The sequence below is a fragment of the Trichoplax adhaerens genome, genomic scaffold (genome assembly GCF_000150275.1).
Source record: "Trichoplax adhaerens TRIADscaffold_19 genomic scaffold, whole genome shotgun sequence".
In the NCBI taxonomy this organism is placed as follows: domain Eukaryota; kingdom Metazoa; phylum Placozoa; class Uniplacotomia; order Trichoplacea; family Trichoplacidae; genus Trichoplax; species Trichoplax adhaerens.
The window spans coordinates 325,551-376,111 of NW_002060961.1; the positions used below are offsets into that span (position 1 = coordinate 325,551).

Consider the following 50,561-nt stretch of genomic DNA (forward strand, 5'->3'; position numbering starts at 1 on the left):
AAAAATGGATGATAGTTTTTGATTAACTCGTACAACGCTAATGTAGCATATTTCATGTCTGTCTTCATTAAGTTATAATAGAAATCAAATGGTTTACCGTGCCAGTATAAAAAATAGACGATAATTCTAAGAGTTTAAAGCTATATAAAGGGTATGCTGTCTGTATCTGTTTTTACCATAAGATATCATGGATCTAAAAACGATTAATTAAGCTATTTAACGAGCGAAATCGATGATGATAATGTGAATTCAACGTCGAGATAGTATATTATTTTATGTCTGTTTTTACCATATATCATCATCGATCTAATACTACAATAGATTACAAGCATTGTTTAGCGTAAAGCATATATTCAAATTAAAATAATTAGTTGACCAGCATAATTTGGGAAATTAAGCATGTTTGATTTATAATAAAGAATAGGATGGCAATCTACCGATCTTTGAGCGAGTATAGCATACTGAAAATATTATATGTACCGTATTAGGCATGTAATATAATGTAGTACAAGGGCTATTAATGGTAATTCGTTACTTTTACAACACCATATTTTCGATAAACTTCGTAATTAAAATCAAGAGTATTATGCTGCTGAATTTGACGTAAATCTTAAAATTTCGATCTAATCATTAATTGTGGTAAGTAATACTTTGGATTAATCATGGCGATTATGATGGGCCTAATTAATAATATGTTTTAAATTTAAAATCGTAATTAATAACCCTGGTATTAAGATAATCTAGCTATGAATTTTCTTTTAATTTACAGTACATATAATTTGTGTTTATAAATTTAAAAAGCATAGACAGGTTATAGTATCTAAATATGTTGAAAATAAAACATTGTTAATGCTATTAAGCATGACATGTATTGCCATTTATACAATTACACTGTAGTATACCTCTTTATTTTACGGAGATTTTCTCATTACCTTTATAATTAATTACATCAGTGAGCGAAACGATGATGATTGATTGTGAATTACTTTTTCTCAATTTCTTGAAATAAATACGGTAACTATTAAGGCAAAAATCTTAATTTTATCTTTCAAGTACGATAGAACTCGTCTTATTACTTTTCATCAGCCAAGCTATGGTATTTTGCAAGTTAATAAGCTACATTAATTAAGATAAATAAAAAATTCAATATTAACACCTTGAACATTTTATCGCCCTCTAAGCCCTCTGATCCCACTAAAATTGGACGTAATCAACACTGTTTAGTATTTCCATACCTTAGGTAGAGAGAACTAAGATTTGAAAACCATGCTTGTACGTATTTGTCACTATTATTTCTTATACAATTCAATTTCTTTATCAATGCCTAAAATTTCTATGTCAGTATTTGCAATATTGATACGGTAGCCTTAAAATCAATCAAGATTGGTATTATTTGTATCAATAGTTGAAGCGGTATTCAATCAAATTTACTTTACCATCGTCTGATAATCTTGATATGATTCAATTACCTGATATGGTTAAGATCAATCATGATAAGTCTATAAACTTTAGCATATAATTTTAACCGTAAGGCTCTCGAATTTTTTATCAGAGGTCTTTTAGTTTTATCATTACGTAATAATACATTTTGATTTAACTGAGATCAATCAGAAACCGTAAAAAAATTTATGACGATGGTCGAATGATATTGATCAAAGTTTTTGATATTGCAATTAATAACTAGAAATGGTTATTAATTTGGGAGCTTCTATTTGGCAATAAAATACCAGTTTTCTATAAATAGCTATATCGATCAAAGAGAATATATTTATGTAGTAAGAACTAAGAAAATATCGTATTATAAATTTGTAACTCATCTCACAAGAGCCATTAATAAATTATTATTGCGGGATAACTGTGAATCTCATAGATTTTAGTTCAGAATACTCTTAATCTGAGACAGCAAATAATTTGTTAGCTAATTGGGTAAAGAAGCTGCTCGTACACAATTTAAGTAACACCATTTAGGGTAGTAAATTTTATCGAACCTCAACATCACTCAGGTATCTTATCATGTAAGTATGAACTGCCAGACATTTTTTAATTAGTAACTATTTACTTTAAGCCTATACTTGCCATTAAGGCGATAGTATCATTTAATAAAAAGTACTATACGATAGACTACATAAGGTATCGTTTTAGAAATTAATAAACTACCTTATTTCATTGTAAGAAATTAACATTACGACAATTACGAAATGATCTATTATTAATTATTAACTGTCTAAAAAAAACGAAAAATCGCGTTATCTTATGTCGAATACCAGGCGTTACTAGAGATCTTGGTTGTATTTTATTAGATCCTTGCTATCGATGTGAAATTGATAAAACAAAGGTGATCAGAAATGCAGTAAAGCAGCTATATTGATAAAAGACAGCATTGTTTAATATCTTAATAAGGATGGGTTTAGAGCATTCATTCAAAATCAGATTCAAGTTATACTTATCCAGTTTCTTATTAAGGTCTTATAGTTAGTAATTCATTGAAATCTTAAACTGAGTAGAGCTCTCCGTTTCTTACGCTATTCCTATGGCTATACTTCATGCTATTAATCACTTATTATCAATTGCAATATGATGCCTATCCAGAATATATCAATCACATATGATTTCACTACTACAGTATGTTATATTTCCAATTAAGATAGCCACGACTTTAATTCGACTATATTCACAATAGACAGATGAAAATTATCATATTAACTAATAAAACAATAAACTTTTGGACATTTTTATATTAAATACGAATGTCATTTTTTTAAGTCGTCATGAAATTAATAAAGCATGGATCGATTTTTACGTATCCAAATGTACACAATATGTCTATATTAATAGCATTTACTTAGATCACTACATCATTAAATTAGCTTAGTATATTTCACATTAGCTTTAATTTTGTGCAAGACTTCATGCATTATAAGTATAGAGCTAAGCTCAGACTATATTGATAGTTCATAAAGCTATTCACTGATTGCTTCATTATGAGCCTTATAGTATTATATTTCGCTATATCCTATTTTGAAAATAAAGTATAGTCAATATGATAGGATTCAAGTTTATACATATACAGCGCGACTGTATCACACACAGGCTGTAGAATCAATGATTAATAAATAATGTCATGGACTTTTTATGATTTTAATTAACTATTGAGTATTATTTGAAAAAGTAATTGATCAGTAGAGAAGCGATCGAATTCTAGGAAGTGTTTCTACTATCAAATAACTTTTTAGCTATCGATCAAAACTTCCTGATAGAAGGCTAGCGATAAATCAGCTATAATTGTTCGTGTTGAGACGATAAACAACTTCCATTTTGAACGTTTTAGGTCATAAAAGTTTTGAGCATGTATTAATTGAAATGGTAGAAACAGTCTATTGGGATTGTTAGACAATAATAAATAGACAACAATAAATCTTGTGTAAATAAAATATCGGCAGGGCGGCGCCTAAGCTAGACAGAAGAAAAATACTACATTAACAGCTATCGGAAACAAAAGTCATTTATTGTTTTTAGTGGTATACCAGAAGAATAACAAGATTTTACACTATGACAACACATAACTAATTTCAAGAAATAGATAGGGTGTGGCACCTCCGGAGTCGACATAAACAATTCGCTTATTAGTTTTGATCAGACTTAGCTAACAGTAAACAACAATAATTCTAAGTTGATAGTGTGGTAATATCGCCATTTTCCCATAGTTACAGATATAATAATACTATTAATAGCAATAATTAAGATTTGTTAAGACTAAATCTAACTTTAATGATTGTACCGATATTCATCTGTTGTCCATAATAACGATTATCATGGTTTGACATCCATTTTAGCATTATTCAATGTCCTGAATAATTTTCCGCTAGACTGGTACATATTAATGAAAAGTTGATAGCATTTAATTATCATTATTATTAATGGAAGCACCAGTCAGATTACGCAGACATGGATCTATCATTTAGGATAGCCTATATCGTAGTTAAAATATATGTAGTATTATACCATCGCTTGATTTGGCTGATATCATGTGTCGACAGTGTAAAAGTTCTATCGAGAGAAATTGGCACTGGCCTATAAAAAGTGCTCATCAAATTGATAAATTCGAGCTGTAGCCTTGCAACGCTAGCCTAAACGGGATGATACATGTAATAAATAGCAGATGTAGTGTATACTTTATGAATGGGCCAGCGAAGTACATGTAAATTGGATTAGTCTATACTAGGGAAAAGTTTATTTATAAAATTGCAGTTTTAAAATTATATATTGGTTACAATAAACATGCTGATGCCTAGAATGACAGTGTTAGAATATTGTTGCATGCAAATTATCTTGTCAAGATCCTATTTTGTAAACTAGATCGACTTGGATAGCGTAACTATTGGCCATGCTATTATAAGATTATTTAGAAGGTCATAATACTAATCTAATTGATAACAATGGTAAAATAATAATTGTTATTGAAAACAAGTATAAAATTTTGTCGTATATAGTATGCAAGGTGTAGTTGTCAATGATTGTTTAAAAAAGAAGGTGTAGAAGTAGTAATAAAACATTGTCTGTCTAATTCTGAACTACTGTACACTGTACAGTAGATTACTGCAACTTTGCTTCAAAATAAAAATAGAATTAAGGGCCAATTCCGGTTACGAGTAGGTGGTTCACTTTCGGCGGAATAGAAGACAATCGCCAATCTGTAAGTTTTATTTTGATAATATAATACTCTAAAAATTAATCTACGTCAATTGACAGGTGAAAGTTTTTAATCGTATGACCCAACCGATCTACATCAGTGAAGAATTATTTGAAAATTGAACATTACACTTTTTGATAAGATTGCAAATCATGATTGACGGCCGATATTGGCATCGGTGTATGGAGTCTTTATAAATGGGCCCCAAAAAGGGAAAATTATACTGTCGATAATTGGAATCGTATTGTCTGTACTGTATATCTTGGGATAAGCGAATCCTATTTTGTGGTCATAAACATCATTGGATGTTGGCGCGTATCATACGATGAACTAGAATATTATTTCTTGAATTACCAGCTGTACTGTCATAGCAGCTTAGAAATAGAACGGCCATCGCTGGTATTATTAGCATAGTATGACGGATGATTAGGCATATTATTGCAGATGTAGGATAGGATAAGTTCGTCTTTTATTGTAGGGCATACTCTTACTACACCAAGTCATTCGATCCGTACAGGTCCATAGCATAATATACTCTCAACGCTAGGCTTTTCGATATACCTAAATGCAATCATTAACTGCACCTATTTTTCATTGGGTAATATCTTCGTAGTGAAGACATTGACTGTATTAATTGACGATATATTTATCCAGTTTATCCAGTACCCAATAGGCATGATTTTCCCATCTCTCCATTTAGCTAGAATTGGATAGTTGAGCTAGCAATGTTTTTTACTAGAAAATATCCGACAGCGATCTCAAAATAGTGAACCAATAACTTTGAAGGGCTGATAACATGTAAGGGTACATGTTACAGTTTTGGTTGGCATCTATTTTGGGATAAGGGCCGGACTTTTTTCACTACTTTGTAGGTATTGGATGGGTGAAATAGAACTGTCTTTGTAGAGTGTACGCGCATTGTAGTGGATATCAGCCATGTGCAAGAGACGCTCGATCTTGACAGTAGACTAGATAGGGCCTATAGAAACAATCTATCATTAAGAGTCGAGTTTAAATTGATGGAGTAACAAGTATCGATCAATTTGTTGATGTAAGCATGGTAGAAGAGTAGTGTCAGAACGTGGAAACGTTACTGAGCCATTGGGGAGTGATTGAAGATGATGGGCATTCAATCATCTCCTACGAAACTAAAATAGTTGAAGGGGAGTTATCAGAACGCCATCAAAGGTGGTTGCTTGCATGGTTTGACAACTTTTCTATAAATGATTGCTGCTGATTTTAGCTTGGATCGTCTACTGGAAGGTGTTGGCACCTGCATGCATGAATGGCAGATGTCAGTCATCGATTGTAGTCCATGACGACGTTACTCTTAGCTGATGTTGATGTGATTGCCTGGACCGAGAAGAATACTGTAAGCGTGCAATTTAGTTTGCTTATTTCGTCTGTGTCTTATTGGAGATGTGCTTACATCAGCAGTTCTATCGGTCTAATAGAGGTACTCAACGTGTAGTCAAGGATGGTATGTTGAATAGAGAGTATAGATCCTTATTAACTCTGTATTCAAGCCATCTTTGACAGCCGATGGATTGATTGATTATCATCCTATTTCTATCCATATCAACTGGGTCTCCGCTGTAGTCGTTAGCAGGTGTCCAAATCAGCGTCCATTCATGTCACCTTGATGATGCTATTTGAACTCTTGGAGTTGTAGCAACGGTCTACTTAGCATCCATTTCAAGTTGCAATCTTTCCTTTAGCCGGTGATTGCGCTATTGACATACTAGTCATTACTAGCCATGCTTGAAGGACTGAATTTAATTGTACAAGTAGGCTTGCAAACACCTCGTTGACGATCAGGTGGTTGTTTGTTGGCAGATTGGCGCCTATGTCCGGGTGTCTCTCCACCGTCTGTTGAATTGACTTGTTCAATACTGGCAGAGTAGAGTAGAGTCGTCGACTACAGGGTGATCCTTTTGGTTGCACATTATTCAATAACTACTGTCAATGCTTTGATATTGATGAAATGATGTCAAAAGTAGTTCAAACGATAGTGCACTGGTTGAAGATTTGAAATTTGTAGTTGATTTTTGTACTGTGCAATAATGCAATGGAGTCCCACTAGAGTGGCCTGTAGAAAAGAGTGGACGGTGGCGTCCGTCCGTACCATGGGCGGCCACTAGAGACTTTAGTCGAGAGCCTGTATAGGACTACTAGTACACCAGTGTGGTCGTTATTGCGCTGTGTCCAGTGTCCACTGTCTTGGTCAAATCGAGCAATGAATGATTGTACAGATGCTGCATTATGATGACTTATTCTCCAGCTGGAAATGTTGTTTTTCGACTATTGATGGATGATTGTATGCAGTGACAGAGAGATCAGACCGATGTTGAAAAAGGAAGATTATCTTGATTGGAAATGTGCGCTGCTTCTTCTACCTGATGCAGTGATGGACATTGGACAGACGCTTCTTTTGTGCTCGACACCGCTGTCGACACTATTGTGTCTATAGTGTGGAGGAGGACGAGTCAATAGACAAAGTGTACAGTATACAATCTTGCACCTTGAACGCGTCCTAAATGGAACGTGTTGAAGCAGTACGGTCCGGTTCGGTGCGGTTTGGACCGGACCAGACAGGCAGGAATAGGCGTTTCCACGCCACTGACTACAGTCACTACAGTACGCACCTACAGTACAGTACAGTACTGTAGCTTCTGACTGGGTGTGTGCCTACAGTACTGTACTGCGTCCGCTAGACCGGTTAGCCTACAGTGTACAGTGTACAGTATTCCAATCAAGAATTGAACTGGCCATCGTGGCGTTGTACTGTATTAGTAGTCCGCCTACCCATTGTAATTCAAGTCTGTGGCTAGATAGGCCAAAAATAAGATCGACCTTTTTCTTCCATTGGTGAATATTTTCAACGTAGATCATCATCGTTTGTCTTGGACTGGTGAAGACAACATTTTCATCAGCGTCAAGTTGTTCAAGTCATTGGCAAAGGAGAGATATCCAAGCAGAAAGGACTTGCATCCAGAAATACTCTACTCTAGTCTGCAGGTAACTTATTTTATAGCCCCCCTTTTCAAACAATGCTTTTAGCCGATATTGTTAAGCGGGTCAATGGATGACGACGCGAACTACCCAAGACCAACGGTTGAGTGGATCATTTCCGTTGTTGATCATTATTTTTTTCCAACTTGAAGATCGCCTAGTCCGATCAGTGCTATCCAACCAATGAAGCAATGCATGACTAGGGAAAGAGGGTTGATTGTTGCCATGGACATCACCAATTGAATGTGGAATGGATGTTCTCTTGGACGTAGATTGTAGCGTATTATTGAAAGTCAGTCCAACCATAAACAGCCAACAGTAGAGAACACAAGTCTACCACTCGCAGTCAGATAGCACAACGTCCACCAACAAGGACGTCCAATGGAGACAACAAAATCGATCCTCATCGTCTACACTTGTTGTGCAACACAAACTACTATAATCAGTCAATATCAATCGTTGCCTATTAGGTACTCATTTGCAGTTCAAAATGGCACAGTTTAGTCTATGCTTTGGACTCGGCCAATGCGATAGTACAGTATGGACAAGCGTTGACAGCGAGATAAACCATTTGTTGCGATAGCGATTGTTGTAGTCGACTACCGTCATGGCCCAGGCTAGGCGATTAGTCTTGTTGCATCTGTCCATCATGGAACAACATTTTACCTTGATCATCGGGTCCCCCCCCCCCCCCAAAAAAATGTTGATCATCCATTGCACCATAGTACAACAAGTGCTAGGCAAAATGATCGATACGTGTCCATCAGTAGAAAAGTCACCTACAATCAACAACATGATGGTGTTGAGATGGAGACGCCATCAGTACAATCGATAGAGTCTTTCTTGAACCTTGTTTTCCTAACTCGATCCTTTTGTTCATGTTGAATGTCATCGACTGGATGCTGAACAGATACAGTACACTTTCATATAAAGGATTTAGTATTGTATCATCATCGGAGAGAAAGAATTAGAATAATTGTTATACCTCCTGTTGGGTAAGATGATCCCTCAAAATGGCCAATTTGTACAAGCCTGCAAGTGGATGATTGAGAAATCAATGACCTATCGAGTTTAAAGTACATTTGATTGAATAGCCTTGCTGTAAAATGAATTTAACAACTGCTTCACTCAATTCTCTCTCATTCTCTTTGACCATGATGATTCCATGCGTTACCATTGGGTCAATACTGTACAATCTTTCTTCAACGAGTTGAAAGTTTCTACTATCTTGTGTACAATATCCCCTAAAAGACAGCACCACTTGCCTTTTACCCTACACGGTGCCACAACATTATTCTCTTTCCATCCATGACTAGGCTTCACCAATACCGCAGTGAAAGATATCAACCATAAACTCATTCCATCCCAAACTACAAGGGCCAACCTGCTTCGTATCCACTTGACTTGAACGACAGTAAACCAACATGTTGACCAGTAAGACAAGGATCGCTACAACCGAGCCTACTGGCACTGTCCAATGTTTTCATCGGTAAAATTGGATCTTGTCAATCGGACTTGAAAAAGTTCAGTAATAGCTACTGATTGATGCCATAAAAGAAAATCACTCCACTTAGGCTTACAATTCAGTTTTATTCTAGGATTGACGTTGGCTAGAATACTTTGCTTTTCCTTCTTATCATCATCATCATTAGCGGTCTTCAAAATGACACAATCTGATTTGAAGCCATACTTCTGTATGTACAGTACACTGTCTTGTATAGAGCCCGAGTCCAGTGGCCAAACCCAAATGGAATACTACTGTAATTCCATCGTTGTCCTATTCTCAATTATTCCTTTAGAGTGATCACTTTAATGAATTACTTTGACCGAACGGTTAGCCAACTGCCACGAGTCATAGCGTTGCGGTACCGGCGTAGGAGAGGTTGAAAATTGAATTAGGATTGAATACTCAACGCACGACGATGTACACCCCCCGGCCCGGCTGTAGAATGCAAGTCAATTAGACTACACTGCTCCTGTACATTTCAATCAAGATGGACTGCTTACAGTATATGCAAAAAAGGATTATTCTTCCATGATGGTATCCTTATCCACATGCAACCATTCAGATCGCTACTGATTGATTGTCAAGCGAAATGGTTGCATATCCATTTTGATTTTGGACAGTGGTAATGCTATTGATATCCTCCCTGCGGATGGTAGTATCAATTGTACTGCAATGAGTTGTTGATTTAAGCAAAAAGGAATGGTATGGATGTTTTAAAATTGGTATTGAATACGCACACATAGGGCATGACATACTGACCCTGCTCATCAAGACATCATCGTTGGGTCCATTTTGCCTTTTACTTTGCGTAAAATGGACAACTGGATTTTGGGGGGGCTTCATTTCTTTTGTTATTACCTTCATAATGAAAAGGGAGAAAGATGATGATGATGATGGTAGCTGTATGGCATATTGTACTGTCATACCAATTGTAGTTTGCTTGTACATGTACAATATCAACGTATCCAATTCATTATTGTATAGGAATAAGTAATTTGAAAAATTGACTGAACGTTGTGACAATTTTCCATTAGCCAATATCAGCACTTTAATACCGATCTTGAGACAACAACGTATATATACGTACAGGCTTGAACTAATCATTAATTAAACAAGACTTTTTACTGTATCCATGTTGTCTTTACATTACGTGATTCAATACAAGGAATATCTTATTGACATGGTCGTATTTGAATTTTTCAACACCGTTTCTACACGATGATAATAATGACAAGAGCGATAGTGGCCTACCCCAAGATGGCGTTTTCAACAAATGCTGTCATATCGCTCAAAGTGGACATTGCAGTTGACTACAAATGCTCGTCTACTGTAGGTACAATATCGTAGCATTGAACAATGTTACTTTTAGGCGTACACCTCTTCATTATCCAACAAAACTATACCGTGACTAGATTGATTATTGGGAAAAGATTTGCATTTGTAGTTGCAATCAGTCATGATTGCCTCTATGGGTTATGATTGATGATAGGGTGCTACAGTAGGCATCAACGTTGGGTAGTTCGACATCTATCGTATACGGTGGACACTGGATATCATCCTAGACGTACAGGATGTTACAACATTCTTTTGAGACTGTTGACTATTTTGTGAATGTCGAGAGATACGCTGTTTGACTTTAGCACACGATGATTTTTCCATTTTTACCTGAGGTCTATCAAGTTCACTACTCAAAGATCATGGATGTGTTATTCTGTTCACTTTTCCTGTCCAGTTGTCGTTGTTGGATTGTATCATTTTCAGGCACTCTTGGAAAGTAAGTACAGTACAGTACTTATACAGTAGGGCTGGAAAACAAATGTCTAGCTATTAAATTAAGTGATTCATTAAAACTGGATTGTAACCCTGCAGCGATGTGACATGCAACTTTGAAGCTCGGAGAAGAGTTTATTTAATAATAATACCATTTCATTTGATTGTGCTAGACGACATGCTGATTTGCTATGGAAATGTTATTATCGTTTGAAAATAGCAACAATCGGCTGGCAATAGAAAACAAAAATACAACAGTCAGCGAGTTACAGGCTTGACTGTTACAAGCCATATTCATTTTCCACTTGTATGGGAGCATTGAATCGATTGAGTTTTTTCAACTTTTCCCTCTTGATGATTGATGACGATCATCATTTTTTATGATTGATATTCTTCTTCTTTTACTCCTTGTCCTGTTTGGTCTTGCTAAATGACGCAGACTATTCTTGTCGACGTCTACTCGGCTCCATGATTGGATTCATCATTTTCAATATCTTGTATGGACGACGCAAGATGATCAACTGAATCCATGTCATTGCTCACTATCGTTCATTTGACAATAGTGGATTGCTGTATTTGGGGAGGCCATTTGATTGCAATAGTACAAGGTGATTTGAATTTGGGGGAGGAAAAAAAAAATGCATCAGTCGACGATAGCTCGTGAAAGAGTACTTGACCACCTTACCACTTGCTTCTCTGTTGGTAGTACGCTACTGTAACACAGGAGTGCAATCCGACTTGTCCGTCCGTAGTCGATCGAGTCAGCCACCAGACACAACCCTTGTTGCGCGTCAGTACACGGTTGTACGTCGTCTCGTTTCACCACAAATCGCTTGACCTACTAGTAGTACGACACGCTTTGCGTGGGACATGGTGGAACGTACTCACCAGGGACGAACGTCCGTAGTCGATCGAGTCAGCCACCAGACACGACCCTAGTTGCACGTCGTCTCGTTTCATCACAAATCGCTTGTCCTACTAGTAGCACGACGCGCTTTGCGTGACGCATGTTGGAACGTACTCACCAAGGACGAACGTCCGTAGTCGATTGAGTCAGTCACCACACGCAACCCTAGTTGTACGTCGTCTCGTTTCACCACAAATTGCTTGTCCTACTAGTAGCACGACGCGCTTTGCGTGACGCATGTTGGAACGTACTCACCAGGGACGAACGTCTTCGCTGTAGCACTGATGGAGAACAGGATGCCAGCCATGGTTGAGTAAAACGTGAACTCTAGCTGGAGGATACAATCAATTGGCATACCACAGCCGTACGTACATTACTATCGGTACTGTGCAAATCAACCCTGTGCTCGGTCTGTGTACACGACGATACCGACGAGACGACCCCCCAAAAAATGATTGATCAAAACAATACAACAACAGCAAATGTATCCATTTCTTGACAACCATTGCTCAATAATAACAACAACAATAACCCCCCAATGACTGGACACAACTCGTCAAGTATTGTATGCGATATCGTCCACTAGACTACTTGCACCACTGTATCGGTGGTAGACGCATACGGACGGACGATACGATCAACCAACGGTCCGGTCCGGACGGAGAGGAAGGAAATGATGCAACGGGTACACAGTCAACAGTACTCGGGGACATGGCTTGAACCAAGCAGAGTTTGACCAATGGTCGACTGAAATCTGGATCGTGTGCTTGGCATTCACTCGGTCGATGAGGAGAATAACGTATCACCATGGTAACCATGCAATCCGATCAATGAATTCTCTTTCCTCAATCAGCATGTTCATAGACGATTGATGGATGACACGCTACAAAAGTATCCAGCAATTCATGACATATCCTTAAGCTTCATCAACATTGAAATCATTCTAAAGGAATATCACGCAAAAGACGATTGATACACGCTGGAAAAGACTACAGTACAGTAGGATATCCACCAATCCTATTCATGACATATCCTTAACCTTAATCAACATTGAAATCATGCAAAAGACGATTGATTAAAGGCTAGAAATGAGTACGGTAGGATATCCAGCAATTCCATTCATGACATATCCTTAACCTTAATCAACATTGAAATCATTCCAAAATAATATCATGCAAAAGATGATTGATGAAAGGCTAGAAATGACTACAGTAGGATATCCAGCAATGCTATTCTTGATCAACATGAAAATAATTCAAAAAACGAGATCATCACAAAGGACGATTGATGACACGCTAGGAAAGAGTAAGATACCCAGCAATCCTATTCATCATCTTTCCTTTATCAACACTGAAATAATTCAGAAATAATATCATGCAAAAGATGCTTGATGGATGAAACGCTAGGAAAGAGTAAGATACCCAGCAATCCTATCCATCATCTTTTCTTAATCAACATTGAAATAATTCAAAAATAATATCATGCAAAAGATGCTTGATTGATTGATCGATGAAACGCTAGGAAAGAGTAAGATACTCAGCAATCCTATTTATCATCTTTTCTTAATCAACATTGAAATAATTCAAAAATAATATCATGCAGAAGATGCTTGATTGATGGATGGAATGCCAGGAAAGAGTAACATACTCAGTACATTGCTGATTGATTTAGCTTAAGGATGATTTTATCCATTTATAAAAGAAGACAATCTGTCAATGATTGTACAATAGTCATACCCTGGATGATTGATCTGACACATCGTTATGATACAGTACGATACTCTCTGTAGTTCAACAGTCTTGAAAGTGACGACAAATGATCGAGTTCAAGAGTGGTGGGAGAAAAAAAAAAAATATCCAAGAGTAACGATTAATTGCTTAATTAACGCCATCTAATTCTTTTGCTTTTAGGTAGAAGGATTTCATGATTGAACCGTCAATCTACCGCAATATCTCATATTGAAAATCTTATTCTAATAAAAAGGCCCAACAAAATTCAAACACAAAGTTTTTGGTTGGACTTTTTCAATTTCATCCAATTCATTCTGTACCTGATAATGTGCTGTTGTCATGCAACCGCTTTACGTTGACTAAATTGGTAGAAGGAAAAAGGCAGCAAAATTACAACGATGAAACTTTAAAGTAATAGCCTAGAAAATACAACGTCGTCATTTTTACTAGTATTGTATCAACTTTTCATTTTATAGAATATAGAATGACGCCCATCATAGCGTTAGAAGTAATGGAAGTAGACCATTGCATTGTGTACTGTAGAGTAGCGTATACTGTACTGCATATAGAATTATTGCTTATGTTAATATTCGTAATGTAGATAAAGTTAGATTAAAACGACACGTACAATGTCCAATGATATCATTCATACAACCTATATTTCATCTTGATAAATTGAAAGTACTCCATTTGCTCTAATTTGATCAAGATAGGAAACGTAGTCAATAAACTTCACGCAAATTGGTTACAAGCTATAAGCAAGAAATATTAAAGAGGAAGAAGAGATAAACATAATCGAGCTTTGACAATTGATTGACAATCTATTAGGTATCTTTGAAAATTAATTTTTATCATGTAAAAGAAATTTTGAATAATGTCGGTCACCATCATTCATACATAAATGATGCAACTTAATGAAATATGGTAACCAACTGCTACTAAATGTAATTATGAAAGCATACGGTACTAAGGTGTATATAGCTTCGTTACATTGAAATCGTTCTCACTATTGATGCTATTGCATTAACATTATACTCAATATAACAAATTGTTGTAGGATCACCACCGTTGAAGTATGCCGATTCCAATAGAACAAAGAGATTCGATAAGAAGTGAAGAATCAACAGATAACACCTTACAGCCCATTTCCATGCAGAACTTAAGCAGTAACAATGAAAGAGAGCAAGATAACATCAATAATTTAGAAGGTCAAGAATCGATTCCAACACCGACTCGGAATTGTTGTGGCATGCCTAAATTGTTCGATAGAGCAACAGGAAATATCTTTATGCCCCAATTTGATTCGGAAATATTAGAGAAATCATATCGCCATGCAACATTTATGCAAGCTAAACGTCATGTTCAATACGCCTTGTGTTATATTCTATTAGCTTGCGCTGTTTGGATTGCTTATTTTGCAATTGGACAAGATACCGATTGGATTGGCTTTTTAATTACAGCCTCATCGTGTTTTGCTGTATCACTAGGTTTGTTAATGATGACCTGCTACATCAATCGACCAAAGCACCTTAAATGGATTTCTTGGATATTAGTTGTCATCTTATGTGGTTGTTCAATTGCTGCTAATGCTGCTGGTGGTTCTGACGATGCAATACGTAGTATGTCACCAATAGCTCGATTTACTGTCACCGCAGAAGTATTACTCATTATTTACACTGCTTTACCGATAACCCCACTCATTTGCTTAGTAATTGGCGTTATCTTCTCTATTGTACAATTAGTCGTCAATGTCTTGTTACCACCGGGAAATTATAATGCCTCTATCATTATCAGTTGGGTTTTCCTACATTTATGCGTGCATATTTTAGGCTTTCATATATCTATAGTGACAGAAGTTAGGGCTCATAGTACATTTTGGCGCGTATGCCAATCCATTATTGCTAAGCAAAGATTGGAAAATGAGCGAAAGTTAAAGGAAAATATGATCTTATCTGTAATGCCAAAATTATTTGCTGATAAATTTATTAAAACCGAAGATGAAAACAGTCAGATATTATTTAAGAAAAGTAGCGCATTTCGTGAGTTACATATGATGAGAATGGACAATGTTAGTATCCTTTATGCAGATATCGTAGGTTTTACTCGTATGTCATCGAATAAGAGAGCCGATGAATTAGTATCACTGTTAAATAATCTATTTTCCAGATTTGATGCATTAACCCAAAAACATAATTGTGAAAAAATTGCTATTTTAGGCGATTGTTATTATTGTGTTTCGGGTTGCCCAGAAACTGTTTCAAGTCATGCTGATGATACAGTAGATATGGGCTTAGATATGATTGTTGCTATCCAAAAATTTGATGAAGATACTGGTAACGATGTCAACATGAGAGTAGGTGTCCACACTGGAACTGTTTTATGTGGTGTTTTAGGTGTTAAACGTGTTAAATTTGATGTATGGTCCAATGATGTATCATTGGCCAATACAATGGAAGCTGGAGGTGAGCCTGGCTTCGTTCACGCTACTCAAGAAACTTACGATAATTTAAGCCCTGGTAAATATCGTATTAGAGTGGATGAAAATCCAGGACGACGTCGTGAAGGCCTGGCTGGCATGACCACTTACTTAATTAGTGGCAAAATTGATAATCAAAATGACCCATTATCATCATTAGATAAAAATAGTAATAATAATACTAACAAAACAACAACAACAACAACAACAATAATAATAATACGACGACTAACGGCACTAGCACTGATCATTCAACGACTAATCACGACGGTAACAAAACTGATGACGTTCAACGTAACGACAATGCTAACAACATTTTTAACGGTACTAATGTTGATAATACAGTTAATAAGGCTAGCAATCAAGATAATCAGAACGGACAAAATGATGCTGACTTTAAACGTCAACATCAAGATAAGAACACAGACGCTATATCAACAGGTAGGAATATCAATAGCGATAACGGTATCAATATTACTACAAATAAAAACAACCAAGAGCTTAAACCATCGGATAGATTACCTAACGCGTTACTTCATCCTGTACGTCCATCAGCACAAAAAACTTCTAGAGCCCCTTCATCAGGCGTTAGAACATCATTCTCTAACGGTGGTAAAGCAAATTCGCCCAGTGGTATTGATAGTAGTCGGCCAAGCATAGATATTAGTACACACCGTTCTGGGAGCACAATCGAAGAACGAGATACTAGTGATGTACGATTCAATTTACCGCGTGAATCGACGACTTACGATGCCTTAAATGTACCTGGAGTCGGTGCTGGCACAAGAAGAACGTCAAGATCGGCTTACCGTCGTTCATCACATAGTTCCATATTTAGCCGATTAATCCGAGATAGATCCCACCGGACAGAAGATGACAAACAATTGGCTGATCTATTAAGAGAAGAGAGAGCCGACGAAACATATTTTGTCAAGACAAAACTGAACCGTTTAACTTTATTCTTTAATACTCCTACTATTGAAACGGAGTATAGGCGAGACGGTCTTGCTGATTTAAGTCAACCATTTTCTAAAATGTCATACGGATCGTTAAGATATTCATTCTTCTTAGATACATTAATATCAATATCTACATTTGCTATGCTATCTGGATTCTTGTTTTTAGTAACCGATGTCGATAAACTTGAAGCCTGGACTATAATCTTCATTGTCGCAGCTGTATTAGAAATTATAATCTTTATTACAGCTGTTCTATTAGCCTTTACTAACGTATTACCTCATAAATTTCAACTAATGTGTGTATCATGGTATCCACGCCATATTATCAGTTTATTATTGGTGATCTTACCAGTCTTGATCGTTTTTACTGATTTTACCGATTGTTCTCGTATTGGAGATGTAAATGCGTTTCAAGCTTACTGCACTGCTGCAACAATTATTATTGTTCATCATTGCAACTTTATGAGATTATGGTCTATTGCAAAGTCGGCTATTGCTTGTTTGGTAACTGTAGCTCTATTGCTTACGGTAAAATTAGATTATTGTGTACCGAATCCAAATTTGATATCAACAGCATCACCATTGACGACAACATTGCTATCGACTGTCTCAGCTGGAACGATATCACCAACACAGTTTGACAAGTGGAAAAATGAGCGAATCCTAGATGTGATATTATTGGTTATTTTAGTAGTTTTCCTTAATTGGCTCTTTGAAGTGGCAGTTAGAGTCAACTTTAATAGCAGTTTGGAAGCGATGAAGCACCGGAAAAAGAATGCAGTTTTAAAAGATCAAGCGACCGATTTATTGGCTAATATATTTCCAGATCATGTTATTCAACGTCTAAACACATCGCAATCGTATTCACAAAACATAGAAAGTGCTGGAGTTATTTTTGCTTCTCTAGTCAATTTTTACGAATTCTATTCTGAAAATTTTGCCGGTGGGCAAGAATGTATCCGTGTTCTCCACGAACTAGTTTCTGAGTTTGATGAACTATTGGATAAAGAGGAATTTAAGAAAGTAGAAAAAATTAAGACGATTGGTAGTACTTTCATGGCGGCTGCTGGACTCAATTCCGATCAAGTCGATGAAGAACCAGACCAGTAAGCAATACCATGTTAATGTTGAATGTCATGTTATGTTTAAATTTAATTATCAATCATGGATCTCTTGCAATTATGATCGATGTTAAAATAATGCAATAAACTTGGTTGTTTTCAGGCACTTATTTGACTTAATGGAATTTGTAATTGCAATGCAAGAAGCTGTAACGAAATTTAATCAAGATATGCTACAATTTGATTTTATACTTCGTGTGGGCTATAATTGTGGCCCTCTAACTGCTGGTGTCATTGGAACTTCAAAAATGATGTATGACATTTGGGGCGATACAGTAAATATTGCTAGCAGAATGGATTCCACAGGTACCCCTGGACGAGTACAGGTACGAATTAATGCGAATATGGCGTATTGACAGCTGACATAAAATCAAGTATAAATTACGCTAGAGCATTCTAATGTGACAGGCTACACGCTAATATGCATTAAACATATGACATAAAATTATTAAATTGATAAATTATGTGATCAATTTCGTTAATTGATTACCCAACAACTGAAAATGACCTTAATTTTCGTATTATCGCTATGCAACTAACTGACCGTATTAGCATAATAGTTATCGAAAATTACTTTGTCAAATTCTGTTAATCCGATTGTTACATAAGCATACCAATAAGTATTCAAATTCCATGTTATACAAATTTACTTTCCGATATTTAATTAAAACAAATAACCGCTACCCTCACACCATTTATAGGTCAGCGAAAGAGCCAACCGTGTGCTGCAACCAAAATTCGACTTTGAATATCGTGGTCAAATTCAAGTCAAGGGGAAAGGAAATATGAGAACATATCTTTTGAAAGGCCGTCGTACGGACTTCGATATGATAAATTAAAAAATTTCAATTACATGATAGAATTTTAAGTAGGTCGTGCTATTGGCGGAGTCCTACCTATTTTTTTTTTAATTTTTATTATTACGATAGCCTTTTCTTTCGTAAAATTGCCCTTTTTAATTAATGCACACCAGATCTAATCTATCAAAACTATTTTAATTAAATGTACAGTGAATCTTCATTATGCCAGTCAATCGTCCTTAGTAACATGCGTATATTTTGTCGTAAGTTGTTTGGTATAATGCCGTACTTTACCATGTTAATATTTAAAAATGAAAGGTGGTATCATCATTACGATGTCTTTGAATAGAATCGGTTATGACCGTAGGTATAAGTTAAAAGATGTCTCCAATGTTTAGTTGGCATTATATAATGCATTTTTGGCCAGTATGAAAAGAAGAATAGAAAAGAAAGGATGCCGCTAGTGCTCTTCCTTAATTAATGTAAGCTCTTCTTGCTTTCCCACTTTTGTTCATTACTACAGCTTTTTCAAATTTTTGTGTTTAACAAATGTATTGAAATACATGTATAGCTCAATTTTTTGGTGTTCTTTCGTCCTTTATGCATAAAATTGTACCTAATCTTTCTAAAATTTCGGATCGAAAAGTGACTGATTACGATTTTATTATTTCGGACGTTATTATAGATTCGAATCTAATTTCGTCTACGGCGTTATTACTACTATTGCTATCTTTAGTCTCGTATATTGTATCAGTGCAAACTGTAGTTATACGTTGTATAACTTCCTAACAGTATCTACTGTAACTTGGCGATAGTCATCATGGTCATTTTGATATATGTTGGTAGGCTATAATGTTGTTGCTAAAGCTTAGCGGTTACAACTTTGCTGCTGTAGTATTGTATCTTAATTACTAAAAACCCTTAGCATATTACTTGTGGGCATAACATGAAATCGAAGGATTCATACGCATACATAGTTTCATGTCTGTTATTTGTTGTTGTATCCATCGATTTTATAACTGCAGTTTGAAAAGCTGTAATACATCTTTTATGGTTTTAAATCTACTTGTTTCAACTAGGTATTATATGAGTGTATGTAGTACGCCTTAAATTTTCATATCTTGACTTGTTAAATGTCAATAAAAGCTTGTTTAACCCCAATACATTGAGGTCAGCGTATCCTATGTCAAGGTTGATATTCTTATTATTACAATTACTGTACTGTACCTTGTAAATCACCGAAATTTGGATATATTGTACAGTATAGTTACAGCTCTTTGCTATTATTCTAGGTGTATACGATTCTTTATTTTGGAATTGCTATAGTTGTAATTATTAATAATCTATTAGAAGATATATGCTGTAGTACTGTACTACGAATACCTCTAATAATAAAAAAGATATCACAAATCTTGATTCTCCCGGCACCTATACATACTGGTAAATCAGCATAATTCACAATACTGTTAGCATTAGTTACGAGCTAAGAATATTTAAGCTATTTATCACGGCTTTCCAACCACGATAATGCTTGTCCTGCTTATCGGTATCGATAATATTTTGTTCAGATTATAAATATTTTAATTCTAAAGTTGTCATCCCTAACTCTACCGTGGTCACTATTAATTTAGTAAACAGAAAATATTAACATTCCGATAGAATAAGATCTAGCATCCAAGTGAGGGAGGGGGCCAAAAGCCTTTTTTCATATACGCTAATTTTATTGTCATGACATGCTAATATTCCCTCATACAATTAATTACAAGTATTGGACGTTAGTAATAAAGGTGCATTGTTACGGTAGATGCTGTCAACTAGTTCTTCGAGAGACATTCAAAATTATCAATTATCTAACATTTAATGACCGGAAATCAGCTATATTCCATTAGATACCCTATTTTTATACAAGTTACCCGAAAAATTAGTTGTTGCTACTATCAAATTAGTTAAAGCACATGTATTGATTTTCAACAAATTGAGCAGTACATCTATCCAGTCAAGCATAATGAAACAGATATAGCCATCGTACGTTATTATATATTACATGCTCGCATACAGTAATAGTTATAATAAATGATATGCAGGTGCAAACTATAAATGATAATATAAAAAATCATGTAACCCGTATTACTTTAAATTATGTTACATTCCAATATTTATAGTTTCCCTGTTTGTAGTAGGCGTAGAGCTTTCTGTAAGTTTTCTATTGCAGTTGGGGTGTCTTCATATTGTAGAGCACTGATAGCATAGCGACAAAATTTCTGTGCTTTATCGCTGTCTTGCGGTGACAAAGTAACGCCAGTATTTGAACTAGTCGGGGCAACATTGACATTGCCAGTCGCTGCTGCGGTGTTGTCATAACTTGAAGGCGTTGGCATAGTATAATTCTGTGTACTAGGTTGTTGGGGTGGAAAATTTGCTTCATTAAAGCTAGGATTGGAAGGTGACGGCATATCATACTCAGTATTAAATCCAGGGGCAGGAGGATTTGATGGCATGTTTGTATTGTTGCTAGTAAAGCTATCAGAAGGAGGGGGTACTTGATTGAAATCTCCAAATTCACTAAATGGGTCATCATCTCCACCTACTGGACCAGGTATAGGTGCCTCACCACTTTTTAGACATTTAGCAATATAAGCTGCTTTCCATTTAGCGTATTTTTTGTTTCTTTGCACCTATTTAAAAGTGATCAATCAAAATCCATTCATGAGTGGATTGATGGCAAGAAACTAGATCATTTGTGAGGCAGTATTTAATTTAATGTAGCTATATTCAACTTATTTTATAAATTCATGAATAAGCTGACAATAAAGTATCAGGGTATTTATGAGGGAATGTTCAACTGTAAATTCATGAGTGAGTTGATGACGAAGCGTCACGGCATTTGCGAGACACTGGCCAACTTATTTTATCAATTTATGAGTGAGTTGATAACGAGACATTAGTGGATTTAAGAGGCAATGTTTAGAGGTTATTTTGTAAATTCATGAGTGAGTTGATGACGAAGTGTCAGGGCATATGCGAGGCACTGGTCAATTTATTTTTATCAATTCATGAGTGAGTTGATGACAAGGCATTAGTGGATTTATGAGGCAATATTTAGGTTATTTTATAAAATTTATGAATGACTTCATGACGAGGTATTTGGAGGATTTATGAGGCAATATTTAGGTCATTTTATAAAATTTATGAATAGCTTCATGACGAGGTATTTAGAGGATTTATGAGGCAATATTTAGGTTATTTTATAAAATTTATGAATGTCTTCATGACGAGGTATTTAGAGGATTTATGAGGCAATATTTAGGTTATTTTATAAAATTTATGAATGTCTTCATGACGAGGTATTTAGAGGATTTATGAGGCAATATTTAGGTTATTTTATAAAATTTATGAATGTCTTCATGACGAGGTACTTAGAACATTTATGAGGCAATATTTAACATATTTTATAAATTTACGAGCGGGTTGATAATAAGGTATTAGTGTATTATTTCGAGGCAATGTTTAACTTGTTTTATAAATTCACGAGTGAGTTGATAAGAAGGTATTAGGGCATTACGAGGCAGTATTTTAACTTAGTTGATCAATTCATATGTGAGTTGATGACAAGAACATTAAAGTGTTTATGAAGCAATATTCAATTTAACTTATTCTATAAGTTGATGAGTGAGCGATAACAAGACATTAGGGCGTATGTAAAGCCATGCTGAATGTAACTTATACTATCAATGGATGGGTGAGATGATGATGGCAAGGCATCAAGGCATTAATGGTGCAATATTCAATTTATGGTCACTATTCATCGTCCAATTGAAGGAATTTTATTTCTTGTTGACGATGATGAATCGCAGTGGAAAAAATTTTCCACACTTTTCAAGGTGTATTTTTTCATGTGGTTATATAAATGGATGAGGATGTTGACAAGGATGGATACCTTTTACCTTTTACTGTACGACATCGAATTTGAAATTTATTCAGTCATGAAGCTATCTTACCTCATCGGTCAATTCACCAAATAATGTCAACATTTCAAAGATGAGCGAAGCTGTATAAAAGGCTTTGATTACATTCCTATTATAAGATGATATTCTCTGTTATAGCGATATTGGATCGATCGAAGCGTATTATTATTATTATTGCTTTCGTTTACGCATTACTTATTAAATCGAGACGCTCTATCTTCTGTATCGGCATGTAGAAATAGTTTCATAGCAATATTTTCAACATGAGCCTGGCCAGCCACTTCGTTGGTTATTGCTTCGTTACCGCTTGATTTAATCTAAAAGAAGAGATCAACATGAGTAGTACTCGACTTGATTGTATCCGTTGTTCATTATCCATGACACTAGATTATTTCTTACTCCTTCCATTCCATCCATCAAGGTCATTAAGAATTTTTTCACTTCGATGTTTTTAGTGCTTTGTTTCAAGCCATTTTGAACGACATATAATTGGGCTATGTGGGAAAAGCGAAGACATCATGATGCTATCATGGATAACTCTATTCATATTATCTTATCCTATAAGTATTCTTGTAGCTTACCATAGTAGCAGATGACAGGATCTCTTTTGGAAAATTCCAAGCTAATCTTGTAAAGAGGTAAGAGAGTTTTCAATTCGGCTGGGCACTGCGATGCCATTTTGCCTTGGCTTCTGCTCTACTAGTCCCAGTCCAGTACCGCTTGGAGGAATGAAGTGCAAGCGATGACGTCATGGAAAGATGCACTTGCGTAGTAGCGTGAGATTTCCGAGCAGCTGGATAGTACGACTATGCTCGAGCTTGATTTTATGTAGTCCTGTACCAACATTGGCTACAGTTTCAGTACTATGGCTAGTAGTATGGCTAGAAAAATGATCAACTTGGTCACTTGGGCTTGCGTACTGTCTAGTATTGGAGTGGTGCACTTTGGCGGTCTCTACTTGAGGTATTTTACCTTTATTTTTAGGCAATCCTGTGTACAGTAGAGTAGTTTGCTGTGCCATCATTGGATTTCTTTCTTCTTTCTTTCCTTTTGATTGACTTCTACAACCATATTACAAACTGTCATGGACGACGCTACAGTGTACAGTGTACACTTGTGCTGGAACCATCCTGTCGTGTACTGTACACTTTACACTGTATCCATGGTTGTACATGCGTATGGGCACTTAACCCAGTTGTACAGTTACTGTATAGTACTATCTCCAGTGAATAGCAACATGCGCATTGAAGGTTGGTACTAACCCCGATTACTCAGATACTCAGCGTGCATAGCTTAACACGATGATACATTATTCTAGGAGTCTGTACCTCCAATTTCATGCGATTATTCAAAGAGTAAGACGTTGCACCAACGCAATGAAACTGAGGTACTACCGTCTAAAAGCTTTTTTCTGACTTGCGTCCATCTTCCTGCTGTGGCAGCCGACCACGCATGCGTATCGCCAGCAGCCTTTGTATTGACTGACTTCAAACACTAGATTGCTCAACCTGTCTATACCGTACTGCCAGCACAGTACAGTAGACAGTATGAGCAAATCTAGTAGTCAAAATTGCCAAGAATCTGCCATACAGACGCTAGTATCTAGTTTAGTACAGTACTATACAGTACAGTACAGTCCAGTCCACTACAGTACTCAACATGGTGAATGTACTGTACAATGTATTGTAACCCATTGTACTGTACAGTCACAGTACATCATTTCATTGTAGCTGCATCCTCTGACCTGTCGTGATTACGTGAAGAGTTGCAGCGAGTGCGCAAAGCATCCAATTTGGCGGGTTGACAGCAAGTACAGTACATTGTACTGTATACCAAGAATCTGCCCATACAGACGATAGTATCCAGTACTGTACTGTAGACTACACGAGATGGACTGTGGGTACCCACTTCAACCATCATTTCATTGTCTCTGCATCCTCTGACCTGTCGCGATCACGTGAAGAGCTGCAGCGAGTGCGCAAAGCATCCAATTTGGCGGGTTGACAGCAAGTACAGTACATTGTACTGCATGCCAAGAATCTGCCCATACAGACGATACTACCCAGTACTGTAGACTACGCGAGATGGACTGTGGCTACCCACTTCAACCATCATTTCATTGTCTCTTCTGAACTGTCGCGATCACGTGAAGAGCTGCAGCGAGTGCGCAAAGCATCCAATTTGGCGGGTTGACAGAAAATGAATGTACAATGTACAGTACGCTAGTACAGTACATTGTACCGCATGCCAAGAATCTGCCCATACAGACGATACTATCCAGTACTGTACTATACTGTAGACTACAGGAGATGGACTGTGGCTATCCACTTCAACCATCATTTCATTGTCTCTGCTGAACTGTCGTGATCACGTGAAGAGCTGCGGCGAGTGCGCAAAGCATCCAATTTGGCGGGTTGACAGAAAATGAGTGTACAATGTACAGTACGTTAGTACAGTACATTGTACTGCATGCCAAAAATCTGCCCATACTGTACAGTACAGTACAGTACAGACGATTCTACCCAGTACTGTAGACTACACGAGATGACTGTGGCTACCCACTTCAACCATCATTTCATTGTCTCTGCTGAACTGTCGTGATCACGTGAAGAGCTGCGGCGAGTGCGCAAAGCATCCAATTTGGCGGGTTGACAGAAAATGAATGTACAATGTACAGTACGCTAGTACAGTACATTGTACCGCATGCCAAGAATCTGCTCATACAGACGATACTATCCAGTACTGTAGACTACAGGAGATGGACTGTGGCTATCCACTTCAACCATCATTTCATTGTCTCTGCTGAACTGTCGTGATCACGTGAAGAGCTGCAGCAAGTGCGCAAAGCATCCAATTTGGCGGGTTGACAGAAAATTGCACAATGTCCGCATCAGACGGGCCAGGTAATGCAAACTTTTTTCTTCATTTTTAGCGTCTAATCATGGCCATTCTTCCCCTAGCCAATACTGCCATCTTCCACTGCTGTTCTTCATTCATCATGACTAGAAATACTGCCATTTTTGAGCCAGTTTACTCAAAATGTTGTGGTGGATGCACCACTTCATCAGACAAAAAACCCATCAACATTAGGCTAACGTAGAAGAATACAATAGCAATGGAGACTACTCCACACTATAATGAATGATTCTTGTTCACAACCAATGGCGTTTAATCAGTCAGTGATGGACAGCAGCCACTAGTCAAGAGATGGCCATCCATGGAACATGGTAGTCTTAGGGAAAATTCACTTTCTACTGTTCGATTTCAACTGGGTGATGATGATTTTGTCCTGAAAAGGACCATTGAATAGAGAGAGTGTGTAGACCAGGGACAAGATGGCCTACAGAATAGTCCCACTAGTGGTTGCTACTGTCGCTTAGCCCAATGTAGTCAACATCCAAAAGCTACTGTTCTAACTGACTTCCAATTCCAATACTAGCTATCATGGATTGCCCGTAAAATATCTCTTGATCGCTAATCTAATTTTGTTATGATGATCAATAGATAATTACGACGAAGTAGTCGAGGAAAAGGCTGTCAACGAAGAATACAAAATATGGAAGAAGAATACACCATTCTTATACGATTTAGTCATGACCCATGCACTGGAATGGCCCAGTTTAACCGTTCAATGGCTTCCTGATGTCACTAGGTTAGACGAGATAGTATAACTGTAGCTTTAGCCAATGTCACCACTTGCAATACAATCCAATCGATCTTTTTGTCATGCTACCAATCTTTTTTATTAGACCTGAAGGAAAAGATTTTTCAACTCATCGATTAATCTTAGGAACACACACGTAAGATCATCTATTATCACCACAAACAAACTATTCATCATCAAAGTCATGGACTACCTTGCCATACTACATAAAATACCTACATTGAATGCAAGAGTAATAGTTCGTTTGACTAGTAATATCGTCAAACTACTGGACGATATCATCTTATTCCATCAATCTTATAATAACAACTGATGGTTATCATTCAATAGATCCGATGAACAAAATCATCTCATCATTGCTAGCGTACAATTACCTAACGATGATACCCAATTCGATGCCAGTCATTATGATGGTGAACGTGGAGGTACTTATTACACATTGAGTTTATCCCATAGCTCAACATGACGTTGACTTTGATCCTGCTAATCGTCCCATCAAAACGATTAAAATCTCTCCTCTACTTCTTCTATTTTAGAGTTTGGTGGATTTGGCTCTGCTAATGGCAAAATCGAGATTGATATCAAAATTAACCATGATGGTGAAGTCAATAGGTAAATGGCACCAAAAAAGCAATTACAGTATCCATGCTTTTGAAAATATTTGAAAGGAAAAAAAAACATCAAACTTGCTTCCATTTCAATATCAATGATATTCTTAAAAAAAGCAATTAAAGAAAGTATCCATCCTTTTCAAAATATTGCAAAGGAAAAAATTGTCAAACTTGCTTCCATTTCAATATCAATGATACTCTTAAAAATGCAATTAAAGAAAGTATCCATCCTTTTCAAAATATTGCAAAGGAAGGAACAAATTGTCAAACTTGCTTACATTTCAATATCAATGATATCTTAAAAAAAGCTTTTAATGTATCCATCCTTTTCAAAATATTGCAAAGGTAAAAAACATCAAACTTGCTCACATTTCAATATCAATGATATCCTTAGAGCTCGCTTTATGCCTCAAAATCCATGTGTCATTGCAACTAAAACTCCAACCGCTGATGTTTTGATATTCGATTATACCAAGCATCCTTCTAAACCAGGTATGCATTTTACGCTTAGTCCATATCAGAAAACAGAATGTGTTTTTTCTATAAAGTAAATCACAAGTTATATAATTGATCAATGGTTTAATCTCACTGTTAATTAGACCCCAGCGGAGAATGTGTACCTGAGATTCGCTTGAAAGGCCATCAAAAAGAAGGGTATGAATTTTGTAAAGGACATACATTAGCAGAATAGCGTAATAAGAGGATGCATTGCACTTAATTGCTATAATGTCTTCTCTAGCTATGGTTTATCTTGGAATTCCCTCCTAACTGGCCATTTATTAAGTGCTTCTGATGATCAGGTGATTCTAAAATTTCTTGCACTACGTCTAAAGATACACAACTAATCGATACCTATGAATTGATATTATCCTTATAGACAATCTGTTTGTGGGATATTTCAAGCCTTCCAAAGGTAATCAAGTGTGAGTTAGCAAGCGAACGACTTACCAATCATGACTAATCGTTTGATGGGATTACTCTTTTTCAGGATTGTAAAGCATCTGATCCAAAAACTATTTATACCGGTCACACTAGTGTTGTTGAGGTAACTTAAAAATTAATAGATTGATTCGACGTGTATCTTTCATTCTTGGTTATTCAATTTTAAATACCACATCATACTTAGGATGTAGCTTGGCACCTTCTTCACGATAGCATTTTTGGCTCAGTTGCTGATGATCATAGACTGATGATGTAGGTTAAATTAATCAATCGTAATGACATCTGTGCACACTGGTAGCTATGAAATCGTTGCGTATGTTGTATGCTATATTGACATCATCTTTTGCGCTTGAAAATAGTTGGGATACTAGAACAAATAACCATACGAAAGCTAGCCACATTGTAGACGCTCACACTGCTGAGGTATGAACTGAAAAATAATTTCGCTTGATAAAAGATACTTACGAAGTAAAATATACATATAGATTGTAGTAATACTTTGAATACTATTAGGTCAATTGCTTGGCGTTTAATCCATTCAGCGAATACATCTTGGCAACCGGATCGGCTGACAAGGTAAACTTATTTGTAATATAGACATTAATATTTTCAACAATAACAATGTCCTGTAATTCTTGTCAATGAATTACAGACTGTTGCCTTGTGGGACATGAGAAATTTGAAGTTAAAGTTGCATTCTTTTGAATTTCATAAAGATGAAATATTTCAAGTAAGGGATATTAACCGATAATACAGTAATGGACTACCTATGTATAACTTTCTCCTATGTTAATGTTATGCTTTATAGGTTCAATGGTCGCCTCACAATGAGACGATCTTAGCATCTAGTGGAACAGACAGAAGACTTAATATTTGGGACTTAAGGTACATTATTTACACGATAAATAATAATAAGGCGTTTTACATAGAGTTGGCCAAGGCTTGATAATCAAGATAAATTTACATTTATGAAATTTGTAGCAAAATTGGAGATGAGCAAAGTGCTGAAGATGCAGAAGATGGCCCACCGGAGTTGCTTGTAAGCTACAACCATGGGTTGATAAGGTCATTTTTGTAGAAAACTGTACTAACAATCTAAAACGTCTATTATTAGTTCGTCCATGGCGGTCATACTGCCAAGATTTCCGATTTTTCTTGGAATCCTAATGAACCGTGGGCCGTTTGTAGTGTTTCTGAGGATAATATCCTACAAGTTTGGCAAATGGTATGTTGATTAGTTCTACACCAATGTCCTTTCTTGTAAATTGGTACACATTGACTAACATTATTTATTTAATGATGATTTTCTTTGAAGGCGGAAAATATATATAATGACGAGGAATTGGATTCCCCTGCAATTGAACAAGAGTCTAACGCATCTTGAGGGTCTTTGGAACAGTAATATTATGCTCGATATACTTCCTGTACAAAATACCTATGTACCTTCTCATCTATACCTGTCGCCGTAGCAATAATGTTCTACTGTTTGTATTAGATTACATTCTAATTCTCGAAGATTGGTTACTGTGGATAATTTGTTCTATGTTTAACAAATAAAAAGAGATTGGCACATAAATTGAAAGAGCTTTCTCTTGCCTTTCTGTAAAATGTGTCTGGTGACATGGCTGTACATTTTAGTGTTATAGACATCAGAATATTACTTCATTGTTATCGTTGTCCTGATGGAAACTCTTTTATTTTGCAAAGAGAGAATCTAATCGTCTATAAGTAGTTTGTGATGCCGTTTAAGTTAATGCATATTGTATCACGCCATACTTGTTATGGATTGTATTTACTGTACGTATGTATGGCAAAAAATACCAACTGGATTGAAATAATTCATTACAGTCAATTTTATGTCTAGCTAATAAGGTCCAAGACGTTCTTGCACTTGTAGACGACTTCCTATTTGGTGGATGTTCTCATTTCTACTGATACAGGCACAAAGTATTGTAAGTAAGTGAACTGTCACTATCGTAGAAGAAGCCTTACTACGAATGAAAAAAGCTTACAGGGTTTTCAATAGCTGATAGGAATGTCTAATTGAAGATTTGAGCACAATTTAAATAAATTGAGGAGAAGCTTTCTACGTACAGTATGGAAAAGCTCTTTCCAGTGCTCAGGCGCTCCTGTATACAGTATACTGTTTATTACAGTACAACCATGCCATTTGAAGTCTAGCTAAGGCCATGAAGTTCGTACACAAGCAGATGATTGCTATTTGGCCAATATTTGTTGCTATTATTTTGGCAAGGATACTGTCGAGTTAGGCCATTTATGTTGATTTTCTGCAGCTCGAGCATGGTCCATTTAATGTATAGCTAATAAGGTCAAGGCGTCAACGGGATCAACTTTGATCCCGTTGCTGTACTTGCAGATGATTCCCCATGTAATCGATATTGGTTGATATGATTACAGTACTTTGCTTATAGAAGTGTAGAGTATCTCTCGCCCTATCTCCTGTCGTAGAAGAAGCCATTCCGGGGATTGGAAAAGCTCTTGGGATTTTCTATATTGCCCAGGTGCAGTGTATATCACTATTCATTTGAAATGTAGTCAAGGCCAAGAGGTTGCTGCACATGCAGATGATTCTTATTTAGTAGAGCTTTATTGACGCTATTCTCTTGGCCATCATCGAGTTTGGTAATCAAGGTCTAATCTGTGGAAGAAACTCTTGCCTAGCATCTGTTGCATGGGAAAAGCTGCGATCATTTTTAGCAGCTATCCTATACTCCACCTTGATAATATATTCTCTCGTCTAATTAGCTGCTAGCCGAATTTAGTATTGATCAAGTAGGCTAATAGCTTTTTCGTTTCTTCCACCCTCTCAGCAGTCTAGTCTACAGTACATGCTCAAACATAAGCCACAACAGGCAGGAAATAACTGCGATCGAGTAGACCAAGTCGAAAGCAAACTCAGCTATTGACAGACTCGAGACGGCTGGAGGCTGGAGCTAATCGTCCACACCTGATGAGAAAAAGGTCAATCAAGGTCAATTAATGCCAACTAGTCTTGATCTTTGATCCTTCAATATTGGCAGAATCTTTCTTTCTACCTAGACATCATCGATCTTGAAGTATTGTATGATTGCTGGTTGTTCCTTTACACCTTGCATCATCGAAATTAAAGGGATCAGCCATCGATTCAGCAGGATATTAACTCATGTTTAGTAAACTCTACCTATCGTGTTATGAGCATGGCCATAACTGGAATCCCAATTGTAATGCTGTGGCATGGGAAGTTTTTCAGTTGATTTTTTCAAAAGCTCTCCGCTTGTATTCGTCAATTCATGTAGCTGCCCATCTGGTTAGAATAATCTCGGTAAGTTCTCCATTGTAGCAATAGCAGGAGGTACATGGATTACATAACATGATTGATGGCGGATACGGGGCTGGACATGGTCAAGCATTTTTTCTTACAAGTTCTAGGTCAATAAGTGGCCGTATATCCTCGATCAGAAAAATAAATGATGGCAGATTGCAATCGAAAATAACATCTTATCATTGTCACTATATCATCGCCAAGTCTTCAACTTTCAGTCGACCAACGATGCAGTTTGACTGTAGATCTAGACGATATTTTATGGATAGTATGATTTATAGTGCTTGCAGATGATGATGAAAGAATATCAAGACATCGCAGTAGCACAAAAAAAAATACTGGGGTGATGATCCATTTGTAACCGATTACTTTATCGTCCGATTTTCTACCTTGTACGGTAATAATAATATCGTCAAGCTCTCGCTCAATCGAGCAACTAACAGACGTTCTACAGTATAGCAAACTGTAGACCTATTCTACATTCGATTGATCCTATAGGATGATTTAAACAGCACAACTTAGTCGTTGTAGACTGGTCGCAGATGATTGCTAGATACGCCAAGTGGTCTACTGTACCTATGACCTCTCAAGTAGAAACACCTTCCTTAACCCCTACTGTAAATAAAAAAAAATTGCATCGTGCAGAAGATAGCATGCATTTTAGATCGCTCTTTTCTTTTTCTCAATTTCTTTTACTGAGATTTTTATTGAAGAGATTTCTGACTGTCTATTCCACGGATCACATAGGATGATTTAAATAGCTTAAGCTACTGTAGTCGTCGTCAACTTGCTGCAGATTAATGACTGTATACAGTACATATACACTATAATAATTATTATTCTGGCTTGGCATCCTATGCCATCGCAACATCATTGCCAAGTTCTCAGCTTTGCGGAATGCGACTGTAGGAGTAGAATTTGTGGTCGAGAATAGGCCTATCATACTGTGTTCTACATTTGATTGATCGCATTTTGCAAAATGACCGATTTCGCATCCGTTCTCGTTCATATATACAGTATGTATATATACGTGTATAAATATATTATTATGGCTTGGCATCCTATATCATCGCAACATCATTGGCAACTTCTCTCAGCTTTACAGAAGGCGACTGTAGGAGTAATGTTTGTAGTAGAGTATAGACCAGGCATAGACCTACTCTGCTGTTTTCTATATTCGATTGATCGCATAGGATGATTTAGTTAATAAATAACACAAGCTAAGCATTGTAAACTTATCGCAGATTACCTGATATTCGACGTCATCGTAACATCATTATTGGCAGGTTTTTAGCTTTGCAGAAGCCAACATGGCAGTACTATTTGCTGTAGCGTATAGACCTAGTGTCTTCTACATTCGATTGATCACATAGAATGATTGAAATTGCTTAAGCTAGTCATGGTAAACTTGCCGCAGATGATTGCTTGACATCCTACGCCATCGTAGCATCATTAACAAGCTTTCAGCTTGACAGAAACCGACAATACTGTAGAGCATACCTCATGTATTCTACATTCGATCGACGGCGTAGGATGATTTAAATAGCTTAAGCTAGTCATGGCAATCTTGTAATAGCTTATTGCCTGACTTTCTACCTCATTGTAATATTAATGGGTAAATTTCCAGCTTTAGAGAAACCAGTAGTCCATCCAGCAGTACAATACTATCGGGGACTATTCAAGTAAAAGTGTTATCCTTTTCCACTGTCTACTCCTCCTCTCTCTCTCTCTCTCTTCCCTCTCTTCCCTCTTTCAGCTTTACAGAAACCAACAACGAAGTATTTTATGCTGTAGAGTATACGCATGTAGACCTACCCTACATTCGATTGCTGGCACAGAATGATTCAATAGTACATGCTAGCCATCATAATACTTGTTGTAGATTATTATATGACATTCCAAACGTATCGGGATAACTTTGCCAACTTTTATGCTTACAGAAACCGACGGTAGCGTACTGTATCCTGTAGGGTATAAACCTATTCTACATTCTATTCATCATATGATCCAAATGGATTGTAAAGGCGATGATTAAAATGATACTGGGCTGGCCATAGTAAAAATGGCTTCATCAATCAGAGTAAATTATAACAGATTCATATCTGACATCCTACTACGGCATAATATCGCCAAGTTTTCAGCGTTAGAGAAATCAACAGTAAAGTACATGATAGACCTATTCCGCGTTCTGTTGATGGTATACGTTTTTAATACTGATTGGTTGTTTAATGATTGAATAATATATCAAGGTTACTACTCTCTCGTATCCACACGACTGATCAATAGTATTTAACAGCTGATTTTGGATGGAGTAAGATATCAAAAAGTAAAGCAATGAAGATACTGTAGTTTGCATCCAATATCCCTCAGCTGATTGCATAAAATAGCTCCTAATGATCATTACTGAATCATTCTAATCACAAATTATTATCATTTTTAGAATCCATCGGGAGTATGGAAAGAAGGGATTGGTCGATTTCTGCTCAAATTAATCTCTGCGATCTTACGTTCCAGCCTTTTCTTGGGCTTGAATGGTTCTTTATTTATCGTCTTTTTTTGCCGGTTGAGGTAACAATCTTTAAGATAGTCACTATGTCGACATACTATTAAAATTGGATTTTCAGAGATTATCATGATTGACACTGAAACCTCTCCTATACTATTTTAAAAGTTGCGTTGCATCTTAATGACCTGTCCTAGCAGAACTATATAACCATCCGTTCTAATTATTGTGTATTTAACTTGAAGATCTACAAGCAATAAAAAATGGTTTGTTTTTTATCTTACCTATTTCAGAGGCTTATTAGGATATTTTACCTATCCTACCATCGCTTTCTTGCCTGGTCTACTATCGAGTGCCATAGCAGTCCAGTTTGAAAGAGATACTAGGTATACACCTTAAAGTACTTTTAAGATGATCAACGGACTGTCATCAATACTTTCCAATTGAAATGAACACAATATAAAATAATTTATCTGGTATTTGATGTCACTGTAGTCTAGAATATCGTCTTTTCGTCTAATTTAAAAATTTCCAGAAAAAGGAATCGAATTTTGAAAAGCAAATCTTCACGAATTACATATTGTAGTACAATAACCTGACCGTGAAAGAATATATTTAACCGTTCAGTATTATTAGACTTGTAACAGGAGTATTGAATAGCAAAAGGCCAAATTAATGAGTGCAATCAGCTAATTTATTAGGGCTACTTTTAATCAGTCGTGAATATAAATTTGATATCGACTGCTTTCTAACAGTCGATTTGATATCGTAACGATATCCATCTATTATTGCTATGCCATAACCAAAGCTTCGATGGCAACTTGGATTTAAATTGGAATAAAATACGATAGAAAAATGTACAGTAAAATTCGTAGTACTCAGCTGTTTAAAAGTAGATTTGCGTATGTAGTCACGATCATCTTGTTACACAATCGTACGATTGTGTGTTAGTAATAAATCTTTTTATACCCTTGAAATTTGTTAATATGACGTTACTATTATTAAAACTCATAGCAGAATAATCTATCCATTTTCTATTACGTTTAGGGTACCTATGCTTGCTTTGTACCTGACTAACCTGGTAGGCAGTGATAATCATGCTAATAATTCTGTACTGATTCTCTGAATAGTATTTTTAAAATAGAGAATAACTACCCTTAAACTGATAGCTTTGATTGCATTGAACAGTTATGTAAATTTCACGTTATACTCACTTCGTATGCTAAACTATTTTCTACAATAGTCATTAGGAACATTATTTAACACTCTTGTATCGCTTGGCATCACTAATGGCATACCTTATGGAGATGTAAGTATGATACACTATTTTGTAATGGATGTGATGAATCCGCTCATATGTAGTTCGAAGTTATCTTATAATAAAATACCCTTACTATAAAATAGAATAACTCCTAGTAGAAAAGAAGTTACTGTAATCCTTGACAAACTGATTTATATCGATAATATTCTTCAGTGCATTTAACAAATTTACATTATAGCAATCAACATTATAACAAAGGTTTTTTATCTTATATTAATAACAGGTTATCATCTTCTGCATAGCTACTGCTAGTTTAATGTATCTTTACAGGTAAATGCCCAAATAGTGTATTGTTCTGTTCTATTCCACCTGGATGCTATAAAACAACTTGTAACCATAAGACAGACATTTCAATTAATGTGCTGTATTTTCTCTGTTGCAATTACTAGAAAACGTGTTGGATTAGGCCCATCATTAAAATCATTAATCAAGTATAATATTGCTTACACGAGCATAAGCTATTTCAATAAAGTTACTATCGATTTACTGATATGGACTACGTTGTAACATTAATCTGATTGAAATTATTACCATTTACAGATTTTTCATCGGCCAAGATAAATACGAAGATAATCAACTTAATGTTGAACCTTACAATTTACCGGTCATTGGATTGATACAACAATCGTATGACGGATATATTTTAATATTTAAATTGGACAGTTTTCGAAAGATATTAAGTTAATAATGCTGTACTAATACAGTATTACTCCGATCTTATGTCTCCACTTTAGTATCAATAAATTGTATAATTATCCAATCCTTGGTAGGATTACCTTTACCCTTCAGGTATTATATATATATATATATATTAATTATTGATCACTAGTGGCGATAGTTTGTTTGACAAGAAATATTAAATTACTATATTTACATAATTTATCTTAATAATGTATAGGGTTTCTTGCGAGGATTTTCCACTGGCTTTGCTATTTCCTCGTTGTTTGCAATTTTTAAAAATATGAAACAGTTGGGTCGCAATCCAGGTACACTAAAACTACGTTGTTGTATAGACTTAACTGTAGGTTACTATCGAATTAACTAGCAATTTTAATGCAATTGCAGCCAGAGTTATTCAAGCCATTTTTAGCAAGAAAAATATGGGTTTACCAATGTTTCTGGGCTCCTTAGTTGGCATATATAAGGTTCTGAAAAATAGCTAATTTTGATCAAGCAATAATAGCAAGACGTAGTTTCTCACTATTCCAATGCGTTTATACTAACTGTAACATTATCATTTTTTAAATATTCTTACTGATACCCTAGGCCGTCACTTCATTTCTACATTGGTTGCATGGAAAACATTCTGAATGGCATGGCGCTTTAGCAGGTAATCATTATCTAAAGAGTCATGTTAAAAATAAGTTGAATACAATGGTGATTAAACCTACGGCTGTAAAAAAAAGTAACAATTCCCTATTCGTATTCTAGGTGGCCTTTGTGGTACTTCCTTAGTATTCTATAGAAGTGGTACTATCGCATTATATTTTATACTTAAATCACTAGAGGTAAACTTGATGATGTTATTTCTTTCTATTTGGTGTCATTCTTTAGCTATTACAATAATAACTCTCATACTGTGCGATTTGACTTTATTTTTTAGGCCTATTATAAATTAGGCATAGATTATGGGCACCTCCCCAGCATAAAACATTTCGATATTGCCCTATACTCACTTGCAACAGCAATTGTTTTCAATTATGTAAGTAGCACATCAGTACAGCGATAACGTGAAAAATGTGAGCTAACTATTTATTTCAAAATCAATTTTAAATATGCAAAAATATTAGGCGATTATATCCCCACAATATTTGCGCGGAAGTTACCAACGTTTCATTGTTCAGGTTACCAAAGACAGGTACGTCTAACTAAATCCAGTAGTTATACTGTTTGAATAACATAGTGAGTCAAACTATAAATGTTTATGTGGGTACATGAATATTATTGTTATGGTATAAAACATTGTAGTAGTTAAGTGTTATTCGATGGCTCATACATAGATTGTTAAATTAATTCATAATTTTTTATTAATTAGGGTTACTATAATATCCGGAAATATGACTAAAGCATTACAAGCTGCATTTGCTAAATAATCTACTGTCATCTATTGTCTTCTTTAGCACTACTGATAGTTATTGACATGTAAATACGTATTAAGTAGGTGTTAAATAATTCATTGCCTTAATTTTTAACGTTTTAGTCATTTAAATTTGATTTATTGGAATATTGGTAAATTGCTTTATAGCATGCATTGTCGTCTAGTCCTATGGAGACGTATGAAATTATCACTGATTGCTTAAAGTACGAAATAAATCAGTCAGGCTAAAAGTTATGCAATTTGTTCACCCTAATAATATACGGCCTGTTTTCTGCTTCAGTTTGGAATTATTCGATAGATTTACAGATTTATAAATGTATGGCTTTGTTCTTGTACTCTAATTAATCAAATATTAGTTGATTATATTTACAAATGTAATTATTTTCTCTTTTAGTTAGTGCGTTACAATACCAAATACATATTATCGATGAAAGTCGATAATTACTATCTTAGGTATAATGTGATGTGCAGCTTTAATGTATTCGAGAATGAATAGGATTTAACGGAAAGCATTTCTACTAATAACGAGTGCAGAAACTGAATAAAAATGTCCTAATGACGCTTTTCTAGCAACTGATACGCTACCCATGCTTATAATATAAAGTATAGTAGCCATAAATTTCTTATATCTCAATAAAATTCTAGTTTGCATATTCTGAAATATCTTTATAAATCAGACGTCCAGTAAAAAGTCATTCGGAAAAGATTTTATTTAAGGTATATGTTACAATATGTATAACGTTCTCGTATTATTAGAAAAGTAACAGCATGACTAAACTCCTCAATTATAAATGCATGAAATTCCACACTGAATTTTCCTGTAGAGATAGCTCTATATTCCAGCTAATAATTCCAGCATTTAATATCATTTCTCCTTCATTAAATATTTCAAAACAGAGCTGCATTGTTAGTTTGATTGATTGATTTTGCGTTATGTTCCTGTTGAGATTAGATTGCAGTCAAGCTATAAACTCATTAGAACAGAATATCTTGAACGATTTTTATATTAATTTAATGAGTTGGTATTATTTTCTCCTTCACTGTGTTAAAATAGAATTATAGATTTATTTTAACTGATTTTACTGTATGTTTTCGCTGAAATTTGATTGTAGATTCAGAATCTCGAACCTATAGCAATTGATTACCAGTCTCCGTTACTTTAGTACAAAATGATAATTCTTACACTATAGTAATTATTGACTTATCGTAAATATTTAGGTCAAATGTAATGTAGGTATTTGATCACGAATAATTACAAGTATACAATATACTAGAATAATTCATGTTAAAATGGCTATTAGCTCCTGTATTGAAGATTTAGGTAAAATCTTGAGATATTCGATTGCATCTGAACGTACATTGTACAGTGATTTGTGAGCTAATGTTATTAAAATTATAATTATTAGATTGATAAGTGACATTGATTGAATATTGCAACACCTAAGCATAATAGAATTTATTTAATATGTTAAATATTTCATGTTATAGATGTGATTAGGCGATTGGGTAAATTATCGAGATCAAGTTTGAATAATCGTCATTCTTCTGGGCTTACCTCACAATGGGGTTGATCGAGATAATAGTGTTTACTATCGACTCCATCGAATATGGGAGATTTAATGATATAACCTAAAGCAATAGTAATCATCTTACATTGATCATGTAGCTCAAGAAAGTTCTTCTTTACAATTAAAGTTATCAAAATTTTTTACTTGACGGATGCTGGAGCTAAGTCACTTCTATAGTACTAAAGAATTTCTACCCTAAAGTTCTATGTCACATTCATAGTATTAACTGTAACTGAGTCAGGAGAACTCCGTGATAGCATTAGAAAGACACTTAGGGGAATAAATTACTTCGGCGTGACTCTGAACATCATGATGCAAGATCTAAGCCATCTGTATCTTTATAGCCTATTTTTTACCGGTATTAAAAATAAAAAGCATGGACTTGCTGGCATAACTTATGGCCAAAAGAGACTTGGCAGCCAGTGTTGGCATTATTTCTGCATCGAATCGTACAAAGATTGCATAGAGAATAACAGTAGTAATTTCAAATAAAGCCACAAAAATGGCCAATCTACGGTTTAAAAATATCATTATCAATTGATATGTCCTAGATATAATTAACGTAGATCAGTGAAAGTTTAGCTAAGTATTCTTCATTTATTCACTATGATTGTGCGGGAAATCTTGCTACTGAATCCAGCTGACAAGATCGAGCTAAGGACAAGAACGTACAGCTGATAGATTTTTTCCTTCAGCTTGCTTGGTTGCAACGGATAAAATGTTTGTTGTGAGGTAATATTTTGATGTTACTATCGTAGGTATAATGGAGATTATTATTTTAAGGGTTAAGAACGCCTTTAAACTAGGCAGAAATCATCAACCTATTCCTTACCTCCACTCTAGGCTCATAGGCGAAGAAATACTCTAGTATCTGAGCTAGATTCTAATTATAAAGAAGTAGGCTGGCAATAGTATTGCAAGAAGATAGAGTTAATTATTATTTTTTATAGCCATGAATAGCACAATAATCTATCCTGCCACTCAAAGTTGAGAATAAAATCAGGCATAATAATAGCAACAGGTATCTAATACAATCTCCAGCTTGGCTGCACGCGTATTATGACCGTGCTAATTGATCTTGTAACTACATGATTTCGATATTGCCTACTCTATTATCGATCATCGCCAGCATCGAGTCCCTCCTTAATTGAATGCGATTATACTACTGTAGCGAAGAGCATTATTGAAATGGAGATATATCTAATTAATATGTAGTAGTGTAGTCATGCCGTATAATGAATTGGCCATATATATATATACCATCTAAACGCGTCTATTTATACATCATTAATACGTAGTGCTACCATCCTATGAAGATGCAGCACTATAGCCTAGTATAGTATTACCAATTGACTACAAGAAGACATCATATCTCCTTGTAGTCAATTGGTTATGACGATGGATAGATAGAAATAAGTAAAGATTCATAAAAATATATACTCCTGAAATAGTAGCTACGCGTGCTTTCGTCTTATATTCGTAATTGCAGATACATGTGCATTAGGACAAACATAAATTTATGTTTGTTATCGTTGAGAGGAAATAAATCAGGAACTTTCAAAGTATGTCAAAATTTATTGACTCCTTATGTAAAATTAGATAACGGACATAACTGTAGCCAAATAGCCTAATAAAACAATTACAATGACTTAGGAAGAAGAAGTAAAATTTGAAAAATAATTCGTAGTAGTTGCTAATGTATTTTCCGTAGTAGGTATAGCTACAATCAGTACACCAATATTCTATCGTTATTGTATGAGTATGGTATTATAACTATTAACTTGATTATGTCGAAATTGACAGTCTGCTGCATAATATTCAATATGATTAATGATGTATAATTTGATACTTATCTCCGCCATAATTGTGCTGATAAATTGTCATGTAAGAATATGATATCCTAGACATGCAAACTCGTATATAATACTTTGCCAATCTTATGGAGTATTTGCAGGAACATTAGTTGAAGATGTAGTAACAGTCTTTTTTTCACGCATAGCAGTTAAATGGTAGCCAAACGGCCACAATGCAATTCTCCCTAATTTGAAATTCTGAATTCCAAATGGGATGCATATTAGAGTTATAAACTGAACTAAACCTAGGAGGAAGTGCTCGATCGCGAATAAAATTCCAAAAGGTAACCAGAGTACGTTGCCACAGCATGTTATACAACTCTAGACAGATAGCCAGAGAGAAGTTTTACGATTGCGAATCATATTAATAATCAATTTACGTAATATTTAAATATTAAATTGATAAAATAAGTGGATTTTGTACGGCTTGCTATCAATTTAAATATAGGATATCCCTTGATCCGTTTATTTTATACATTTGAAGTTAATGCAATTATTATTATAATAAGCGAGACATATTTGCTCTATCTTTAAAATAAATGATAGGATTCTTTATCTATTGATGATAACTGTAGCTTTTTATTTCTGTACCACTCATGTTAAAGCTGCGATCCAAAATTTTATAATAAGTATACCAATACGAGCATACTGGATATAACTTTAGTAATGCTAACCTTTTCGTCTTCCCGAGATACCGGATTTATGCCACTGACATCTTTGCCGAATGGTAATAATGTTAACATAGCCATCTAAAAAATGAAAGAAAATTAAATGTTAACCTATTCGCCTTGTTGAAAAGTAGTAGTAAAAGACTTCTAGAGTAACAGTAATTTTATTTCTATCATGATAAAATGTATGGACGACGGTATGATATTGTGATAGTGCCTTTAAAAAAACACTCCAGTAAGAACTTCTATTTGTTGATAATTTCAATTCATTTCATAAATTGTTTATCCTACCGTAAGTATGTATTTGCATAATTTAACCTACAAGTAAAGCTTATTTTGAGATCACACACTAATTACATAAAAGCATTCTAATACTACAGAAAGAGACTTGTGCAATCGAACAATCTCATCACAGACCTGATCTATTTTGGGACTGTTTGTGTGAACTAACTTTCGAATTACGGTAGACATTGACATAATCCTTAATCTTACCCACTACTGTACGGTATCATGATCTATTTTTGAAATTGTAATTATTTTATAACTAGCTTTCGAATACGATATAGACACGCTTTTCAATCTAATTCAATATTTGTACACACTGTAGTCTAACCTACAAACATCAGCTATTTTGAGAATGTGCTTATTAACTGTAAATAAACTAGCTTTCGAATTAGAGTTTTATGCAATCTGTAATTTAACCTACAAACATCAGCTATTTTGGGGGATCTGCTTATTAAGTGTAAATAAACTGGCTTTCGAATTAGAGGTTTATGCAATCTGTAGTCTAAGTTTAAACATTATCTATTTAGGGTAGCACTTATACCGTGAAGTAACTTTGAAATTAGATATTTGCAAACTTTATAACCTGCAAATATGGTTTATTTTAGGGCTGCGCTTATGTGATGAGCTAGCTTACTGTTACTAATTAATGGAGATATCTTGGAATGATATCTTATAAAGTCGAAATATATCGATATATATCAGTCTACCTTAAAGCAGACAAGGCCGCATGGAATACCAATAATCGTGACTGAAAATGCAACGCCCAAAAGAGCCCATTGAAGTGCCAAGATGAAGCCACCACAAATTAACCAAAAGACGTTGCCAACCCACTAATAACAAAGTGAAAGTATTTAATAAATATTCATTAGTATAGTATCATTAGAAGACTAGAATCATATTATCTTCTTGTAGTCCATTGGTAATGACGATGGATAGATAGAAATTAGTAAAAATTCTCGAAAATTTGTCAGCCTGAAATCGTATCTACACGTACTTTCGTCTTATAGAGGGTAGAAAAGTGAATCAAGAATGACATTAATTCTACAACTGTAGAGAGAATATCCAATTCTATGAGCTACATAGTACAGTATAGCTTTAAAGGAAATCAAATATTTAAGATGTAAATGATATGAATATCTAGATGATGTTTACGTGTTCAAGATTTGAGAAAGGAGAGATGAGGAATGGTAAAGATGATCCATCCTCTAGCTCTCGAATGGATAAGAATGATTTTACGTATAAGGAATGGATGAACAGACTAAATAGGGTATAGAATCAGCATTACATGAACATGATGTATCTTTTAGCGCTGGAATAGACAAAAATGACTTCATAAGGACTACAGTAGGATATGCAGGTAGTTTGACGATTGGGATCATTATTGCATGGACATAGCGTGTCTTCTAGCCCTGAAATGATCAAGATCGATTTTATAGGGAATAGATATACTGCTAGCATAGGAGTAGAATCGCTATTGCATGGAAACATATAATGTATCTTCTAGCCTTAACATAAACAACAACGACTTGGATAAGGATTGATGTGCGGTTAGTATCAGGAGTAACATCGGCATCGAAAGGGAAATAAGAGATCTTGTAGTCCTGGAATGGACAACAAGGACTTTCATCGAGAATAAAATGCAGGTAGTACGAAGAATGAAATCATCATGGAATGGAAATGTCTTATCCTCTTTCACTGAAATCACTCATTGGAGCCACTATTGCTTTACAGTTATTGCTGAAGAGCAGTGGATCATAGATCGAATTCAAGACTATTGAATAAATTAATAATTATTGTAAGCTTACATGGCAAGCATTGCGAGAATCATACGTCTCGGTGACTTCAGTTTGGGTAACGACAGGATTTTGTTGGCCTTGATCGATTTTTAGGTTGATTTGCGTTTGATTCATGTTGAGGATTTGTTGGCCTTGATTTATTGCAGCAACATTGGAATCTGGATAGAGCGCAGGATTTGCTTGGCCTTGTTGTACGGCAGGAATTGCTTGACCTGGATACATGACAGGATTTACTTGGCCTAGTTGTACTGCAGGATTGGCTTGGCCTTGTTGCATAGCAGGAACTGCTTGACCTGGATACATGGCAGGATTTGCTTGGCCTGGATACATGGCAGGATTTGCTTGGCCTGGATACGTAGCAGGATTTGACTGCCCTTGATTTACTGGGAAATTCTGTTGATTTCCATACGCAGGAGGATTTTCTTGAAATCGATGCTGGGGATTTTGCTGGCCTTGAGGCGCTGAAGGATTGCCTTGGCCTAGATTGATTGCCCCAATATTTTTCTCTTGACTCATGATGTTGAAGATGGTAAAGACAGCTTCTTCCAATTTAACAACTCTTTGCGCTTAAGTCTAGAAAATACAACATTTCAATCAAAACCACCCAATAAGTTGGAATCCATCATGTTATAGCTGTTGTTACGCTTTGAGGATAAGATAGTCAAGATAGAGAAGTATTAGCTTATTATTACTCGTATTATTTTTATCCTTAAAGCCGATATTTTTGAGTCTAGAGTTTTAATCAAAACTACCCAATAAATTGAAATTCATCCTATTCTATCGAATTCAACGCAAAATGACTCTATCCATATTATAGCCAGGGGATAAGATTGATAGATAGGTTTTATGTTATTAATACTACTCGTATTCTATTTATCTTTTAATGCGATATTTTCGAATAGAGAGCTTTATTGTAAGATAGATAGGTTTTATTTAAAATCTTCTAGGATTCTATTTATCTTTTAAGGTGATATTTTAGAGTAGAGAGCTGATGATATAGCAAAGTTTAACAAGGCGTCGAAAAAATAGTTCTAAGCATTTCTTGACCTTTTATCGTCATGGAATTTGAATGCTAGATACAGAGAAAGGATAGAAATTGAAAGCAATAGCAACAACGAATGCTTGGCAAGAAGTGAAATGAATACTATTCTATCGATTGATCGATCAACCCCATTTCTTGTCCCTCTAGGCCATACTGTTAATCATCATCATCACACTGGCATAGTAAACTGAATAGTTTATCTGGTTTTAAATGCATAGAAATACAGTCGATATGACTAGAATAGACTAGCTACAAGAAAATATTCAACAAAGAGCTGGAAAAACTATCCTATTCACATCTTGATGCATTAAGGGAGTCTGAACAGTAAGTCAAATAATTTGTCTCGTTTCAGAGGAAATCATAGGACAAAATGGTTGAGGATAAAGGAATGTCCAATAAGGAGTTGAAAAAGGTACCCTATCTATTTCTTGGCCCCTTAGTAAAGCTTAAACAGTACTGTTTAATAGTTTGTTTGCTATTAGACGCAAAGAAATCATGATTATGTATGAGTAATTCTCGATACCTTCATGAATATGAATTTTGAGCAGAAAATTGAATAGTTTGTCTCACTTCAGGCCGAATAATATGAAGAAAATGGTGTAGTAAAAAATTTCCAACACGGAGTTGAAAAAACTATCCAACAGTATTGATTTCTTGACCCATGGTGGAGTTAGAGTAGTAAGTTGAATAATATATTTGCATTGAGATAGACAAAAATATAATTCGAGGGATATAGGATAAATAAAATGTTTAATAAGACGTTGAAAAAGGCATCTTATTCTTTTTTTAACTCCTTGATGGGATTGAAATAGGAAATTGAATAGTTTATGTTCAAGAAGGGATTGGAAAGGTATTCTATCTTCGTATTTCTTGGTCTCTTAATAGAGTTTGAAAAGTAAGTTGAATAATTTATTTGCATTGAGATGGATAGAAACAATATGATTCAAGGGATATAAGATAAATAAAATATTTCAACAAGACGTTGAAAAAGGCATCCTATTCATTTTTTTAATTCCTTGGTGGGGTTGCAATAGGAAATTGAATAATTCATCTCATGTCAGAGGAAATAATATCAAGAAAATGGCATAGGAAAAATGAATGTTCCGCTAGCGATTGGAAAGGTATCCTATCTTCGTATTTCTTGGTCCCTTGATGGAGTTTGAAGAGTAAGTTGAATAATTTATTTGCTTTAAGATAGACGGAAATAAAAGGTTTCAAGGGATATAAGATAAATAAAATATTCAACAAGGCGTTGAAAAAGGTGTCCTATTCCTTTTTGAATTCATTGATGGAGTTGAAACAGGAAATTGAATAATTTATCTCATTTCAGAGGAAAATAATATGAGGAGAAAGGTATAGAAAAATGAATATTCAAGGAAGCGTTGGAAAAGGCGTGCTATCTGTTTGTTGGTCCTTTAGGCTTTGATTAGTGCCGTAAATTGAATGAAAAGTTTGCTTTCACATTTTACTGTATGAAATAATATGATTAAAATGGTCTAGGGCGAATAGATGTTCAAATAAGGCATTGAAAAATCATTCAAGTCATTTCTGAACTCCTTAATAGAGTTGAAGCAGTCAAGAAAATGCTGACCTCATTTCAGAAGAATCAAGATGAAAAAAATGGTACGGAAAAAATTAAATGTTCCAAAAGGCGTTGATGGAAAAGGTATTTTATCTATTAATAGAGTTGAAGCAGTCAATGAAATGCTGACCTCATTTCAGCAGAATCAAGATAAAAAATTGAATGTTCAAAAAGGCGTTGATGGAAAAGGTATCCTATCTATTTCTTGATCCTATACTAGAGTGTTAAACACTCCTCAAGAGTATCGTAAGTTTAATAATTTATTTGCTTTCAAATACTTAAAAATAATATGACTCAAATCCTATAGTAAGCATCGATGTTGAACATGGAGGTAAAAAACGTCCTATCGATCACTTCATCAAATAACTGATTTATGTATCCTTTAGGCTATGCTATCGATATTGGCCGTAAGAATGATATAAGCAAGAAAGACTTTAAATTAATATACAGCTAGAAGAGATATTATTGAAAACGAGACCTACCGATTGCTTAGGAAAAGAAAGTTCTAAAGCTAGTCGTCTCCTTGGATACTCTTCTTCCGAACACGCGACTGGTAGCGATACGGTCGCTTAAAGATATGGGTTAACTAATCCCCTTTCCAATAGTCTTAAATATTACTTTCGGTTTATGCTGTAGGTAGGAAATTAATGATTTAGTATAGATCTTACTAAGAGAATAGCAGCAAGTTACTACAATGGTTAATGCTACATTGGATCCATATAATTATCACACGCTGGCATCGCATAGCTACCGATCTACACTGTAGAAATGGCGGTAAAAGAGGAAAGCCGGCAAGTAGCAAGGAATAATATGTACTCCCTATTTTGGAGTAATGATTTTAGGATGGCTTATTGCCTCTATGGGTTAGCAAGATGATGCAGAACAGTCTGCAACAGCTTGCTCACAGTGTTAATTTAGTATCGTTTGGAAAGAGAATGGACTACAGTTGTTGACATCTCCAGTCTAACAACGAAATTATCCATATCCAACAACTTGTCGTTGGAAATAGCGCTACCTATCGCCAATTTTAGCCTATCATCATACATACCGTGAGCTAATGGAGTGCTCACTATATTTATCAGAAAGGGAACGATGTTGAATCACGATAGTTAACCTTAATAATTTTGCGGGAGTCGGAGGGGGTAGCGGTAATAGAATTATTTACGACCAATTTGACATTCTATTAACCGATTGAATAGCAGTTTCCCACCTAACAGAATGAAAAAAATTTCCACTCACTAGGTGATGCTTGAAAGAGGCTTTCATAATTGGATGTGGCACACAATGAAATGTTCGTCTTATTTATCAGAAAGAATATTGAATGCATATAATATTTGTGATCACTATGACTACCTTTGAATTTGCAAATTAAAATATCAATGGTAGGCCAGTCTCACGCTAACTACATAGAGCGTTAGCTTTCTACAAGGTTGCATGAAATGAAGTGTTTGCTACTATTGATGAACATTCCATCGTTAGATAGAAGGAAATACTCTTCATCTTCTTGGGAAGTGCAATGGCGTCTATTCCATGGAATAAACTTTGATTTTGCAAATTCAAATATCAATCGTAGGCCTATCCATAAAATCTGAATGGAGCGCTAGCTTGCTATAAGGCTGCATAACAACAACCTACTAGCACGGGTTGATCTATATTTTATCATTCTCTAGATTCAAATACTCTTCATATTCTTGCAAAAGTTAATCATATCTACTCGACAGAATAAGTTTTGATTTTGCAAAATAAAATATCAAGCATCAAAGTACTATCCAACTCCGCACTGGATCAAGAATAAATATCTTTAGGTGTGCTCTCTCGAAATACTCTTGAATCTACATAATATCTTGCTAAGCTACTTTGCTGTATCTTCCTAGGATAGTAGTATTGCACATTAACGATGTACTGCATAAATAGATGTACTGTATATCGATAGATATATGTCCAATTAGTTGTACCTTGACTACGCCTCTTCACATTAATTACATCATGCCGATTTTAATACCCTTGTATAGAGTGAAAGCGCTATGCAAACTTGGTAGCCATTCGAGAAAGTAGAGGGCAGCGCTTGATCACTTCTATTTTGCCGCTATTTGCACATGATTGAACTAATACAATAGTAAAAGATTAATTTACCACTCGTATATCACGAGTTGGCTTCCGTTATAAAAGCTTATTTAAACTTGAACCTTCCGATTTCTGCACCTTCTATTGATCTACACCAAGTATGGATCAATTTATTTCATATCCAGTGCTACCTATTATTCTAATCGAAAGTGGAAAACTTCCAGATTTGATAGCACTAAGCAAGGTTCAGATAGGAGATTTGAATATCTAAATTGCCGATACTGATCCATCGATTTCGCTCCAAAATACCAACGTAGCACAGAATTGTAAGCTACTATTTAAAATTTGAACCATTGGATGGTCGCACGTAAGGTTCAAACAGCGATTTCTCGATAAAATAAGAGAAAGGGATTAATTACTTCTTTTATTTTATTATCGAGAAGCCCCTAGTTCAAATAGGAAATTTGAACATTCAACTTACTGAAATTGATCCATCTTTCTCCTTCTACTGTACGCATATAATGCCATATTCGTAGACGATTATAATCTATTATTTGAAAATTTAAAGATTGGATAGTAGTAGGCAAGATTGAAATTGGAAATTTAAACATTCAAGTTGCCGAGATTGATCCATCTTTCTTGTTGTACAATACGCATATAATGCTATATTCGTAGACGATCATAACCTACTGTAGTACTTGAAAATTTTAATGATTAAATGGTAGTAAATAAGATCCAAATGGGAAATTTGAACGTCAAAGTTGTGGAGATTAATCCATCTTTTTCGTTCTACAGTACGCATACAATGCTATATTCGTAGACGATCATAATCTAGTATTTAAAAATCTGATAGATTAGATGGCAAATGGTTAAGATTCAAATAGGGGATTTTAATTTCTAACTTGCCGATATGGATCAATCCTTCCGTGATATAGGAGTGTATATTGTTAGAATCTAATAATATATTATTTAAAAAGTTATAGACTAGACCTCATTGTACCAGATTTTTGTATCGTTTTAAACTATTTTAAGTGACTTATATGATTGATATTATAGAAGAGGTAAATTGAGCTCATTTATCATCTGATTTTTTATCATTTTTCTCTATTTCTTGGTAGACTCTTAACGACAATGTCGTATGAAAGAAGTAAAGTCTATTTGCAGCATTGATAGGCATCAAACAATGATTTGAAAGATAGTTCATCATTAGATACAGTCTATCTAAAGACTATCAATAACGCACTTTGAATGCTTATATGCAATGAAATGAAATACGTAGGAATCAAACTACAAAACTTCTAACAAACTTTGATTCCACTTTCTTTGCGCTCTGGTCGACTTAACGTAACTTTGACACCAAATAAAAAAAATCGGGGAAACAACCAATCAACAATTTATTAAGAAAGCGTGAGAGAGACAGATCAAACAACCTTCCAAATACTTAATGCTACGTATTATAATCGCTTATAAGTGAAGGAAAAAAACAACTACTGAACTGAAACTGTCAACAACCTATCAACCTAACAAAAAGAAGAACGTTTTAACTTACAATAGTTCAACTCCGAAGGCCTTTCAAATTCAACAAGATATTCAAAAGAATCTTTCACTCTCTACTTTCAATTTTCTGATTGGAATCTCAATCCAAGAAATCCGAATTTTATAAAGATTATATAATCGCCTGATTGCATTATCATTTATAGGCTTCGCAGAGCCCTCAATAATCATAGTATTTAAAACTAAACATTTATTAACCAATCACTCTTACGATCCATTTTAGAGAGCTACTTTGCGTCACTTAAGAAAACAAAAACTATCCAAAGTTCAGATATAATTTACCTTATGATTCCCTTACAAAACACTATAAAACCAACAAACTAACCATAAAATGCAGTACATCAAGCTCCACTTCTAACATAATTCTTAATCATTAATACATTATGAAAGTCTAATAAATTAATCTGTAGTCGTTTAAAGATCAAAATTTAGTCATAAAAATAACAAGTCTAACTAATTAACCATCTTAGTTTCTATTTCCTCAATTAAACTTTCCTAATGTAACTTTCATGTCAGTCATAAAATTCCCCATAAAATTCCTAAGTTTCAAATTCACAACAAAAAGTTCCAATTTCAAAAAATCAACTCTTACAACATTTTCCAAAAATTATATCGGATACAGATCCAACCAGTTCCAGAATCTAAATCCCAAAACCGAATTTTATAAAGATCACATAATCGTCAATCAAAAAATTTTATATGACAACTATGACTACTTTTCTGACATTAGTATTGAGGGTTAATGTTCTAG

At 35.2% G+C, this 50,561-nt stretch overlaps 5 protein-coding genes across 5 annotated transcripts; 3 read left to right on the forward strand and 2 right to left on the reverse strand.

Moving 5' to 3' along the window:
- Positions 1-14,865: 14,865 nt before the first annotated feature.
- Positions 14,866-19,011, forward strand: TRIADDRAFT_31746 (uncharacterized protein; the record flags this gene model as incomplete). The annotated part of the gene is made up of 4 exons (XM_002116893.1): positions 14,866-16,261; positions 16,534-18,157; positions 18,276-18,498; positions 18,874-19,011. The coding sequence occupies 4 exons, from the start codon at positions 14,866-14,868 to the stop codon at positions 19,009-19,011; spliced, it is 3,381 nt and encodes a 1,126-aa protein (XP_002116929.1).
- A 2,117-nt stretch (positions 19,012-21,128) lies between these two features.
- TRIADDRAFT_31759 (uncharacterized protein) lies at positions 21,129-23,615 on the reverse strand (the record flags this gene model as incomplete). Its single annotated transcript, XM_002116955.1, has 5 exons — positions 21,129-21,647; positions 22,971-23,046; positions 23,133-23,243; positions 23,320-23,431; positions 23,519-23,615. The coding sequence occupies 5 exons, from the start codon at positions 23,613-23,615 to the stop codon at positions 21,129-21,131; spliced, it is 915 nt and encodes a 304-aa protein (XP_002116991.1).
- Positions 23,616-25,818: 2,203 nt separating this feature from the next.
- TRIADDRAFT_60968 (retinoblastoma-binding protein 4) lies at positions 25,819-29,538 on the forward strand (the record flags this gene model as incomplete). Its single annotated transcript, XM_002116894.1, has 18 exons — positions 25,819-25,840; positions 26,442-26,589; positions 26,687-26,737; positions 26,932-27,026; positions 27,138-27,213; positions 27,607-27,704; positions 27,812-27,866; positions 27,952-28,012; positions 28,090-28,125; positions 28,201-28,257; positions 28,339-28,406; positions 28,514-28,577; positions 28,668-28,730; positions 28,807-28,884; positions 28,963-29,039; positions 29,136-29,193; positions 29,269-29,379; positions 29,470-29,538. The coding sequence occupies 18 exons, from the start codon at positions 25,819-25,821 to the stop codon at positions 29,536-29,538; spliced, it is 1,287 nt and encodes a 428-aa protein (XP_002116930.1).
- Positions 29,539-33,538: 4,000 nt separating this feature from the next.
- Positions 33,539-37,393, forward strand: TRIADDRAFT_60969 (uncharacterized protein; the record flags this gene model as incomplete). The annotated part of the gene is made up of 14 exons (XM_002116895.1): positions 33,539-33,673; positions 33,917-34,044; positions 34,273-34,365; positions 35,027-35,060; positions 35,223-35,288; positions 35,524-35,570; positions 35,841-35,904; positions 36,199-36,286; positions 36,366-36,445; positions 36,567-36,630; positions 36,732-36,808; positions 36,904-37,002; positions 37,091-37,158; positions 37,336-37,393. The coding sequence occupies 14 exons, from the start codon at positions 33,539-33,541 to the stop codon at positions 37,391-37,393; spliced, it is 1,101 nt and encodes a 366-aa protein (XP_002116931.1).
- A 3,510-nt stretch (positions 37,394-40,903) lies between these two features.
- On the reverse strand, positions 40,904-44,084 carry TRIADDRAFT_60970 (uncharacterized protein; the record flags this gene model as incomplete). The annotated part of the gene is made up of 4 exons (XM_002116956.1): positions 40,904-41,140; positions 41,494-41,568; positions 42,480-42,602; positions 43,578-44,084. 4 exons carry the CDS (start codon positions 44,082-44,084, stop codon positions 40,904-40,906), a joined length of 942 nt encoding a protein of 313 aa, XP_002116992.1.
- Positions 44,085-50,561: the final 6,477 nt, after the last annotated feature.